The sequence below is a fragment of the Candoia aspera genome, chromosome 4 (assembly GCF_035149785.1).
Source record: "Candoia aspera isolate rCanAsp1 chromosome 4, rCanAsp1.hap2, whole genome shotgun sequence".
NCBI classification, from domain to species: Eukaryota; Metazoa; Chordata; class Lepidosauria; order Squamata; family Boidae; genus Candoia; species Candoia aspera.
In genome coordinates this window covers 91,989,547-92,061,635 of record NC_086156.1, presented here as the reverse complement: position 1 = coordinate 92,061,635, position 72,089 = coordinate 91,989,547, and the positions used below count along the sequence as shown (strand labels likewise).

General features: G+C 42.0%; 4 protein-coding genes and 3 pseudogenes across 4 annotated transcripts; 5 read left to right on the top strand and 2 right to left on the bottom strand.

Moving 5' to 3' along the window:
- Positions 1–5,863: 5,863 nt before the first annotated feature.
- Positions 5,864–6,779, top strand: LOC134497345 (olfactory receptor 14A16-like; annotated as a pseudogene).
- Positions 6,780–7,810: 1,031 nt separating this feature from the next.
- LOC134497344 (olfactory receptor 14A16-like) lies at positions 7,811–8,725 on the top strand. The gene has a single exon (XM_063303007.1). It carries the CDS (start codon positions 7,811–7,813, stop codon positions 8,723–8,725), a length of 915 nt encoding a protein of 304 aa, XP_063159077.1.
- Positions 8,726–30,001: 21,276 nt separating this feature from the next.
- Positions 30,002–30,916, bottom strand: LOC134496648 (olfactory receptor 14C36-like). Its single transcript, XM_063302360.1, has one exon. The coding sequence runs from the start codon at positions 30,914–30,916 to the stop codon at positions 30,002–30,004; it is 915 nt and encodes a 304-aa protein (XP_063158430.1).
- An 8,739-nt stretch (positions 30,917–39,655) lies between these two features.
- LOC134497343 (olfactory receptor 14A16-like) lies at positions 39,656–40,790 on the top strand (annotated as a pseudogene).
- A 14,066-nt stretch (positions 40,791–54,856) lies between these two features.
- Positions 54,857–55,772, top strand: LOC134497342 (olfactory receptor 14A16-like; annotated as a pseudogene).
- A 1,039-nt stretch (positions 55,773–56,811) lies between these two features.
- LOC134497341 (olfactory receptor 14A16-like) lies at positions 56,812–57,726 on the top strand. Its single transcript, XM_063303006.1, has one exon. The coding sequence runs from the start codon at positions 56,812–56,814 to the stop codon at positions 57,724–57,726; it is 915 nt and encodes a 304-aa protein (XP_063159076.1).
- Positions 57,727–66,607: 8,881 nt separating this feature from the next.
- Positions 66,608–67,522, bottom strand: LOC134497340 (olfactory receptor 14C36-like). The gene has a single exon (XM_063303005.1). The coding sequence runs from the start codon at positions 67,520–67,522 to the stop codon at positions 66,608–66,610; it is 915 nt and encodes a 304-aa protein (XP_063159075.1).
- Positions 67,523–72,089: the final 4,567 nt, after the last annotated feature.

The following is a 72,089-nucleotide window of genomic DNA, read 5'->3' as shown; positions in this document are numbered from 1 at the left end:
CAGTGTTTTGAGCTTCTCCCACTCCTCTGAGTCATTTTCAGGTTTTGTTCTCCCAAGTTCTGCCTGGTAGGTTTTAGTTTCCCTTTCAGACTCAGAATGGGTTTCACTTTCTGAGTCAGAAGCTGGCTGAAACCTCACACTAATGGAATATTACATTTTAGGCTCCTCTTGGGGGCAGGTGGGTTGTTGCTTTGGTAGTGAAACACTTGGGTAGTGTGATTTGCTTATTGTCTGGGACCTTTCTTTATTCCCCATTTGCCAGAAGAAGGAAAGGCACTGAACTTCATTGTGCTGTCCTTCTACCACTCCCAGCACTGGCATTGTATGTTTTGTATGGGCCCAACTTCATTAAATATTGGACTTCTGCCCCCATCCAGAAGAATGCTACCTCACTGTCACAGTGGAAATGGATAGCTTTTCAAGATATATAAAAAGTATGTGTTTCCTTATCCATTTTGGAAAGAGAGGCAATGTTTCCAAATATTTCCATTTACCACTCTCAGCTTTAGGCCTGAGGAGAAATGTGAAATTTTCATACCTGCAGTTTTACAGCATATGGATGCCATTACTGTGGCAATATAAAACCTGCCTGAGTGATACATAAGCACAGTGGCAGCTGGTTAATAGTATAACTTGCTTGTGTGTGGAAGTGTTCATGGTAGTGCCAAAATCATTAGCCTGATTCTGCAGTGTTCACAGGGAGAGATTTAAAAAAGGCAAGATTGTGGATAAAAAGCCCCACCTTGCATCAGACAGCCACTTTCACCCTCTTGCATTCTTTGACGTCTCGCTGTGTGCCACAGAAGCTGCTGTCCTGCTTTTGGAGACTGAGAGAGCAGTTCTAGGAGAATGGTTGGAAAAGCTGAAGCGGTTTCTTCTTTGGATAGTGGGGCCAGGGGGAACAGACCTGGTTTATTTCTGCACATGTAACAAATCACAATTTAGAGTAAATTGCATATGTAAGCAAGTTCGCTTTAGCCTCATGGCTCACATGATACTACCTGCTAATTCTCCATCCAGATTGGACCAAGTGTTTACTGCACTGTATACTGTTGTGCCTTCACTAATGAATCCTATAATCTACAGCATGAGGAACAAGGATGTCAAAGCTGCCTGTTGGAAATTGCTTGGTTGGAGACTATTTAGCAGACAATGATAATTCCCCTTTGATGTACCCCACAGATGAAGGGCCAAGGACATGACTGCCCCCCTCCCACCATCCACACTGACTATCCAGCCAAGGAGAAAGGAGAATCACCATAAATAACCAGCTCCCAAAACCTGCAGCTGACATTCTAAATCGCCAAGAGATCAAGAAGCATAAAAACGGACAACCCTGATCCCTGTTCCATCAAAGCTCTTCAACAGAGTCCCCCTTTTGGGAGAGATGGGCGGTAATAGAAATTTGAAATAAATAAGCAAGTGTGACCAACGTTGTCCCATTCTGTATCCTAGATTGAAACCAGACTGAAATGGGTCCAGAAAAATCACTTCGTCCAGGAACCTCTGCAATGACGATACTTGTCCTGTCCCAGGCCAAACATGCACAAAAGCATGGAGAGCTTTACTGATAACTGGAGAGGCAAGTGCCCAAGCTGCAGAAAGAGCATGAGCACAAACACACATGCACACACAACAAAAAGCACATCCAGCAAGCTTACCACTTAGAATTTGACACCATTCCATGAACCCAGCTACTGGTAAAGATCCAGGGAGACTTAATAATGAAATTTTAGAAATGCTGAAAGAATATTGTGACAAGGCCCTCAAACAAGCTTTAAAGAGTGGTGCCACCTAAAGGTTTGAACTACTGAGAGCCAGTCTGGTGTAGAGATTAAGGTGCTGGCCTAGAAACCAGGAGTCTGTGAGTTCTAGGCCTCCCTTAAGCATGAAAGCCAGCCTTATATAGGATAAAAATCTAACAACAACAACAACAATAACATGTATCAGCAGATGAGAAAGGAAGTAGCACATTAGAAATCAAAGCATCAACTTCTAGAACTGTTGGTATTTTAAAAAGTTATTCCCATTATGTTTAACTAATTGATGGATCTCACTGCTATCACTACATAGACCGCAGTTTAGATGGCTTTGACGTGAGCCAGGGAGATGGGCCTGAAGCAAATATTCAGAATCATTATGTAAATAAAGGGGAGAGAAGCATTCCTTAAGTCCTGGAAAAGGAGATAGTATTAAGATGAGCCTCAGGATGACTCCTCCCTGATTCAGTGGGGCATGGCAGAGTGGGAAGGAGAAGCACAATCAGACTTGCAAGACTTAGCTACTATAGCCTATCTCAATAAAGTATACTGTAAATCTGGTCTTCCTGTGGAGGGCCTTTCCTGATCTGGTCTACCTCAAAAGGCTGACAGGGATGAAATCTCTTAAAAGATAAATGTAAAATAGAACCCCAGGTAATGAGACAAGCTGTAGAACATGCTTCATGCACATTTCTCACTTAATCCATATCTAACATGGATGACAGAAGCTGCTAATTGCTAATTATATTAACAAGAACATAGACACTCATTTTAATTCTTTGACTCATTTTGACTGTAATGACTTATGCTGTGTAACTAAGTCTTGAGGGAAACGACAGAACTATTGATAGGCTTGCTGAATATAAATTTAACCTTTCCCACTGATGATACATCTGTACATGAACGAACAAGACTTGGATAATATTTATCCAGTACAGCACCTATACTTACGAGACTAAGGAATATATACAGATTCTACGAAGAACCGTAGTAAGTGATTTGTATACTGAACATTTAACAGAAAAGGAAGATCCTGCTTTCTGGGGCAAACTGGCATTTAGTTAAATACGTGTGGCTCAACTACTTGTTAGACTCAATTGTACAGTGTTGACACTGGGAAGAGAGTTTATCAAAATGATACATAACCTAGTGCTATGCTGCAATAGAAGATGTTATGGAGGAGGGGAGAAAACAAAGGGGGTTATTTTCAGAAATTTGGACTCAAATTAAAAAGATTATGCATCAAAATAATGAGAATCTATTCATGTGTGGGGTGCGGTTCTTTATCCATCCTAAACAATAAAAGTAATGTGTATTTAAAATGATGATACCTCTCCCACAGGCTGATAGAAACATTAAAGAATATATATTTACAGGTTGTAGAAATGTCTATGAACTGATCCCTAATAGGTGAACTAATATCACTGGCATGATTTTTAGGACCTTTTGCCCTTAAGGGACAATGGATGGTAGCATTTCTGAAATTGTTTCTTCTTTGTTGATAAATGTTTAAGTCATATTTTATTCATGTATGTATTTATTACTCAAATTTAGCCACCGCCCATTTCCCCCAAAAGAGGGACTCTGGGCAGTTTACAATAAAATCCCACACAAAACATAAACATTACAATCCCATAAAACAATTATCATAAAATACAATAAATAAATAAAATCCAAGAAAGATGTAAAATCCAGGCTAAATATTACTCAAGGGATGCTGATCTTTAAAAAATCATGGATATGGCATGGTGCGTCCATCTAATCTTTTAGTTTAAAATTATGGGATAAACAAAAAAAACACCTCTGTGGTCTTATTTGAGGGGAAGATTTTAATTTTTTTAAGGGAGAGAGGGACAGAGCAAACTATATCATCCCTGTGAAAAAAGTCAAGAAAACATACATCTAGTCCAAAACTTATCAACAATGGTTTGAAAGGAATGACCCTTTTAAAGACACCATTAAGGCAGTACGTTATTACACTGCAATAAAATAGTATAAGAAATAAACTGTGAGAAAAGTATGAGCGGCAACCAAGAATTGAAAAAGCATGTCCAAGAACGGGGGTAGTGATTTAGACTATTGAATCCAAATCCCTGCTCACTGTGCAGATCCAGATTAAAGTATCTTTCACAGATGGCTGTCCAGCCCCTACTTGAAAACTATCAGTGAGGACCTGTCACCATCTTCCTTAGTTATGGGTCCAGACAAACACATTTATTTGGTCAGTGAGTTTTGTCTCATAGATCAGAGTGTTGTCGTTAAACAGAGTATAGTTGTTACACTCCACTCTGAGATTTTTCGTCTGATGCTTGGAAAGCTTGCAGAGAGTTCGAAGAAAGCTAGCTCTACCTTCCCTTAAAACTAAAGGTGTTGGGAGAGAGGATTTATTAGTGTATTTTCCATATTCCTCACACTTCTTGTTACAAATGTACTCTAATCACAAAATGTCAGCCCTACAAGGTGGACCAGATACAGTAACAGATACAGCATAGTCCAAGAACTACTTTTATTAGACGGGCTATTGTAACAGAATCTTGCAAGTGTGAATGTGCTTCCCCTCCTCCCTCTTTTAGCTCCATGTGACTTAGGGGGGTGCCTGTCATAATCTCTTTCTTCATATGGGCTTAAGCCACGTTTCTCTGTTTGTTGCCTTGGTAATGGATCTTCCCTCCCTCAGTCAAGGCCAAGGCCTCTATAATTTCATTCTTAGAATATTTGTGCCATAGGATATTAAACAGGCTTATGCATTCCAGAAGTCCAAAAATGAAACTATAACGTTAATTGGGTTAGCACAATAAAACTTATATTACCTAATATTTGAAAAAAATGATATAAAGGCCATCAAATAATTAGCTATTGACAATTTATGGGGAATACAACACAAATAATATTTCAATCTACATACCTAGCAGTGGTAATTTTTGAGAATGTAATGTATTATTTAACTCAATGAGAAAATATTACTAAGGAATAACATATTTAATTTGCTCAAAGATAAAGCATGTAGTTTGGAGAGCAGCAGGGGAAATTGGGAAATTCAAAGAGGTGATTCACTAAGTATTCGTCTATAGAAGGCAAAAAAAAGAAACAGAAATTCTTGCTGCTACAAAGGGAGGCAGAATGCAAGAAATTTCCTGAGATTGCACAGATCAAGATAAATTTATAAGATGTAGCTTTCAGATGCACAATTTTTCAACAGGTGCCCTTCTCTTGACAATCAATAATTAAATAAAGATCGTGTTTCTGCACTGAAGAGGTGATGGGAGAATCCCCTTTCTCTGGAACTTGTGCACAGAATTCTGGTCCTCAAAGGCCAGCATTAGAAGGATCCTCCAACAGTTGGAAGGAAAGGAAGGTTGGGGGTTCTATCCATAACTGCTTTGCCAGTGGTCTTTGGCTGGCTTTGCTCAATGTGCTCCTTGGTTTTCTGAAACCACAGATCCCTTGGAGCTCGGGACTACTCCCAGTGCAGAGACTCAGTATTGGTATGCCACTCATTCGTTTTATTCTAGATCCTTATGTTCCGATAAAGCCAGGTGGCTGTTTCAGAAGGTAACATCAAACTTGGTGACCCACGAAAGTCGAGAAAGTCATTGTACTGGAGGATTTCAGCAACATTTCTCACCTGTGCTTCCTTGCAGGTATGTCATAAATGAAACATGGAGAATCACATCAATTACTTTCTGCTCCCTGAATTCTCAAAAACCCTGACTACTGGGAGTATTTATGTTCACCTCCTTGTTTAAATTCAGTGTTATATTTGAGCAAATGAGCTAAACAGGGGGTGAAGTTTCATGTAGGAACTTTAAAAATAATTTAACACACTCCTAAGTAAAGCTCTATGTTTTCACAAAACTATTCTGCCTCTCTGTGTGTCTCTATCACTGTCTCTATGAATTCGTCAGTGCAGGTGCATCTTATACATCCTTAAACTATTAGCCACTCTCCACCTTCAAGAATCTCTCTAACACTTTTTAGTATATATTTACTTTCTTGCTGTGTACTGTGCCTTTTCTGCAGCTCAAGCCACCATGCACAGCACACATACCTAGATTTCCTCTAATAATATCACTCACCTGTGCTTCTTGCAGGTATGTCATAAGATGGAGAATCAAACTACAGTGCCTTACTTTCTGCTCCAGGAATTCTCAAAAAATTGGCACCTGCAGCTTCTATATTTCTTCTAATTCTTCATATTATATTTGGCAACTTGCAACAGCAAATCTTCTTATCCGCTCTGTGGTAGCTTTTGACCATCAACTGTGCAGCCACATGTACTTCTTTCTAGTGAATTTGGCTGTGCAGGACCTGGGCATTGTTTCAGTCATTCTCCCCAAATCCACGATTAATTCCCTCATAGACATGAGACACATTACTTACTCTGGTTGCGTTGCTCAAGTCTATCTCTTTATCTCCTTCGAAGCTTCTGATTTCTTCCTCCTGACAGTCATGGCCTATGATCGATATGTTGCCGTTTGCAATCCACTGCACTATGACATGGTGATGAATTGGAAATCCTGCGCCAAAATAGTTATTCTGGTTTGGGTCACCAGCCTTCTCTATGGAATGTTGCATACCACTGGCACTTTTTCAACCGTTTCGTGTTCTAAAGTTGTCAACCAATTCTTCTGTGTAATTCCACAGTTGCTAAGGCTATCCTGCTCTGGCTTCAATCTAGTTGAAGTCGGAGTTATTGTGGCCAGTGGCATTGCAGCACAAGGTTGTTTTACTTTTATTATTGTATCTTATGCCATGATCTTCAAGGCAGTGCTCGGAATCCCTTCTGAACAAGGAAGGCAAAAAGCCTTATCAACTTGTATTCCCCACCTTATAGTAGTGTGTATGTTTTTATTAACTGGATTCTTTGCCTATCTGAGACCTCCCTCTAACACACCATCTTACCTGGATTTTGGGCTGACTGTTCTGTATTCGCTTCTTCCACCCCTGTTCAATCCAATCATCTATAGCATGAGAAATAAGAATATCAAATTTGTCCTTTCTAAATTGTGGAGATTCTGAAAATTTCTTTTAATGTTGTTTCTATTCTGTTCACCAACATTTTGTATTTGATTGTCCCCAAACCCATGATATATTAACTCATGGACACCAGAAATATCCCTTCCACGAGAAAAAAAAAGAGTTTTCCTGCCCTTTTCATATCAGATTTCAGTCCTGGAGCAGGATAGCTCATACAGATCAGACTTTCTGCGGAAAAAGTAAGGGAAGAGAAACAATCAAAACAGAGGATGAGAATTATTTCATTTTATGTTTAATATATTTTTATTTATAAGTAAATAAATTATATTTAATAATTATTTAAAAAATAATGTAGTTTAATATATTTAATCCTTTTGGTTAAACAAGACATTTCATGGAAGAGCAGATGAGACCTTGACAGGGTGATGAAGATTGTTCTCACTAACAGAAGTAATTCCCAGGAAAAATGCATGGCTCTGACAACCTTATTTTTGGCAAATTTCTTCTTCCTGCATCTGCCATTGTTTTAGCTTCAAAGGTCAAACTCCCTCCATTTTCATATTATTTTTGTTCCCCATAGCTAATGACATTTTCATACCCAGGCACTCTCTGAAGGGACTACTGAAGTTAGGTATTCCTGCCAGATGCCTTTTGGAGCAGAAGGGTATCGGTTCTGAACAAAAAAACTCTGACCTCTGGGAATATTTTTCTTTCCTCTTTGATTAAACTGAGTGTTACGTTTGAACAAAGGAGCTAAACTGGAGTTTCAAGGAAAAGGTGTAAATCATGTAAGAGATCATTAAGTAAAGCTCCATTTTTTCATGAAACTATTCTGCCTCTCTCTGTGTGTCCCAGTCACGGTCTCTCTTTATGAGTGTCTGAGTGAGGGCAGGTGCATGTTATACACACTGATGCAATTAGAGTCTCCACCTTCACACATCACTGTAACTCTTTTTAGTATATGTTTACTTTCTAGCTTTGTATTGCGACTTTTGTGCAGATCAAGACACCATACAGTTTTTTCTAATAACGTATCTCATTGTGCTTCCTTGCAGGTATGTCATAAGTTAAACATGGAGAATCGAACCACTCTGTCTTACTTTCTGCTCCTGGAATTCTCAGAAACTCGGCACCTGCACCTGCTACATTTCTTCCTGTTCTTTATATTATACCTGGCAATTACAACAGCAAATCTTCTCATCATCTGTGCAGTAGCTTTTGACCGGCACCTGCGCAGCCCCATGTACTTCTTTCTAATGCATTTGGCTGTGCAAGACCTGGGCATTGTTTCAGTCATTCTCCCCAAATCCATGATTAATTCCCTCATAGAGACGAGACACATCTCTTACTTCGGCTGTGTTGCTCAAGTCTTTCTCTTTATGTCCTTTGAAGCTTCTGATTTCTCCCTCCTGACAGTCATGGCATATGATCGATATGTTGCCATTTGCAATCCACTGCACTATGAGATGGTGATGAATTGGAAAGCCTGCACTGAAATCATGATTGTAGTTTGGGTCACCAGCCTTCTCTATGGAATGATGCATACCACTGGCACTTTTTCAACCGTTTTGTGTTCTAATGTTGTCAACCAATTCTTCTGTGAAATCCCACAATTGCTAAAGCTGTCCTGCTCTGGCTTCAATCTAGTTGAAGCTGTAGTTCTTGTGGCCAGTGTCACTGCAGGACTAGGTTGTTTTACTTTTGTTATTGTATCTTATGCCATGATTTTCAAGGCAGTGCTCGGAATCCATTCTGAACAAGGAAGGCAAAAAGCCCTATCAACCTGTATCCCCCACCTTATAGTAGTGTCTATGTTTTTATTAACTGGATCCTTTGCCTATCTGAGACCTCCCTCTAACACACCATCTTACTTGGATTTTGGGCTGACTGTTCTGTATTCACTTCTTCCACCACTGTTCAATCCAATCATCTATAGCATGAGAAATAAGAATATCAAATTTGTCCTTTCTAAATTGTGGAGATTCTGAAAATTTCTTTCAATGTTGTTTCTATTCTTTTCATCAACATTTTGTATTTCATTGTCCCCAAACCCATGATAAATTAACTCATGGACACCAGAAATATCTCTTCCTTTGGCTGCCTTGCACAAGTCTTTCTCTTAGTCTCCTTTAAGGATTCTGATTTCTCCTACTGGATAGTCATGGCTTATGATGGATATGTTGCCATTTGCAATCCACTACACTATATGATGGTGTTGAATTGGAAAGCCTGAACCAAAATAGTGAATCCGGTTATGTTTTTGTATACATTCATGTAGTCTAACTAAATAAAATTGATGAAAATCTGTTAGTCTTTCAACACCAAGACAACCTCAACCACAAATTCAATGGGAAACTCTTGATATTCAATGGGAAAGTGTTGATGCGTTCCTGAGTTGCCCTCACACATATTAGCAGGAAATCACATCAAATAATCAATTAGAGAGGAATGAAATGTCTAATCAAGGAGCCATGAAGGAAAACCACACCCCAAACAATATTGGCAGTTTAAGCCACATAGAAACAGTCAGAGAACTCCATTCTTTGATTCAGTGATGATGTTACATGGTCTACTGTAGTAATGGAACATCTGCTAAGCAACATGGAGCTTAGCAAACACCAAGAACGTAATTAATTGTCCTGTTCAGACTATGAGACAGCCAGGCAGGTTTACTATAAGAAAACTCTTTATTAAAAGCAGCTATTTACAATAATAATGTTCTATGATGAATAAGGCAAGATTGATTAATCAAGGCCACTCAGGCAATAACAGAAAAACAGGCAAGGACACAGGATCAGACTGTGGCAGATCAGCAGGGCAGAATTCATCTATCATGCTGAATGAAATCGATGGACTTGACAAAGCTAGGGTGCATGGCAAGGCAGGAGCTGGAGGCAAGAGTCTGTGGAGTGGCCCACCGACAGGACTGGGCTGATGTGCAGAGACTAGACGAGACCAAACTGGAACCTCTAGGCTAGGATTGACTCTGGAGGCTGGACCAGATGGGACTTTATGATCTAGGCAAGGCTGGGAACTGGAAGCAAGGCTGGACGAAAGAAGGTTCTGAGCAAGGTTGAAAGCCAGAAGCAAGGCTGGGTGCATGCCTGGAATGCACTGAAATGCGCCGATGAGGTCCAGAGCTGGACATAAGGCTGTGCTGGACAGGAACAGCAAGGCAAGGATCCTCAAAAGCAGTTTGTGCAGAAGGCAGGTCTTCGATGGAAGGCAACACTTGCAGTGATTCCACTTTGGTGAGAGGCGAGGCTTCTAAAGTAGGTAAAAACTCTTTCACAAGGGCTGGAAACGTGAAGGATCAGTTATCTCTGGCAGCTTTCTCTTCACGCGTCTGCCTTTTATGCCAATCCCTTGCATGCCTGTTTCCTTCTCCAGCCAATTGGGCTGACTTTTCCTTTGCGTGCTTTTCTGCACACCTTTCCTGCATGCTGATTGGCAGATTAAAGACCTCCTCCGGAGTCTGTCCAATCAGAGTTTTGAGCTTCTCCCACTCCTCTGAGTCAATTTCAGGTTTTTTTCTCCCAAGTTCTGCCTGGTAGGTTTTAGTTTCCCTTTCAGACTCAGAATAGGTTTCACTTTCTGAGTCCGAAGATGACTGAAACCTCACACTAATGGAATATTACATTTTAGGCTCCTCTTGGGGGCAAGTGGATTGTTGTTTTGGTAGTGAAACACTTGAGTAGTGTGATTTGCTTATTGTCTGGGACCTTTCTTTATTCCCCATTTGCCAGAAGAAGGAAAGGCACTGAACTTCATTGTGCTGTCCTTTTACCACTCCCAGCACTGGCATTGTATGTTTTGTATGGGCCCAACTTCATTGAATATTGGACTTCTGCCCCCATCCAGAAGAATGCTACCTCACTGTCACAGTGGAAATGGATAGCTTTTCAAGATATATAAAAAGTATGTGTTTCCTTATCTATTTTGGAAAGAGAGGCAATGTTTCCAAATATTTACATTTGCCACTCTCAGCTTTAGGCCTGAGCAGAAATGTGAAATTTCCATACCTGCAGTTTTACAGCATATGGATGCCATTATTGTGGCAATATAAAACCTGCCTGAGTGATACATAAGCACAGTGGCAGCTGGTTAATAGTATAACTTGCTAGTGTGTGGAAGTGTTCATGGTAGTGCCAAAATCATTAGCCTGACTCAACAGTGGTCACAGGGAGAGGTTAAAAAATCAAGATTGTGGATAGAAGCCCCACCTTGCATCAGAGAGCCACCTTCACTATCTTGCATTTTTTGACATCTCTCCGTGTGCCACAGAAGCTGCTGTCCTGCTTTTGGAGACTGAGAGAGCAGTTCTAGGAGAATGGTTGGAAAAGCTGAAGCGGTTTCTTCTTTGGATAGTGGGGCCAGGGGGAACAGACCTGGTTTAATTCTGCACATGTAACAAATCACAATTTAGAGTAAACTACATATGTAAGGAAGTTGGCAGTAGCCTCCTGGCTCACCTGATACTACTTGCTAATTCTCCATCCAGATTGGACCAAGTGTTTACTGCCCTGTATACTGTTGTGCCTTCACTGATGAATCCAATAATCTACAGCATGAGGAACAAGGATGTCAAAGCTGCCTTTTGGAAATTGCATGGTTGGAGACTATTTAGCAAACAATGATAATTCCCCTTAAATGTATCAATATGTTCTTCACCTTACTTTTGAAATTCAGCATATTAAGAAGTTGTAATTGGATTAGGATCACTGACTAGGCATTTCCCATTTAATACACATTGTTTCTTTATTTGATTTTATTGTGATTTGTTGTATCTGTCAAAATAAATGTTTGAAAATATTGGGCCTCTTATATCTTCATTTCTATGGGTATCTTCAAATATGATCAATAAATTGTTTTCTCGTAATTTACTATTGGCATTCAGAAGATATTGTGGAGATATTAGTATGGAAAACCAGATGAGTCATGGAAAAGCATATGCCCACTGCTTTGACTAATAAAAGAATGGTCCCTGAAGAGTTTATGGCTCTGGTAATGTTACTGCCTGTGGATGATTTCTGCTACATCTCGGCCCTTTATCACCCTGACATAATTGGCACGCTACTTCTAGCACCTAAAGGTATGTTTGTACAAAAGAGAACTGTTTTTGCAATCAGCATCTCAGACTGGCTTGCTTAAGAGTATTAGTTAAAGTATTCAGTCAAATTCAGAGGTACAGTCTGGGAAAAGGGGGACCCAATCAACTATCCAAAGAATCAGTACAAAAAGTATTTGTTTTTTTTTTGTTTTTTTTTTGTTTGTTTAATATAGGAAATATGGGCAGAAGATGGACAGTTATATTATGCATTTTGCTTTTTATAAAGAACCAGTTGGAATCAAGATGGGGGCGATGGACCCCTTGTTTATATTTCAGAAGCTTTAGAAGACTAGTTGTTTTGAGAACAATGTTGATGTCATTCACACCATCTTTCACTTCTATTTTTATTGTTTATAAAGAGGGGTCTTCTTCCATAAACTGAGTGCACAACGGCCATATGAAGATATACAGGAGGTTGCCATAAAAAGTGCTCACCAGTCAGAGGTCATCCACAGGTGGAAAATGCTTTCATCCTACCACAAAAAGTATGGATTTTGAGGACAGAGGAGACAATGAGAATATTGGAAAAAAGGGACAGGCCGAATGACACAATCATAATTCCCTTAGAGATGGTGAAGGTCACCATCAGGCTGATGAAGATGTCAGTGCAAAATAAGCATAGTAAGGGAGGAATGTTGCAGAAAAAGTGATTGATATTATTGGTGTGGCAGACATGTAGGGAAAAGACCATGGCTGTGTTAATAGTGGAACTGATGTGCCCAATACACCAGAAGGCTGCTAACAAATGATGTATTGTTTGGCTGAGGAAGAGTGTAGTGCAAGGGGTGGCAGAGAGCTACATAATGATCATATGCCACAGCTCAGAGAAGGACACATTCTGTGCTCCCAGAAGTACCAAAAACACAGTTGTAGTGCACATGTGATGTAGGAGATGCTTTTGTCCCCTGAGAAAGAGGTCCCATGGCATTTTGGGACAGTAGTAGAGGTATAGCAGATCTCCAAAAAAGAGAGATTGCCAAGGAGGAAGTACCTAGGAGTTTGGAGATCTTGATCTATCCAGATGAACATCATAATAGGAGAGCCCACTGTGGTTATGCTGCTCCTATTGGAGAAAGATCTGCTAGTGCCATCCTCAAATGTTCTGCCCCAAGGGAAGATATAACGTTCCAGCCACACTTAAGCCCTTTCAGGTGAAGCCACTAGCTCAGCTGCTTTATGGGTCTTGGGTTGGCCACCTAGCTCCTTGTTTCACTTCTTTGGAGAGAATACAACCTAAATGCATCAGAGCAGCTCTCCAGATACCTCGTTTTGTCTTTAATTTATGACTGGAGACAGATATGATAAAAGTTGAGTCAAGAGTGTGTCTAGCTTCTATAAACCTTTGGTTAAAGTGTAACTTCTATCCTCAAGACCAAGCACCATTAATTCTCCAGGACAATTTCCAGTCCACAGGGATGAAGGATGTTGAATCTAAACTTTTAAATCTAGGCTACTCTCCCTCTTTGGTTCTTAAGATGAAATGTGATCAGGCAAAACAAACGCTGAATCAAAGGATAAGGATATGGCGTGGCAAGCAGATCTAGAGGAGGCCTCAGCCTTCCTGTTACCAGTACACAACAGATATGTTGTCATTGCTGCCAGCTACCTTACACAGCTAGAAACACCCAGCCAACAGAAAGCTTTCTCTTTTGCCCATGTCATGTACTCCCCTCCGCAGTACTGGATGGTGAATATGAAAAAGTCCCATTGCCTCAAGGGCTTTTCCCCTGTGATACCAAAGAGGTGGAAACAAGGTGGTAACACTTCTTCGTTACCCCTTTTATGGAGACATTCAAACTAGCTTCATCCTACCTCTGATTAGGAGGTATCCTGGTTGCCTATATCCAGATGCTGCTCATAGCTGAATACCTTTTGTTACAACGCATGTGGCTAGGTTTTGTGCACCAGCACAGAAGATCCGTCGGACCCTGATTGGCCATCATCCCATAGCGAAATGCATCTGTAATTCATTTAAATTTTAGGTATTATCAATCGCGTAACACACTTGGATCCAAGGAAGGACCCTTAAGAAAAGGGGATACCACAGCGTCCTTCAAGGCAAGCAGCACCACATCCTCCCTCAATGAGGCAGTAATCACTTTTTGAAGCAACTGTTTGCCACCTCTGGGGAGGCCTTAGCTAACTTATTTTCTGTAAAACAAATTTGTTTTTTTTTTTTATCAAAATAAAGTAATTCCACAGTCTTTAAGAAAATCTGCATTCCAGTTAATTATTCCAAATAGATCATGCAAATTTTATATACTTCCTTCTGCTTTTGATAAAAGTACTTTGACAACTTAGATCCCACATAGTACTGGAGTACTTGAGAGACAGCCATGACATCAGGACCAGAGAGCTGAAAGAACAAGTCCTTAAGTGGAATGAACTGTCCAGAAACAAACTTATACAGTATAAATCACACTCTATTTTAACTTATAGAGAATTTTTTAAAACAGCTACAGCAGAAGTAAACTGGGCCAAAGTAATAATGTTATTGAATGCAAATTAGGCAGGTACACACAGACACACAAAAACATGCATTTTTAATCTGAGCCTTTCTATAGTGTAAATATATACAGTATTTCATCTGTAAAAGAATCAATTGAACCTATCTTTTTAGATCTTCTCAGTCATTTTCCCCTCCTGACCTCCACCTGATTAGAATGGCAGTGCTGCTCTCCAGGTCTGATAATGCTTCTTGCCCAGGTGGCTGCTGCTGGAAAATAGCTAGAAAATTAGAATATTATTCCCCCCTCCCCCTTGGGAAATGCAAGCTGGAGGTGGAGGGCTGTCATGTTCCTCGTTTTAATGTTCTGTATAGATCGTAACGTTTCGCATGTCACTTTTCTGACCCGTGTTTGCGGGTTGGAAATTTCCAGCCGTGCCAGGCTGTAATCTTCTTACTGCTACTGTGGAATGTATGTTTGGGTTAGTGACTCTATTCAAGGTTACTTTCCCAGGCCGATGTATGATGGTTTTTAACATCTGGGAGGGGTGGTTGCTATGGTGGGGCGAGGGGCGAGGTTGGGCTAAAGCGAGAGTATTTGGTTTGTATTTCGTGCGCTTTTGCTTATTCTCAGCTTTGTCTGTATCTGCATACTATTCCTTTAACAAATCAGTTATCTTAAAGCCCTGGCTTGTGAGACTGAGTATGTTGGAGTAGGCAACCATTACATAAAGCTGAGAATCATAATTAAACTTTCTGCTAGCCCCATCCAAGTGTTTGGTGAAGGGGAACGCTAGCGATGTCAGAACCCAGACTGCAAGAGAGCGAAGAGGGCGAAGAAGTACCAGACACCACAAGGGCGCTTGTGGTCCCGAGCTCCCGAGCTCCCGAGCTCATAGGGCAGCCCGCCGGGATAAGCGGGGTGACCTGGTGGAAGAGCGGGGTTTACCGTCTGAAGTGAGCGGCGCTACAGGGGATGGCTATCAAACTGGGGAGGAAGGAGACTCCGAGGTCGAATTGCCCCAAGCGTCCTGGAAACCGGAGATCCCGCTGTCGCCTACAGTGGTAGTCACCACGGGGCCATTGGAAGTACCGGTCACCCCCGCATGCATGAAAGCATTGGAGGAAAAAATTGAAATTAAAGTTGCCATGCTAAAGGACAACCCCAGAGGGACGGGATCCCCGCAAGAGGGTCTGGAGGAAATTCCACCCCGACAGCCCAATCTGGGGGTGAGGTCCCCATCCCCCCCTAGGGGGAGAAGTAGAACTGGGGTTTTCCAGCAAGCGAGGGGAAGAGAGTCGGGAGTGACCAGGGAAGGGTCACAGGCGGTGGGCAGACGTTTGTTAGCTTTTGTGGAACCAGCTGAGCCGAGAGAGTCGGCAAGAGCCCCTCCGCCTTTCATGGTAAAGTTTGATGGCGATCCCGCCAAGCTGTCCTTCTTCATTACCAATGCCAGAAACTATATGGCGGAGTGGGGGCGAAGCTTTCGCTCAGAGCATGGCAAAATTAATGCCGTCGCCAACAAACTAAAGGGGAGGGCAGCGGATTGGTATGTGCAATTATGCCAAGCCGAAGCCACAGAACTAGAGGAATTTGAGGAGTTCCTGTGGGCATTAAAACAGCACTTCGAAGACCCCTTGGCCCAGGAACGAGCGAAACAGGCGTTGAGGAAACTTTCCCAGGGAGCTCTCTCCGTCGCGGACTACGCTTTGGAGTTTAAAGCCCTGGCTGGAAAGGTGGAGGATTGGTCCCAGTCGACCCTAGTGGAAATGTTCAAACAGGGACTGGAGACGGAGGTCCTCTGATGGGCTTTGGGACGTGACGATTCAAAAACATTGTATGGATGGATTCAGCTGGCCAGTAGTGCTGAAAATGCCCTAGAGACGTTCGCACATAACAAGGAAGTGAAACAAGGGAAGTTAAGTAAAAGTCTCCGTGCCCCGGGATTCCCAAGCCGGCCCAAATCGAAGGGTTGGGAGGAGGAAAAAGAACAACGTTTTGCGAAAGGGCAGTGCCTGAGATGCGGGAAAGAAGGACATCACGCAGCTGCGTGCCCAAGAAAGAGATCCGAGGAGTGACCAGGAAAGTCATCTGGCAAGTCTCCTTCGGTACCAAGGAAGGTGAGAGCTGCCCGCGCGGAGGACGATCCTGACGACAACCAATTCGGGGGAGAGGAGGAACAGCTGGACTTCGAACAACCGGCGGGAAAAGGCAACCACCTGCCCTGAAGGGCGCCCTAGGGCAGGTGGAAGGAGATGGGCGCACGATTCGGTGAGTGGGAATTTTCCTACCCTGATGGTCAAGGTTAAATTGGGCTCCAGTAACCGAACTGTGGAGGTGTGGGCGATGCTTGACTCAGGCTGCTCGCGCTCTTTGATGCACCCTGATCTCGTAGCCACATTAGACCTCCCCAGGTTTCCGTTGAAGCGGCCAATGATTTTTACACAACTGGATGGGACTATGGCTGGGGGGAAACCAGTAACCCACTCCACGGGACTGGTGGCACTGCAACTGGGGAGTCATTGGGAGAAATTACCCTTTGTAATAGCACCGGTGGGGGGCCCATTAGTCATCCTCGGGATGCCCTGGTTTGTCAAGCAAAATCCGGCTATCAACTGGCTGCATCGGACTGTGACGTTTGCTGATGGATTTTATAAGGTGCCGGAAAAGGATTTATTGGAGGATAATGAGGGGGGATGGGCAGCCACTACCACAGTACAAACACTTGAGCCACTAGAAGGGCTGCCTGAGCAATATCAGGACTTCGCAGATGTGTTTGGCGAAAAGGAGGCGGATCGCCTACCCCCTCACCGAAAGACTGATTGTGCTATTGAATTGCTGCCCAATGTAAAATTGCCTAACCCAAAAATCTATGCCATGTCCCCGAAGGAGTTGGCCACATTGAGGGTGTTCATTGACAAGAATCTGGCCAGGGGTTTCATTGAGACAGCTAACTCTCCGGTGGGGGCACCTGTCCTCTTTAGATCAAAAAAAGATGGTTATTGAGGCTATGTACAGATTTCCGTGGGCTCAATGCAGTGTCAATATTAAATAAATATCCTTTGCCCCTCCTCAAAGATATGTTATCACATCTGGCCAGAGGTAAAAAAATTCTCAAAACTGGATTTAAGGGAAGCCTATTTTCGCATTCGCATAAGGGAAGGGGATGAGTGGAAAACAGCATTTAACTGTCCTCTGGGGGCTTTTCAATATAAAGTGTTACCTTTTGGGTTGTCGGGGGCACCTGGAGTATTTATGCAGCTTATCAATGAGGTCTTGCATGACCACCTGTTCAAGGGGGTGTTGGTTTATTTGGATTATGTTTTGATTTATACTGAAACCATGGCAGAACATATTCACTTGGTGTGTCAAGTGCTTGCTAAACTCAGAAAATCTGAGTTGTATGCTAAACTATCAAAATGTGCTTTTCATCAGTCGCAAATTGATTATCTGGGCTACAGGATTTCAGAAGGGGGGATTGAAATGGACCCTGCAAAAGTGGAAGCCATTGTCACCTGGGAACCCCCCCGCACGTGACGCAAATTATAAAGTTTCCTTGGCTTTGCCAATTTCTATTGGGCATTTGCCCCAAATTTTGCGGAAATCACCCTCCCCCTCACTGACTTATTAAAAACCAAAGCTCAGGGGGATACACGGCGTTCAAAGAATCCAGGTGCGCTACTTAAATGGACTCCAGCCTGCCAGCAGGCTTTTGACGCGCTCAAACAGCTATTCACAACTGAACCCATCCTCAAGCATCCCGACCCGACTAAGCCATTTGTGGTGCAGGTTGACGCCTCCGACTTCTCTATCGGAGCCCTTTTGCTCCAAGCTGACCACTCAGGCAGTTTGAAACCCTGTGCATATTTGTCTCACAAGTTTACGGAGACAGAGAGGAGATGGCATGTTTGGGAAAAAGAGGTGTTTGCTGTAAAAGCAGCCTTGGATACTTGGCGCCATTTATTAGAGGGGGCTTCTCACCCTTTTGAAGTTTGGACTGACCAGAAAAATCTCGAAGCCTTAAGCACCAGTCGCAAACTCAGCCCCAAGCAATTCAGATGGGCCGAATTTTTCAGCCGTTTTGATTTCTCTCTGAAGTTTATTCTGGGGAGGAAAAACTTTTTGGCCGACGCCCTGTCCCGCAGACCCCAAGATTCTGGCCCTGCGCCGACTGTCCAGGGTACAGTGTGGACTGAAAAACAATTGGGGTTGGCGGCGGTGTCGCGCAGTCAAACATGCGCCCACCCAACTCACCGGCCAGCCACTCCTCCATCTTCCAGTCCAGGACAGTTGCCAATTCCCTCGGATTTGCAACAACAGTTTCTTCTTCACCTGAAATCTGATACTTGGTTGCAGGCAAACTCAGACACTGTTACTTTTGATGGGGATTTTGCCTGGAAAAATGATCGTCTTTATGTACCTGAGGCTTTACGAAAGACGATCCTACTGCGCTGCCATGATGATAAGCTGGCTGGACATTTTGGGTACCTTAAGACCCTCCATCTCATACGACGTCAATTTTGGTGGCCAGCTCTCCTCAGGGATTTTAAAGATTATGTAGCTGCTTGCCCTTTTGCGTGGCGACTAAGCGCAAAGTTGGAAAACCCCAAGGCTTGCTACAACCGGTGGCTAACCCTACCTACCCATGGCAAGAAATCTCCATGGATTTTATAGTGGACTTACCCCCCAGTCAGCGTAAAACAGTGATTTGGGTGGTCAAAGACTTCTTCTCCAAACAAGCACACTTAATCCCCTGCTCGTCCATTCCCACCACACAACAGCTGGCCCGTCTGTTTCTCGTACACGTGTACCACCTCCACAGGAGCCCCTCCCATTTGGTGAGTGACAGGGCTTCACAATTCACATCACAGTTTTGGCGGGCATTTTTGAAACTACTTGGCACCAAACAAGCCCTTTCTACGTCGTGGCATCCGGAAACGGATGGATCTATGGAGGCTGTCAATTCCACACTGGAACAATATCTCCGTGCCTTTGTGAATTATCAACAGGACAATTGGGTAGACCTTCTTCCCTTTGCTGAAGTAGCTTATAACAACGCCGTCCACCAAAGTACTGGCCAAGTTCCTTTTAAAACTGTGTTCGGCTGTGATTTTGTCCCAATACTGGAACTCCCACACCGGCAATCTCTGCCTTCCTCTCTAACTGATTGGGCTCAAACTTTGACTGACTCTTGGCAGAAAATTCAACAAGCATTGCACCATGCCCAAGCCTCTTATAAAAAAACATGCGGATGCAAAACGTTCCCCCCAACCCGCATTTAAGGTCGGAGATAAAGTCTATCTCTCCACAAAGTTTATCAAATCCCCACAACCCTCCAGGAAACTTGGTCCTAAGTTTGTTGGTCCATTTCCTATTGTTGCACAAATCAACCCAGTAACTTTTAAATTGGATTTGCCACATAATCTTAAATGTTTGCATCCTGTTTTTCATTGCAGCTTACTCAAACTGCTCATCCTGTCAGATCGATGGCATCCCCAACAAGCACCTCCTCCACCCATTATGATTGACAACCAGCAACATTTTGAGGTTAAGGACATCCTTGATTCTCGTCGCAAACACTCTGCCTTACAATATCTCATCTGATGGAAACATTTCCCACACCCTGAGTGGGTTGCAGCTCCCGATGTCCGTTCCCCAAACCTCGTCACTAAATTTCATGCTGCCTATCCGTCTAAACCTGCTCCTTAGTGATTTTTTTTAGGGGGGCGATATGTCATGTTCCTTGTTTCAATGTTCTGTATACATTGTAACATTTCGCATGTCACTTTTCTGACCCGTGTTTGCGGGTTGGAAATTTCCAGCCGTGCCAGGCTGTAATCTTCTTACTGCTACTGTGGAATGTATGTTTGGGTTAGTGAATATATTCAAGGTTACTTTCCCAGGCCGATGTATGACGGTTGTTAACATCTGGGAGGGGTGGTTGCTATGGTGGGGCGAGGGGCGGGGTTGGGCTGAAGCGAGAGTATTTGGTTTGTATTTCGCACACTTTTGCTTATTCTCAGCTTTGTCTGTATCTGCATACTATTCCTTTAATAAATCAGTTATCTTAAAGCCCTGGCTTGTGAGACTGAATATGTTGGAGTAGGCAACCATTACAAGGGCTCCGGCTTCTCCCTCTCCTCTCGTTCTGGCCTCAGAGCCTCTGGCGGGGGTGAAGGTTGCCAACTTACAAACTCCTCTGCTTGGGATTCCTCTGCTTGCTCAGTCAAACGAGGAATCTCTGGTAGAGTGCGAGTGTCCTAACAGTCAGGAATCATGCTGAGATGAGGAATAGGTCTCTAGTGTTTATTACTGCTACATAACACAGAAAATCCTAACAAACTGAATAAGCGTGGGAAAAACCCAGACAGATAAACCTCAAAATTAAGGCGGGTCTGAGCTGTGTCTCTTTGAATGGCTGCTTAATTCCTCAGTACTATGCATGCGTTTTCCCCCCTGGATAGAGGCCCCCTCCTGCTCACCATCAGTACTCATGACAGTGAGGCTTGGGTTTGTGAGGGAAAAGCTGATGGGATCGTTGAACCGTGGCAGGTACATGCACATCTCTGGGATTTTCCCACATGCGCTCTTCCTCAGGGTACTCTTTCCAATGTATTAAATATTGGATGCCCCTTCCTCTCCTCCTAGAGTCCAGAATTTCCTTGACCTCATATTCCTCCTCCCCCTCCACAAATACTGCAGGTGGGGGGGCAGTTGTGACTGTAAGGTACTTGGGGGAGGGTCTTTGGCTAGCAAGACTCTGTGAAACACTGGATGGACTTTCATGAATGCTGGTAGCTTTAAACGATAAGCCACTGGATTTATCTGCTGTACCACAGTAAAAGGGCCCACAAACTTAGAGTCCAACTTCTTGGAAGGCCTGGTAGAGGTCAAAAACTTGGTAGAGAGCCACACTTTGTCTCCTACTGCAATCGCTGGCCCCTCTTGTCTGTGAGCATCTGCAGCTCTCTTGTAAGCACTCTTTGCCCTGTTCAGCTGCTCCTTTAATAAATCCTGTGTGGCTTGTTGCTCTTTTAGAAAATCAGCCGCAGCTGGAACAGTTCCCTGCTGGGAGGAGGTGGGAAACATCCGAGGGTTAACTCCGTAGAATGCTTGGAAAGGAGACATCTTGGTAGAGGATTGCACAGAGTTGTTATAAGTAAATTCTGCCATGGGGAGCAGGGCTGGCCAATTGTCTTACTGATAAGTGGCATAACACCTGAGATACTGCTGTAACCATTGTTTAATTTTCTCAGCTTGCCCATTACTAGCAGGATGATACAGTGATGATAGATGGATCTGGACCACTAATGACTGGAAAAGGGCCCTCCAGAACCTGGAGGCCTCTGTCACTCACCAAGTGATTTATCATGCCTCTATACCTAAAATCATGGTCCATAAACAGCTGCACTGTGCTTGTGCAGATGGGAGGCCCTTGCAAGGAATAAAATGAGCCATTTTAGTGAAAAGGTCCACCACCACTAGTATGGAAGTCAGCCCATGGACCAGGGGTAAATCAGTGATGAAATCCTTGGGGATTGTATACCAAGGGAGAGGCTTGGCTCATCTACAGGTATGACAAGAAGCAATGTAAACCTTTATGTCTGCAGTCATCTTAGGCCACCAGTAGTCTCTCAGAGCTCTATGGAGAATTTTGAAAATATCTCCGTGGCCTGCTGTTTTATGGTCATGGCAAAGTCTCAGTACTTCTTCCCTGAATGAGGGGAGGATGTATAATCACCCACTATGCCAGAGGATTCCTGCTTCCACATTAAATGGGGAGGCAGGGTTTTGCGGGACCCTCTGAAGGTCATCCATCCTGCCCTGGCATACAGGTCCTGTTGTTGAAGAGCTCTGACTCATGTAAATAGGTCCTCCTGCTTGTCTGCCTGCTGCTAAAATATCTGTCTGGTTCCCCCTCATAGACTGATCAAAGTTGTGAGGTTTTAATATAGTAGCCTGGACCTCCTGGTGTGTAGTGGGGGTTGCCTGAATGGATCAAGACATCTGCCAAACAGTTCTGTGCCCCAGGAACATAAGAAATAACAAAATTGAAATGGGAGAAAAACTGGCTCCATCTGATTTGCGTCGGGTGAGGGATCTGGTGTTTTGCAGAAGCTGTGAACTCTTATGATCAGTGCAAACTTTCACAGGAAAGCTTGCACCTTCCAGCCAGTGCCTCTACAATTGAAATGCTGCTTTCATTGCCAGCAACTCCTTGTTAAAAACATCATAGATTCTCTCTGCTGGTGATAGCATGCAACAGAAAAATGCACAAGGAAGCAGTGTCTTCCTTTCTTTGTCAGTATATTGCAATAAAACATTAGTGATAGGAAAATCTGAGGCATCTGAATGCATTATGAATTGCTTCATTGGATCAGGATGCTTTAAAAGAGGCTGGGATGCAAAGAGCTGCTTAAATTCTTGGAAGGCTGCTTGCTCCCTCTCCCCCAAAATGAATTTTGATCCTTTCTTCAAAAGCTGTGTGAGTTTAGCCCTCTCACTAAATTTATTTATAAATCATCTGTAAAAAATGGAGAATCCTAGAAAGTTTTGTACATCTTTCACATTTTGGGGGGGTTGCCAAGAGCGAATTGCCTGGACCTTGGATTTGCCTTCTGTTGATATTCTATAGTCCAGGAAATGTAATTCAGTTAAATCGAAGGCACACTTCTCTTCTTGGCGAACAGCTTGTTCTCTCTCAGTGTTTGTTTGACATTACGTACATGGGTTACAGGAGTTATAGCATCCTCAGAGAATATTAATATGTCATCTAGATAAATGACCAGCTACATATCTAGTAAATCAGAGAAAATTTGATTCATAAATTGGGAAAATATGGCTCCTGCATTAGACAAACCAAAGGGCAAAACAAGGTACTCAATTTTACCAAACCTGGTGTCGAAGGCAGTCAGATATTCATGCCCCTTTTTCATTTGGATCAGATTGTACATATTCCTGAGGTCGAAACTGGTAAAAAATTGTGCTTTCTGTAAGCGATCCAGCAGTTAAGATATTAGGGGGAGTGGGTAATTTTCCTGACTGTGACTTTATTGAGGGAGCTGAAATCATGTAGTACTCTCATGGGTGCCTCCTGCATTGCTGGTGCCAATGGGTCAGGTTTCTTTGGTGCGGAGAAGGTAGGAGCAGATGCTGGGGAAGTAGATGGTCGGATGAAACCCTTTTGGAGTTTAGAATCCAACTAATCTTTTGAAGAGACTAGTTCCTTGGGGGACATGGGATATTGTTTCCTTGCTGGAAACTTGGCTCCTGGTATCAACTCAATGGTGCAATCACAGTCCCTATTGGAGGGGGGGGTAGTGCTGTGGCCTCTTGTTCGCTGAAAACATCTGTGAAATCTGCATACTTGGCTGGCAACTGGACCCCCCCTGCTTCCGTGACTGCGTTGGTTGCTGGAGAGAGAAGAGCGGCTTGAATCTTGTGGTGCTGGCATTCCTTAGCTGGGAAGGAGACTACTCCCCTAGTCCAGTCCAACAATGGGTTGTGTATCTTCAGCCAAGGTGTGCCCAGGACTATAGGCACATTAAGTGATGCAGAAACATAAAGTTGGATCCACTCAGTGTGGTCTCCCATTGTTAGTTGCAAAGGTTCTGTGAAACTTTGAATTGGTCCTGCCTTGAGGGGCTGGCCATCAATGGTCTCCATTTCTATAGGATGTGGCAATTCCATGGTTGGGATGTTCAGGTCTTGTACAGTCTGTACATCAATAAAATTGGTGGAAGCTCTGGAATCCATGATGGCCTCTAGCTTGACCTGGTGCTCTGGGTTTATGTGCATTATGACTGGTAAGTAGTAAAAGGATGTCCGGAATCCTGGGAATGAGCCCTTCTTAATTGATTGATGGTCTCCCTGCTGAGCTCTGTGGAGGGAGACTAACAGAGTTCACCTGGTTGGAAGTCGAGGTGGAGGTGGCTCTTGGTTCTGCTGCTTGCCCTGGGGCTCTTATGGAATTTGCTTGGCTTCTCACTGGGCAATCTCTCACCATATGCCCCGGGACTCCACAGTAGAAACAGAGGGCTCTCTCTCTCCTTCTCTGTCTCTCAGCCTGAGAAGTAAGCCTCCTGCTTGCCCTGATCTGCATCAGCTCCTCTGGTCCTGAGTAGAGAAATGCTGCAGAGAGAGCTGGAAATCCTGGAAGCACTCTGAGGCCCCTGCCTCTCCCTGACTGCATCTGTCTGGGCTCTTGTAGCCTGGTGTCTATGACCATAGACAACTGATATAAACCTTCTAGGGTAGCTGGTTTTCCCTGGCACACTAATTCATTTTTAATTTCCTCATCCAGCCCCTGTTTGAATTGGTCCTTCAAGGCACTCTCATTCTAATCCAGATCTCCTGCTAACAGCTTGAAATCAGCAATGTAAATTCCCATGCTCTTGTTGCCTTGCTTGAGCTTCTGAATTTCCCAGCTGGCAGTGACCTCTCTGATCGGGTCATCAAAGTGCACTTGGAACCCTGCCAGAAAATTCTGGTAGTCATTGAGAATTGGGTCATTGTTCTCCACCATGGGAATAGCCCGTTTGGCTGCTGGGCCCTTTAGCTGACTAAAAATGAAGTTGACTCTGGTTCAGTCCATTGGGAACTCTACCGGTCTGCTCTCGAAAATCATTGTGCACTGTGTGAGAAAGGTTCTCAACTGTCCTGTGTCTCCTCCAAACTTCTGTGGTAAACCGCCCTGGGATCTCAAGACTACTGGCGGAGCTGCTGCTGCTGCCTCTGGCATGGGTTGTGTGGGTCGGAGCTGGTTGTTGTAACTGCTGTAGCATAGCTGCTTATAAAGTGCTGATCTGGAGATCTACTTGTTGTTGATGTTGTTGCAAGGCTGCTGTGAGTTGTTGGATGGCTTGCCGAATTTCCTGGTTTTCCAAAGACATTTTCCCAAATGTCTGTCCTTTTTTTTTTTTTTTGTTCCTCCCTCTTTCAATGGGAGTAGGAGTTTGTTAGGATTGATGTCCTAATCGTCAGGAACCATGCTCAGATGAGGAATAGGTCTCTAGTGTTTATTACTGCTACATTAGACAGAAAATCCTAACAAACTGAAGAAACGTGGGAAAACCCAGACAGATAAACCCCAAAAGACAAGGCTGGTCTGTTCTGTGTCTCTTTGAATGGCTGCTGAACTCCTCACTACTACACATGCATTTCCCCCCCTTGATAGAGGCCCCCTCCTGTTCACCATCAGTGCTCATGACACAAAATCTGTTATACTTGTTCTATTAGAAAGGACTTTGTATTCTCTCCTGTAGGAAAATGACATGCATATATTAATGATATTATGCAACACTATATATTATAATATGATCTACTGTAATATTAATAGAATATAGTATAGTATAGTATAGTACAGTATAGTATAGTATATAATCATATTGAGAAATCTGTTATTTAATAAGAATATCAATAGTTTCTATTATTGGTAACAGCATTCTGTGTCTTTCTGATATGCTTAATATATATATGTTTGAAAGACATGGAAAATATCTTTTACAAAACAATTAATATAATATTTATAATTAAACAGCATGTTTCTATACTTTACCAAGAGAAACTGCGCAATCTCCTGTAAGCAAATTATGTTCTTTATCATTGCATTCACCCACCCCTCATTTCCCACTTGATTCTCATTAGACCCTCATGTATATTCTAAATATTTTGAAATGAAAATGAAAGAATCAAAACTGAAAATTAAATCTCCTTTTTTTAATCTATGCAACCATGAAACTTCCAGGCTGATAAAATTGGATGCTGTAATACTTTGGAATACAGATCTTCAGTAAGAATTATGTACCAATGAAGTTAGAATTGTTTAGTCCCTTAACTGGCAGTAAATCCCATTGAATTTGGTGTGACCCATTTCTAAGTTCAGATGTCAGGACTCTCCTGTACTTTATTAGGAACCAGGAACACTGCTTCAGGATGTAAGCTTGTTTTCATTTATCATCCAGTTATGTTCTGCGTATCCCTTTTATTCTTTATGCCTCACTGAGAACTCCCTTTTCTTTCCACTCCTACTGAATTTCTATTAGATCTACACCTATGCTGTGGTTGTTTTTCAAAGTCAGTTTTGCCTGGGGTTACAGGAAATAATTGCCATTTGAAAAGGAAAAAAAAACAAACCCACATATGGGTTGTTACCACAGTTCCTTATTGAAAACAAGGAGTGAAAAGAAATAATTTTCGATATTCATGGCTTAGAGATCAACTGCACTGACAAGGCTGTTAGGTTCACAAATAATAGCTATAAAGTGGATGATGATGATGATGATGATGATGATGATGATGATGAAAATTTACAGTCACAGATCAGAGCTTATATATAAACATGAGAGGATAAATGTACCTAATCGAAATCTCATAAGCTTATTAGAATAAAGAAAAAAAATAAGAATGTTTAGAGTTTAAAAGGGAGGGTGAGGTTCATGACCTCATTCTGCAAAGCCTTTCTTCTTCAGCTATGTAGTATCCAGCTGAGGTTACCATGGCTGTATTTGATCTCCAGGTGACTGACATGAGAACAAAGTCTCAATAGATGTGCCTCCTACTCAGGTAGAGAGCATCAGCATGACATCACAAACAGGAGTCTAAGTCTCCTTCAGACTCCCTCATCAAAAGTCAAGCTGAGCTAGCAATTCAGGAACCTGAGTGAGTCAATGTTCAGACTGAAAGCCCCTGTTTTATGATTTTTTGGTTCTTCTGAAAGAGGTTCTAAGAGAGGACAATCAGGAATGCTGGTAGGACCTCATATTATGCTAATACAGTAGTTTCCAGATCTCTTTTCTGAAATGTTTTATATTTATTTATTTATTCATTCATTTAAGTTTTATCCCACCTTTAATATTTTTTTATAAATAACTCAAGGCAGCAAACCTACCTTATACTCCTTCCTCCTCATATTTTCCCAACAACAACCCTGTGACATGAGTTGGGCTGAGAGAGAGTGACTGGCCCCAAATCACCCAGCTGGCATTTATGCTTAAGGCAGGACTAGAACTTACAATCTCCTGGTTTCTAGCCCAGCACCTTAGCCACTAGACCAGAGCCAGTTTGGTCCAGTGGTTAAGGATCCAGGCTAGAAACCAGGAGACTGTGAGTTCTAGTCCTACTTTGGCATGAATGCCAGCTGGGTGACTTAGGGCCAGACTTTGTCATGGTAGCCTACGTATTAAATATGTTCTCAAGGTTCTCTCACTTTGTCTTCAGCCTGATATTTACTTTGTTGGGAGAGTGTGCTGAGTGCTTATTTAGTTATTTTAAAATTTATATAGCCACATCTTATGTATCATAACCCTGGGTAGCTTACAAATAATAATGAAAACAGTTAGAAGCATAGAAACCAGCATAACATCTCCCAAGACCCCTAAAAGCAACTCACACTTCACATGGGACAAACAACTTTACTAGGCTCCAGCCACATACGTCCCAAATGCTTGTGGGAGAAACAAGGTGTTCAGGGTTTTTCAGAAGGCAGATGGACATTGGGACCTACCAGGCTTCATAGGGAAGGGTGTTCCAAAGGGTCTGGGCATTAACCAAGATGGAGCACCACCTAGGTCCCACTAGATGGCAACATTTAAGTGGAAGGACATGGAGCACACCCACTGTATTGGAACTGGCAGAGCAGACAGATTCCCTCAGGAAAAGGAGATACTTCAAACTACCTGGCCCTGTGCCATTCAGGGCTTTAAAGGTGATAGCCAGCAGCCTGACACTGGGAAAGAAACTGGAAGCCAGTGAAGCTCACACAGTGGTGGCGTAACATGAAAAAACTTGGGGGACTCAAAACTGCACATGCACTGCATTCTGGACCAGATGTAATTTCTGGATGGTTTTCAAGGGCTGCCTCACAAAGAACACAGTGTAATAAACCAGTCAGGAATTATCCAGGGTGTGAGTGACTGTAAGCAAAGCCTCCTGATGAAGGAATGGGCTCAATTGGTGTAAAATATGAATCTGTGTTAAGGACCGCTATCTACGGCTACCACGTACTCCTTGAGCAGGACGCACAAGTCCAGGAGGAACCCGAAATTGTGCAGAAGCTCTGAGGGAGTGCAACCCTGCAAGAGTCAGAGGTGATACTTTACCAGACCTAGGGGTCCAAAACCAAACAGACTGGAGATGTAAAACCAGGTATCATCAGCATACCATTGATAGCATACCCTGTCTTGTTGGATGACCTTGTCAAGACTGGTCACTTGAGCTTTCACTTAATCACAACCCATAAGGAGATGCTTATAAATCTGTTTAATAAAGTGAAGCATCCAGTACAGTATTAAAGTTGTGAATGGCATTTCCCACACGTTCTACAGTTTAAAATCACAAAAGCATCTAATTCCCCCCCACTACCCCCATTGGTATGCTCCCTTCCTCCTCATGCCAGTAGATGGCTTGAACAGTTTTCTGCCCATTGACCTTGGCACAAGAAGCATCTAGCCCAAACAAAACGATTCACACTGCAGTCCAACTCCCCCTCCTGCTGGCCATTCACACTCTGACATGGGCTGCTTGAAGAAGGATGAGAGTCTGATAATATGTTCTCAGAACATTTGATCTGGGAGTCTGACAGACCTCTCCCAATAGCGTCATGTAAATGTTGAAGAGGAAGGGTGAAAGGAGAGCCAGGATGGATTACCACCCCCATCCCAAGCCCTCCACAGATCATCTACAAGTGTAACCAACACTTTCTCAGTGATGTTACCTGGCCTGAACCCTGACTGAAAAGGATCCAGATAGTCCATTTCTTCCAAGGCCCTCGGAAGCTGAGTACTTACCACATACTCATCAACCTTCTCTAAAATACGGAGGTTGAAGGATGGGTTAGATTGCCTGACATAATTGGATCCATCGATGGCTTCTTAAGAAAAGCGGATACCGCTGCCTCCTTAAATGCAGGCAACACAACCCCCTCCTGCAACAAGGTGTTAATCACCACTTGGACCAAATGTATGCCACCTCTAGGGAGGCCTTAACTAACTTATTTTCTGTAAAGCAAGTTTGTTTTAAGTTCAAAGGAAATTAATTCCAGATTCTTTATGACAATTTTCCATTGTTTCATAGAAGTAGTGCATTCCAGCTAATTATTCCAAAATAGGTCATGTAAATTTTATACACTTCTGCTTTTAATAAAAGTACATTGACAGCTTAGATCCCAATAAGTATTGGAGAAATTGAGAGACAGCAATGACATCAGGACCAGAGAGCCCAAATAACAAATGCTTAAGTGTTATGAATTGTCCAGAAATGAACTTAGATAAATTGCATTCTATTTTATTTTCCACAGAATTTTTTAAAACAGCTACAGCAGAACTAAACTGGGCCAAAGTAATAATGTTATTAAATACAACTTAGGCAGGTACAAACAAAGATGGGTTTTTAAAGTGAGCCATTCAATAGTGTAAATATATACTTCATCTGTAAATTAATCAATTAAACATATTTTTCTAGCTCTTCTCAGCCATTTTCCTCTCCTGACCTCCACACGATTGGAATGGCAATGACTTAGGATATGGGATTGTAGTTTACCAGCTTCTCAAGGGCTGGCATTGATCTAGAAGGAGATGATAAGGCTCTATATGTATCTCAGCAGGGTTTCCCTTAGTAATTGTTTTCCCTTCCTGAGACAACTGAAGGCAAAAGGCATAGAAAGTTCCATGAGAAGATAATCAAATAGAAAACATAGTTGAAAGAAAATGTCAGAACCGCCACATTTTAGACAGGACAAGTTTAATATTCTTATTTCTCATGCTATAGATGATTGGATTGATCAGGGGTGGAAGTAAGGTATAAAGGACTGTGAATGCTACATCTAAGTAAGTTGGGGTGTTAGAGGGAGGTCTCAGGTAGGCCAGGCATGAAGTTACCAAATACATGGAAAATATTATAAAGTGGGGAAGACAAGTAGAAAAGGCCTTCTGCCTTCCTTTCACTGAAGGGATGCTCAACACTGCCTTGAAGATCATGACGTAAGACCCAATGATCAACATAAAACAACCTAATCCTCCAGTGAAACTGGCGACAAGAACACCAGCTTCAAGTAGATTGAAGCCAGAGCAAGGCAGCTTTAGTAATTGTGGAATTTCACAGAAAAATTGGTTGATAACATTAGAACAGAAAGGGATGGAAAAGGTTCCAGTGGTATGCAACATTCCATAGAGAAGACCTGTAACCCCCACCAGAATCACTATTTTGGTGCAGGCTTTCCAATTCATCACCATCTCATAGTGCAGTGGATTGCAAATGGCAACATATCGATCATAGGCCATGACTGTCAGGAGGGAGAAATCAGAAGCTTCAAAGCAGGCAAAGAGAAAGACTTGAGCAACACAACCAAAATAAGAGATGTTTCTCCTGCCCATGAGGGAATTAATCATGGATTTGGGGAGAATGACTGAAACAATGCCCAGGTCCTGCACAGCCAAATTCACTAGGAAGAAGTACATTGGCCTACGCAGTTGATGGTCAAAAGCTACTACAGAGATGACGAGAAGATTTGCTGTTGCAGTTGCCAGGTATAATATGAAGAATAAGAAGAAGTGTAGAAGCTGCAGATGCCGATATTTTGAGGATTCGAAGAGCAGAAAGTAAAGAACTGTGGTTTCATTATCCATGTTTAAATTATGACATACCTGCAAGAAAAAAACGGTGAGAGATATTATTAGAGAAAAACTTTGTACGTCTGCTGCTTATGGTCCTTTGATCTGCAGAAAAAGACATGGAGCAAAGCTAGAAAGTAAACACATACTAAAAATTGTTACTGTGCTGCATGTAGTTGGAGGCTCCTTAATTGCATAAGAGTATATAACATGCACCTGCCCTCACTCAGACACTCATAAAGCAAGACAGTGACAAAGACACAGAGAGAGGCAGAATAGTTTTGTGAAAAGATAGAGCTTTGCTTAAGAATATCTTACATGATTTAAATCTCCTCATTGAAACTCTACCTCCACTTTGAATCATTTACTCAAATGTAACACTGAGTTTAACCCCACCCCCCGAGGTAAAAAAACACACTCCCAGTGGTCAGGGTTTTTTTAGTCAGATCTAATACACTTCTGATCCAAAAGGAATCTGGCAGGAATATCTAACTGGGAAATGGATCCAAGTTTGAAGATGTAGTGTTCCTTCAGTAGTCCCTTCAGCAAGACCCTGGGTACTGTAATTTCATAAAAATATTATGAAAAAGGACCCTTTGAAGCTAAAACAATGGCAAATGCAGCAAGAAGATATTTGCCAAAAATAAGGTTGTCAGAGCCATGCATTTTTTCCTGGGCATTACTTCTGTCAGTGAGAACAATGTGCATCACCCTGTCAAGGTCTCATCTGCTCTTCCATGAAATGTCTTGTTTAATCAAAAGGAGTCTGAAATACTTCTCTCTCTCTCTCTCTCTTTTTTTGCTTATTTCTTTTACCTCATGTTTTCCCCCAGAAAGTATGATCTGTACTAATGATCCTTCTGTTCCAGGACAGAAATCTCTTATGAAATGAGCTGGAAAACTTATCTCTCTGGGTGTCATCACCTCCTCTTCTTATTGCAGATTCAGACTTCATATTTATGACTCCATAGAGCGACACTTAGAAACCTGGTTTTGGGTAGCAATGAATGACAGAAAAATATGATGCCTACCTGGCTGACCGGGGTGTCCATCAGTTTTCTCTCATTTCCCCAGGTACCTCAGCACTAATAGACCACAGTTAGAAGCAAAAGAAAGGAAAAGGGTTGAGTTTCCTATATCTAACACCTCCTCTTCCAAATCTGTATTCTAAGGTTACTTTTCATGTCTACACAGAATTGGTCTGACTAGAGCAACCTATGAGCCCAAGTAAAGATACACAAAATTATCATCTACATAATCATGCTGCAAACTTCATGAGACCCACACAGAATGTCATCACCCTTTAGAAAATTATCCCACAAGGAATAATGAGGCAATGCTAAAGATATGTATGCACAAGAGAATGATTCCACAATGTTTTGGTGGAGGCTGATGTAATTCTTCAATTTGATTGTTAAAGATACTGCATTTCCCTGCATTGTCAAGAAAATGTACAGATACACAAAATTATTCTGTCTGTGGGCATCATCCAGGATCAAACATACTTCTAGGTATCTATGATTATGACTCATATTCTGAAAGTTTAGACAACATTTCTTGAAGTTTCTGCAATGCTGGGAAAGAGGTAAAATGTTTTTTCTATCTCAGAACAGTTCCTTCTGGCGGCCATCTATAAAACACCAAAAGGAAAGATGACATCATGACATAGGACTCATTTTGAAAGATACTAGACATACATATGGGAGGCAGTTTGATGCAGTGTTTAAGGCATCAGGGTAGAAACTGGGAGACTGAGTTCTAGTACTGCCTTAGGCACAAAGCCAGCTGGGTGACATGGGCCAGTCACTCTTTCTCAGCCCTAGGAAGGAAGCAATGGCAAACCACTACTGTGGGTGGGTGGGGGGGGACCTTGCCAAAAAAAAGTGGAGGGACTTGTCCTTGCAATCTCCAAGAATTGGATATGATTGAATGGAAAAAACAAAACAAAAAACATGTGTGTGCACGTGTGAGCACACACACACACACATGGTCCATGGGTGACCAATGATTTGTTTTATAATTTGGGCTGGATGCACTATTTCAAATAAAATCTCTATTCTGAAGATATATTTGGAGAGACTTGACTGTGCTGTGCTTACAACCTTTCTTTCTCCATTTGACAAGTGGTGTTTTCTTGCAGTTCATTCAAGCCAGTTGAAAGAGAAGCAGGAGAGAGACATTCAATAAGGAGAGGATGTGTATATATAATAAAACAAAAGAGAGAGAAACCATAATATATGTTTAAAAAGTAATGCAGCTCAACCTTTGAACAACAAGTTAAAAGCATTGATGTAGGGGGACTTCTGGGTGAGGCAATGGCAAGCTAAGACAACTCTGGAAGAGCGGAGACACAGCTGCAGCCCAGACTGATGGATCAGCAATGAAGCTGGTCCAACAGAATCACCCACTTGTTCTCCTCACAAGGAGACAGCATAGTCTGGCAAGGTTGATGCTAGGCCTAGCCCAGACTGAGAAGGGTTCAGTCCAGCCAAATTTCAGTTCTTTATTTGATCATACTGGATAAACAAAATCTTGCCAGACTAAATCCACTCTACTCTAAGGGAGATAACCAGGGCTATGTTGTCTCTTGTCCTACCCCCTTCCTTAGAACATTATCTCTCCTTCCTGAGAGCCGGCTGCATTACTGTAGTCCATCACATCCTCTCCCTCTTCATAGACACATTCCATCACAGCACAGTCCAGAGGTTGTGGAGTGGTCGTATGTCATCAGCCAGCCTCGGTTCAAAACTAGAGAGTTTTCATAGGCAAGAGTTCAGCGTGAAATAGACAGAGGTTCTAGTAAATGGAGCTGCTGTTCCCAATTAAGGATTCCCTGCTCACGGTGGCTCTAAAATAGAGCCCCGCAGGTGCAAGCAATCAGCAGTGGAAACACCCTTCCCTCACAAGGAGCTGTGCAGACCTCCTCTATTCTGCCCTTCACTCAGCCCTACATGCCTTAGGACCGGGAAGAGGTCATGGATGAGACCTCTCAACTTCTGCTACTTCCAGCTGCTCCACAGACTGTGCAGACAAATGAGCCCAATGTGTCTCCTTGGTGTTCTCTGAGGCAGGCTGCTGTCCCAGAAGGCCCTTAGAAGTGACCTCATCCTCCTCCAGCTCCTCAAAGTCAGAGCTGGCCATGACAGATGTCCCCAGAACTAAGGAGCTCTAATGTCCACCTTCAAGTGAAATTGACAGGATTGAGCCTGAGCTAGTTTCTCCCCATCCAAATTTACAGTGTTCAGGTACTGGGATAGGATATTGACAGCAACATTTGGTTGGCCCAGAGTTGAGATGATACCAGACACCAAACCGATGGATGAACTCACCCAAAGGTTTCAGGTAGATATTAAATTAGTTGAGGAGAGAGTGTTGTGCCCTGAGGCACTCCACAGATGAGGGGCCAAGGACATGACTGCTCCCCTCCCGCCATCCACACTGACTATCCAGCCACAGAGAAAGGAGAATCACCATAAACAACCAGCTCCCAAAACCTGCAGCTGACACTGAAAATCGCCAAGAGATCAAGAAGCATAAAAACGGACAACCCTGATCCCAGTTCCATCAAAGCTCTTTAACAGAGTCCCCTTTTGGTAGAGATGGGCAAGAATAGAAATTTGAAATAAATAAGCAAGTGTGACCAATGTTGTCCCATACTGTATCCTAGATTGAAACCAGACTGAAATGGGTCCAGAAAAATCACTTCCTCCAGGAACCTCTGCAATGATGATACTTCTCCTGTCCCAGGCCAAACATGCACAAAAGCATGGAGAGCTTTACTGATTACTGGCAAGTGCCAGTAGCTGCAGAAAAAGCATCAGCACAAACACACATACACAAACAACAAAAAGAACATCCAGCAAGCTTACCTTTTATAATTTGACACATTGCATGAACCCAGCTACTGGTAATGATCCAGGGAGACTTAATAATGAAATTTTAGAAATGCTGAAAGAATATTGTGACAAGGCCCTCAAACAAGCTTTAAAGAGTGGTGCCACCTAAAGGTTTGAACTACTGAGAGCCAGTCTGGTGTAGAGATTAAGGTGCTGGCCTAGAAACCAGGAGTCTGTGAGTTCTAGGCCTCCCTTAAGCATGAAAGCCAGCCTTATATAGGATAAAAATCTAACAACAACAACAACAATAACATGTATCAGCAGATGAGAAAGGAAGTAGCACATTAGAAATCAAAGCATCAACTTCTAGAACTGTTGGTATTTTAAAAATTTATTCCCATTATGTTTAACTAATTGATGGATCTCACTGCTATCACTACATAGACCGCAGTTTAGATGGCTTTGACGTGAGCCAGGGAGATGGGCCTGAAGCAAATATTCAGAATCATTATGTAAATAAAGGGGAGAGAAGCATTCCTTAAGTCCTGGAAAAGGAGATAGTATTAAGATGAGCCTCAGGATGACTCCTCCCTGATTCAGTGGGGCATGGCAGAGTGGGAAGGAGAAGCACAATCAGACTTGCAAGACTTAGCTACTATAGCCTATCTCAATAAAGTATACTGTAAATCTGGTCTTCCTGTGGAGGGCCTTTCCTGATCTGGTCTACCTCAAAAGGCTGACAGGGATGAAATCTCTTAAAAGATAAATGTAAAATAGAACCCCAGGTAATGAGACAAGCTGTAGAACATGCTTCATGCACTTTTCTCACTTAATCCATATCTACCATGGATGACAGAAGCTGCTAATTGCTAATTATATTAACAAGAACATAGATGCACCTTTTAATTCTTTGACTCATTTCGACTGTAATGACTTATGCTGTGTAAATAAGTCTTGAGGGAAACGACAGAACTATCAATAAGCTTGCTGAATATAAATTTAACCTTTCCCACTGATGATACATCTGTACATGAACGAACAAGACTTGGATAATATTTATCCAGTACAGCACCTATACTTACGAGACTAAGGAATATATACAGATTCTACGAAGAACCGTGTAAGTGATTTGTATACTGAACATTTAACAGAAAAGGAAGATCCTGCTTTCTGGGGCAAACTGGCATTTAGTTAAATATGTGTTGCTCAACTACTTGTTAGACTCAATTGTACAGTGTTGACACTGGGAAGAGAGTTTATCAAAATGATACATAACCTAGTGCTCTGCTGCAAGAGAAGATGTTAGGGAGGAGGGGAGAAAACAAAGGGGGGTTATTTCCAGAAATTTGGACTCAAATTAAAAAGATTATGGATCAAAATAATGAGAATCTATTCATGTGTGGGGTGCGGTTCTTTATCCATCCTAAACAATAAAAGTAATGTGTATTTAAAATGATGATACCTCTCCCACAAGCTGATAGAAACATTAAAAAATATATATTTATGGGTTGTAGAAATGTAGATGAACTGATCCCTAATAGGTGAACTAATTTCACTGGCATGATTTTTAGGACCTTTTGCCCTTAAGGGACAATGGATGGTAGCATTTCTGAAATTGTTTCTTCTTTGTTGATAAATGTTTAAGTCATATTTTATTCATGTATGTATTTATTACTCAAATTTAGCCACCGCCCGTCTCCCCCTAAAGAGGGACTCTGGGCAGTTGACAATAAAATCCCACACGAAACATAAACATTAAAATCCCATAAAACAATTATCATAAAATACAATAAATAAATAAAATCCAAGAAAGATGTAAAATCCAGGCTAAATATTACTCAAGGAATGCTGATCTTTAAAAAATCATGGATCTGGCAGGGTGAGTCCATCTAATTTTTTAATTTAAAATTATGGGAGGAAAAAAAAACCCTCTTTGGTCTTATTTGATGGGAAGATTTTAATTTTTTTGAGGGAGAGAGGGAGAGAGGAAACTATATCATCCCTGTGAAAAAAGTCAAGAAAGCATACATCTAGTCCAAAACTTATCAACAATGGTTTGAAAGGAATGACCCTTTTAAAGACACCATTAAGGCAGTATGTTATTACATTGCAATAAAATAGTATAAGAAATAAATTGTGAGAAAAGTATGAGCGGCAACCAAGAATTGAAAAAGCATGTCCAAGAATGGGGGTAGTGATTTAGACTATTGAATCCAATTCCCTGCTCACTCTGCAGATCCAGATTAAAGTATCTTTCACAGATGGCTGTCCAGCCCCTACTTGAAAACTATCAGTGAGGACCTGTCACCGTCTTCCTTAGTTATGGGTCCAGACAAACACAATTATTTGGTCAGTGAGTTTTGTCTCATAGATCAGAGTGTGGTCGTTAAACAGAGTATAGTTGTTACACTCCACTCTGAGATTTTTCGTCTCATGCTTGGAAAGCTTGCAGAGAGAAGGAAGAAAGCTAGCTCTACCTTCCCTTAAAACTAAAGGTGTTGGGAGAGAGGATTTATTAGTGTATTTTCCATATTCCTCACACTTCTTGTTACAAATGTACTCTAATCACAAAATGTCAGCCCTACAAGGTGGACCAGATACAGTAACAGATACAGCATAGTCCAAGAACTACTTTTATTACACGGGCTATTGTAACAGAATCTTGCAAGTGTGAATGTGCTTCCCCTCCTCCCTCTTTTAGCTCCATGTGACTTAGGGGGGTGCCTGTCATAATCTCTTTCTTCATATGGGCTTAAGCCACGTGTCTCTGTTTGTTGCCTTGGTAATGGGTCTTCCCTCTCTCGGTCAAGGCCAAGGCCTCTATCCTCTCATTCTTAGAATCTTTGTGCCATAGGATATTAACCAGGCTTATGCATTCCAGAAGTCCAAAAATGAAACTATAACGTTATTTGGGTCGGCCTAATAAAACTTATATTATCTAATATTTGAAAAAATGATATAAAGGCCATCAAATAATTAGCTATTGACAATTTATGGGGAATACAGCACAAATAATATTTCAATCTACATACCTAGCAGTAATAATTTTTGAGAATGTAATGTATTATTTAACTGAATGAGAAAATGTTACTAAGGAATAACATATTTAATTTGCTCAAAGATAAAGCATGGAGTTTGGAGAGCAGCAGGGGAAATTACGAAATGCAAAGACGTGATTCACTAAGTATTCATCTATAGAAGCCAAAAAATAAAAAGAAAAGAAACAGATTCTTGCTGCAACAAGATCATTGCTGCTTTCAGATGCACAATTTTTCAACAGGTGCCCTTCTCTTGACAATCAATAATTAAATAAAGATCGTGTTTCTGCACTGAAGGGATGATGGGACAATCCCCTTTCTCTGGAACTTGTGCACAGAATTCTGGTCCTCAAAGGCCAGCATTTAAGGGATCCTCCAACAGCTGGAAGGAAAGGAAGATTGGGGGTTCCTATCCATAACTGCTTTGCCAGTGCTCTTTGGCTGGCGTTGCTCGATGTGCTCCTTGGTTTTCTGAAACCATAGATCCCTTGGAGCTGGGGACTAAGACCAATGCAAAGATTAAGTGTTGGTATGCCACTTATTTTTCCTATTCTAGATCCACATGATTTAATAAAACAAGGCGGCTCTTTCAAGACAGCAAAATGAAACTTAGTAAACCAGGAAATTTATGCTTCCAAAGTCTAGAAAGGCAACGTACTGGAGGATTTGAACTCAATTTCTATTATGCCCAACCACCTCTTTAGGTTGATAGTGCAAGACCAATATGGAAGTGGACCCTGACAGTGTCACATCGGTTGGGCTGTAGTTCAATTGAGAGGGGGATCTGGCTGCAAGGGATCAATGAGGCTGCTCTCTGGGCGAAGCAAAAAAGGTGGGAAGGTGATGGGAGAAATTCACATCTGGTGATCCCTCTTTGTATTTCTGAATGATGTCAGCAATGAATAAGACGGAAAAGAAGAGAGCAGCAAAGCAAGAGCAAGTTACCCAGAGAGGTGGGGTTTCCCTGCTCATTTCATATGAGATTTCAGTCCTGGAGCAGAAGGATAGCTCATAGAGATCAGACTTTCTGGGGGGAAAAGTGAGGGAACAGGAAGAAGCAAAACAGAGGATGAGAATTATTTCATTTTACGTTTAATATATCTTTATTTATAAATAAATAAATTATATGTAATAATTAATTTAAAAAATAATGTAGTTTAATATATTTAATCCTTTTGGTTAAAGAAGACATTTTATGGAAGAGCAGACGAGGCCTTGACAGGGTGATGAAAATTGTTCTCACTAAAAGAAGTAATGCCCAGGAAAAATGCATGGCTCTGACAACCTTATTTTTGGCAAAATTTCTTCTTCCTGCATCTGCCATTGTGTTAGCTGCAAAGGGTCAAACTTGGATCCATTTTCATATTATTTTTGTTCCCAATAGCTAATGAAATTTTCATACCCAGGCACTCTCTGAAGGGACTACTGAAGTTAGGTATTCGTGCCAGATGCCTTTTGGAGCAGAAGGGTATCGGTTCTGAACAAAAAAACTCTGACCTCTGGGAATATTTTTCTTTCCTCTTTGATTAAACTGAGTGTTACATTTGAACAAATGAGCTAAGCTGGAGTTTCAAGGAAAAGGTGTAAATCATGTAAGAGATCATTAAGGAAAGTTCTATTTTTTCACGAAACTATTCTGCCTCTCTCTGTGTGTCCCTGTCACAGTCTCTTTTTATGAGTGTGTGAGTGAGGGCAGGTGCATGTTATACACACTGATGCAATTAGAGTCTCCACCTTCACGCATCACTGTAACTCTTTTTAGTGCATGCTTACTTTCTAGCTTTGTATTGCGACTGTTGTGCAGATGAAGGCACCATACACAGTTTTCTCTAATAACATTTCTCACTTGTGCTTCCTTGCAGGTATGTCATAAGATAAACATGGAGAATCGAACCACTCTGTCTTAGTTTCTGCTCCTGGAATTCTCAGAAACTCGGCATCTGCAACTTCTACATTTCTTCTTATTCTTCATATTATAACTGGCAAATGCAACAGCAAATCTTCTCATCATCTGTGCAGTAGCTTTTGACTGGCACCTGCACAGACCCATGTACTTCTTTCTAATGCATTTGGCTGTGCAAGACCTGGGCATTGTTTCAGTTATTCTCCCCAAATCCATGATTAATTCCCTCATAGACATGAGACACATCTCTTACTTCGGCTGTGTTGCTCAAGTCTTTCTCTTTATGTCCTTCGAAGCTTCTGCAATCCACAGCAAATCTTCTTATCTGCTCTGTGGTAGCTTTCGACCATCAACTGTGCAGCCACATGTACTTCTTTCTAGTGAATTTGGCTGTGCAGGACCTGGGCATTGTTTCAGTCATTCTCCCCAAATCCATGATTAATTCCCTCATAGACATGAGACACATCTCTTACTTTGGTTGCGTTGCTGAAGTCTTTCTCTTTATGTCCTTCAAGGCTTCTGATTTCTTCCTCCTGACAGTCATGTTATATGATTGATATGTTGCTATTTGCAATCCACTGCACTATGAGATGGTGATGAATTGGAAAGCCTGCACTGAAATCATGATTCTGGTTTGGGTCACCAGCCTTCTCTATGGAATGTTGCATACCACTGGCACTTTTTCAACCCGTTTGTGTTCTAATGTTGTCAACCAATTCTTCTGTGAAATCCCACAATTGCTAAAGCTGTCCTGCTCTGGCTTCAATCTAGTTGAAGCTGGAGTTCTTGTGGCCAGTGTCACTGCAGGACTAGGTTGTTTTACTTTTGTTATTGTATCTTATGCCCTGATCTTCAAGGCAGTGCTAGGAATCCCTTCTGAACAAGGAAGGCAAAAAGCCTTATCAACCTGTATCCCCCACCTTATAGTAGTGTCTATGTTTTTATTAACTGGAGGCTTTGCCTATCTGAGAACTCCTTCTAACACCCCATCTTATTTAGATTTGGGGCTGACTGTTCTTTATTCACTTCTTCCACCCCTGTTCAATCCAATCATCTATAGCATGAGAAATAAGAATATCAAATTTGTCCTTTCTAAATTGTGGAGATTCTGAAAATTTCTTTCAATGTTTTTTCTATTCTTTTCATCAACATTTTGTATTTCATTGTCCCCAAACCCATGATAAATTAACCCATGGACACCAGAAATATCCCTTCCTTTGGCTGCTTTGCACAAGTCATTCTCTTAGTCTCCTTTAAGGATTCTGATTTCTCCTTCTGGATAGTCATGGCTTATGATGGATATGTTGCCATTTGCAATCCACTACAGTATATGATGGAGTTGAATTGGAAAGCCTGCACCAAAATAGTGAATTCAGCTATGTTTTGTATTTGATTCTTTTGTCATGGTACTTTCTATGCCTTTTGCCTTCAGTTTTCTCAGGAAGGGAAAGCAATTTCAAAGGGAAACACAGCTGAGGTACAGATAGAGACTTATCATGTCCTTATAGATTGATGCTAGCCCTTGAGAAGTTTGTAAGCTACAATCCCATATCCTAAGTCATTGCCATTCTAATCACGTGGAGGTCAAGACAGGAAGGTGGTTGAGAAGAGCTAGAAAGATACAGTATGTCCACTGATTTCATCATTATATCACTGCTCAATCCCTTGATCTATAGCATCTGAAAGAAGGAAGTGCAGGGGACCCTTTCAAAAGTTCTTAGGAAGAGCAGGTCATAGATGTCAGTTTTGAAAGTTTTAATTATTAAAAGTTTAGGTCCTTGCAAAATCATAAAAAATAATTTGTGTAAAGAAAAATGCCTGAGAAGTTTTCTATCTGGTTATTTTGTAATAACACACTATAAAAATAAATAAATTGACTTCTCCCTTGTTTTGCAATATTGTTTACATTTTTGTAGATAATGAAAGCAGTCACCTGTCTTTTCCATATATTTCTGACTGTTTCACACAAATGTTTTCTCCATTATCTATCATAATATATAGTTTATGTAGAATACCTTCATGTAGTCTAACTAAATAAAGTTGACGAAAATCTGTTAGTCTTTCAACACCAAGACAACTTCAACCACAAATTCAATGGGAAACTCTTGATATTCAATTGGAAAGTGCTGATGTGCTCCTGAGTTGCCCTCACACATATTAGCAGGAAATCACATCAAATAAACATTTAGAGAGGAATGAAAACTAATCAAGGAGCCATGAAGGAAAACCACACCCCAAACAATATTGGCAGTTTAAGCCACATAGAAACAGTCAGAGAACTCCATTCTTTGATTCAGTGATGACGTTACATAGTCTACTGTAGTAATGGAACATCTGCTAAGCAACACTGAGCTTAGCAAACAACAAGAACCTAACTAATTGTCCTGTTCAGACTATGAGACAGCCAGGCAGGTTTACTATAAGAAAACTCTTTTTTAAAAGCAACTATTTACAGTAATAATGTCCTATGATGAATAAGGCAAGATTGATTAATCAAGGCCACTCAGGCAATAACAGAGAAACAGGCAAGGATGCAGGATCAGACTGTGGCAGATCAGCAGGGAAGAATTCACTATCTTGCTGAATGAAGTTGGTGGACTTGACAAAGCTAGGTTGCATGGCAAGGCAGGAGCTGGAGGCAAGAGTCTGTGGAGTGGCCCACCGACAGGACTGTGCTGATACTCAGAGACTAAGTGAGACCAAACTCGAACCTCTAGGTAAGGATTGACTCTGGAGGCTGGACTAGACAGGACTGGAAAATCTAGGCAAGGCTGGGAACTGGAAGCAAGGCTGGACTGGACTGAAGACTGTAGACAAAGCTGAGAGGTTGAAGTAAGACTGGACTGGACTGGAGACTCTAGGCAATAATGAGAGTCCAAAACAAAGCTGGACTGGAGACTCTAGGCCAGACTGAGAGTGTGAAGCAAGGCTGGACTGGACTGGTAATTCCAGGCAAGACTGAGGACTCGAAGCACAACTGGCCTGACTGGAGACTCTAGGCAAGACTGAGAGTGCGAAGCAAGGCTGGATGTCAGGAGGTTCTGAGCAAGGTTGAAAGCCAGAAGTGAGGCTGGGTGCATGCCTGGAATGCACTGAAATGTGGCGATGAGGTCCAGAGCTGGACATAAGGCTGTGTTGGACAGGAATGGTGAGGCAAGGATCCTCAGAAGCAGCTTGTGCAGAAGGCAGGTCTTCGATGGAAGGCAACACTGGCAGCGATTCCACCTTGGTGACAGGCAAGGCTTCTGACGCAGGTAAAGACTCTTTCACAAGGGCTGGAAACGTGAAGGATCAGTTGTCTCTCGCATCTTGCTCTTCGCGCATCTGCCTTTTATGCCAAATCCCTTGCATGCCTGTTTCCTTCTGCAGCCAATTGGGCTGACTTTTCCTTTGCGTGCTTTTCTGCACACCGTTCCTGCATGCTGATTGGCAGATTCAAAACCTCCTCCAGAGTCTGGCCAATCAGAGTCTCGAGCTTCTTCCACTCTTCTGAGTCATTTTCAGGTTTTGTTCTCTCAAGTTCTGCCTGGTTTTAGTTTCCCTTTCAGACTCAGAATAGGTTTTACTTTCTGAGTGGGAAGCTGGCTGAAACCTCACACTAATGGAATATTACATTTTAGACTCCTCTTGGGGGCACGTGGGTTGCTGCTTTGGTAGTGAAACACTTGAGTAGTGTGATTTGCTTATCGTCTGGGACCTTTCTTTATTCCCCATTTGCCAGAAGAAGAAAAGGCATTGAACTTCATTGTTCTGTCCTTCTACCACTCCCAGCAATGGCACTGTATGTCCTGTATGGGCCCAACTTCATTGAATATTGGATTTCTGCCCCCATCCAGAAGAATGCTACCTCACTGTCACAGTGGAAATGGATAGCTTTTCAAGAGAAATAAAAAGTCTACATTTCCTTATCTATTTTGGAAAGAGAGGCAATGTTTCCAAATATTTACATTTGCCACTCTGAGCTTTAGGCCTGAGCAGAAATGTGAAATTTCCATACCTGCAGTTTTACAGTGTATGGATGCCATTACTGTGGCAATATAAAACCTGCCTGAGTGATACATAAGCACAGTGGCAGCTGGTTAATAGTATATCTTGCTAGTGTGGAAGTGTTCATGGTAGTGCCAAAATCATTAGCCTGACTCAACAGTGGTCACAGGGAGAGGTTAAAGAATCAAGATTGTGGATAGAAGCCCCACCTTGCATCAGACAGCCACTTTCACTATCTTGCATCTTTTGATGTCTCGCCGTGTGCCACAGAAGCTGCTGTCAAGAGATTGGAGACTGAGAGAGCAGTTCTAGTAGACTGGTTGGAAAAGCTGAAGCAGTTTCTTCTGTGGAAAGTGGGGCCAGGGGGAACAGACCTGGTTTAATTCTGCACATGTAACAAGTCAGAATTTAGAGTAAATTGCATATGTAAGCAACTTGGCAGTAGCCTCTTGGCTCACCTGATACTACCTGCTAATTCTCCATCCAGATTGGACCAAGTGTTTACTGCACTGTATACTGTTGTGCCTTCACTGATGAATCCAATAATCTACAGCATGAGGAACAAGGATGTCAAAGCTGCCTGTTGGAAATTGGTTGGTTGGAGACTATTTAGCAAACAATGATAATTCCCCTTTGATGTACCAATTTGTTCATCACCTTAACTTTGAGATTCATCTTATTAAGAAGTTGCAGTCAGATTAGGATCACTGACTAGGTATGTCCCATTTAATACACATTGTTTCTTTATTTGATTTTATTGTGATTTGTGTATCTGTCAAATAAATGTTTGAAAATATTGGGCCTCTTATATCTTCAATTCTATGGGTATCTTCAAATATGATCAATAAATTGTTTTCTCATAATTTACTATTGGCATTCAGAAGATATTGTGGAGATATAAGTATGGAAGACCAGATGAGTCATGGAAAAGCATATGCCTACTGCTTTGACTAATAAAAGAATGGTCCCTGAAGAGTTTATGGCTCAGATAATGTTACTGCCTGTGGATGATTTCTGCTACATCTCGGCCCTTTATCACCCTGACATAATTGGCACACTACTTCTAGCACCTAAAGGTATGTTTGTACAAAAGAGAACTGTTTTTGCAATCAGCATCTCAGACTTGCTTGCTTAACAGTATTAGTTAAAGTATTCAGTCAAATGCAGAGGTACAGTCTGGGAAAAGGGGGACCCAATCAACTATTGAAAGAATCAGTACAAAAAGTATTTGTTTTTTTAATATAGGAAATATGGACAGAAGATGGACACTTATATTATGCATTTTGCTTTTTATAAAGAACCAGTTGGAATCAGGATGGGGACGATGGACCCCTTGTTTATATTTCAGAAGCTTTAGAAGACTAGTTGTTTTGGCAACAATGTTGATGTCATTCACACCATCTTTCACTTCTATTTTTATTGTTTATAAAGAGGGGTTTTCTTCCATAAACTGAGTGCACAAAGGCCATATGAAGATATACAGGAGGTTGCCATAAAAAGTGCTCACCAGTCAGAGGTGACCCACAGGTGGAAAATGCTTTGATCCTACCACAAAAAATATGGATTTTGAGGACAGAGGAGACAATGAGAATATTGGAAAAAAGGGACAGGCCGAATTACACAATCATAATTCCCTTAGAGATGGTGAAGGTCACCATCAGGCTGATGAAGATGTCAGTGCAAAATAAGCATAGTAAGGGAGGAATGTTGCAGAAAAAGTGATTGATATTATTGGTGTGGCAGACATGTAGGGAAAAGACCATGGCTGTGTTAATAGTGGAACTGATGTGCCCAATACACCAGAAGGCTGCTAACAAATGATGTATTGTTTGGCTGAGGAAGAGTGTAGTGCAAGGGGTGGCAGAGAGCTACATAATGATCATATGCCACAGCTCAGAGAAGGACACATTCTGTGCTCCCAGAAGTACCAAAAACACAGTTGTAGTGCACATGTGATGTAGGAGATGCTTTTGTCCCCTGAGAAAGAGGTCCCATGGCATTTTGGGACAGTAGTAGAGGTATAGCAGATCTCCAAAAAAGAGAGATTGCCAAGGAGGAAGTACCTAGGAGTTTGGAGATGTTGCTCTATCCAGATGAACATCATAATAGGAGAGCCCACTGTGGTTATGCTGCTCCTATTGGAGAAAGATCTGCTAGTGCCATCCTCAAATGTTCTGCCCCATGGGAAGATATAATGTTCCAGCCACACTTAAGCCCTTTCAGGTGAAGCCACTAGCTCAGCTGCTTTATGGGTCTTGGGTTGGCCACCTAGCTCCTTGTTTCACTTCTTTGGAGAGAATACAACCTAAATGCATCAGAGCAGCTCTCCAGATACCTCGTTTTGTCTTTAATGCACATTTATGACTGGAGACAGATATGATAAAAGTTGAGTCAAGAGTGTGTCTAGCTTCTATAAACCTTTGGTTAAAGTGTAACTTCTATCCTCAAGACCAAGCACCATTAATTCTCCAGGACAATTTCCAGTCCACAGGGATGAAGGATGTTGAATCTAAACTTTTAAATCTAGGCTACTCTCCCTCTCTGGTTCTCAAGATGAAATGTGATCAGGCAAAACAAACGCTGAAGCAAAGGATAAGGATATGGAATGCAAAGCAGATCTAGAGGAGGCCTTGGCCTTCCTGTCACCAGTACACAACAGATATGTTGTCATTGCTGCCAGCTACCTTACACAGCTAGAAACACCCAGCCAACAGAAAGCTTTCTCTTTTGCCCATGTCATGCACTCCCCTCTGCAGTATTGGATGGTAAATATAAAAAGGACCAATGGCTGAAGGGCTTTTCCCCTGTGATACCAAAGAGGTGGAAACTACAGAACATGTTCTTCTTCGTTACCCCTTTTATGGAGACATTCAAACTAGATTCATCCTACCTCTGATTAGCAGGTATCCTGGTTGCCCATATCCAGATGCTGCTCATAGATGAATACCTTTTGTTACAACGCATGTGGCTAGGTTTTGTGCACCAGCACAGAAGATCTGTCGGACCCTGATTGGCCATCTTTCCAAAGCGAAATGCATCTGTAATTCATTTAAATTTTAGATATTATCAATTGCGTAACACACTTGGATCCAAGGATGGACCCTTAAGAAAAGGGAATAGGACAGCCCCCTTCAAGGCAAGCAGCACCACGTCCTCCCTCAATGAGGCAGTAATCACTTTTTGAAGCAACTGTTTGCCACCTCTGGGGAGGCCTTAGCTAACTTATTTTCTTTAAAACAAATTTGTTTTATGATCAAAATAAACTAATTCCACACTCTTTAAGAAAATCTGCATTCCAGCTAATTATTCCAAATAGATCATGAAAAAATTTATATACTTCCTTCTGCTTTTGATAAAAGTACTTTGACAACTTAGATCCCACATAGTACTGGAGTACTTGAGAGACAGCAATGACGTCAGGCCCAGAGAGATGAAAGAAAAAGTCCTTAAGTGGAATGAACTGTCCAGAAACAAACTTATACAGTATAAATCACACTCTATTTTAACTTATAGAAAATTTTTTAAAACAGGTACAGCAGAACTAGACTGGGCCAAAGTAATAATGTTATTGAATGCAAATTAGGCAGGTACACACAGACACACAAAAACATGCATTTTTAATCTGAGCCTTTCTATAGTGTAAATATATACGGTATTTCATCTGTAAAAGAATCAATTGGACCTATCTTTCTAGATCTCCTCAGTCATTTTCCCCTCCTGACCTCCACCTGATTAGAATGGCAGTGTCTCAGGATATGGGATTGTAGATCTGGAAGGATATGATAAGGCTCTATCTGCATCCCAACTGTGTTTCCCATTGTAGTTGCTTTCCCTTCCTGAGAAAACGGAATGAAAAAGGGATGGAAATTCCATGACAAGAGAATCAAATTGAAAACAGAGCTGATGGAAAATATCAGAATTGCAACATTTAATCAGGAAAAGTTTGATATGCTTATTTCTCATGTTTGAGAAATACCAAGTTTGACCTTTTGAAGCTAAAACAATGGCAGATGCAGCAAGAACATATTTGACAAAAATAAGGTTGTCAGAGCCGTGCATTTTTCCAGGGCATTACTTCTGTTAGTGAGAAAAACGTGCATCACCCTGTCAAGGCCTTGTCTGCTCTTCCAAGAAATGTCTTTCTTAATCAAAGGGAGTCTGAAATACTTCTCATCCTCTGTTTACTTGTTTCTTTTCCCTCAATTTTTTGCCCGGAAACTTTGATCTCTACTAGTGATCCTTCTGTTCCAGGACAGAAATCTCTTATGAAATAAGCTGGAAAACTCATCTCTCTGGGTATCATCAACTCCTCTTCTCACTGCAGATTCAGACTTCATACTTATGACTCCATAGAGCGACACTTAGAAACCTGGTTTTGGGTAGCAATGAATGACAGAAAAATATGATGCCTACCTGGCTGACCGGGGTGTCCATCAGTTTTCTCTCATTTCCCCAGGTACCTCAGCACTAATAGACCACAGTTAGAAGCAAAAGAAAGGAAAAGGGTTGAGTTTCCTATATCTAACACATCCTCTTCCAAATCTGTATTCTAAGGTTAATTTCATGTCTACACAGAATTGGTCTGACTAGAGCAACCTATGAGCCCAAGTAAATATACACACACTTATCATCTACATAATCATGCTGCAAACGTCATGAGACCCACACAGAATGTCATCACCCTTTAGAAAATAATCCCACAAGGAATAATGAGGCAATGCTAAAGATATGTATGCCCAAGAGAACGATTCCACAAAGTTTTGGTGGAGGGTGATGTAATTCTTCAATTTGATTGTAAAAAGATACTGTATTTCCCTGCATTGTCAAGAAAATGGACAGATACACAAAATTATTCTGACTGTGGGCATCATCCAGGATCAAACATACTTCTAGGTATCTATGATTATGACTCATATTCTGAAAGTTTAGACAACATTTATTGAAGTTTCTGCAATGCTGGGAAAGAGCTAAAATGTTTTTTCTATCTCAGAACAGTTCCTTCTGGCTGCCATCTATAAAACGCCAAAAGGAAAGATGACATCATGACATAGGACACATTTTGAAAGATACTAGACATACATATGGGAGGGAGTTTGATGCAGTGTTTAAGGCATCAGGGTAGAAACTGGGAGACTGAGTTCTAGTCCTGCCTTAGGCACAAACCAGCTGGGTGAGCTTGGGCCAGTCACTCTTTCTCAGCCCTACGAAGGAAGGAATGGCAAACCACTACTGTGGGCGGGGGGGAGAACCTTGCCAAAAAAACTGCAGGGACTTGTTCTTGCAGTCTCCAAGAATTGGATATGATTGAATGGAAAAAATTACATGTGTGCACATGTGTGAGCACACACACACACACACGGTCCATGGGTGACCAATGCTTTGTTTTATAATTTGGGCTGGATGCACTATTTAAAAAAAAAACTCTATTCTGAAGATATATTTGGAGAGACTTGACTGTGCTGTGCTCACCTCCTTTCTTTCTCCATTTAACAAGTGGTGTTTTCTTGCAGTTCATTCATGCTAGTTGAAAGAGAAGCAGAAGAAACACAGGCAGTAAAGAGAGGAAGTGTATACTGTAATGATTGCCTAGTCCAAATACTCAGACTCACAAGAGGTTGCTAAATGAAATCTGATTTATTAGGATACTTGTGACAAGTACAGAGAAAGCTGGGAATGACAGAAAGCGCACCAAATACAAACTAAAAACCCTCGCTGCAAATGTAACCCCGCCTCCCTACCAGCCGAGCCACCCGTCCCAGGTGCTGGCAACCGTCAGCTCTTCTAGCCTGGGAAAGCAACCTTGAACACATGAGATAACCGAAATACATTCCGAGCTCACAGCCAAGAGATAAACATACTCCCAGCAGCAACCGTCCTCCCTGCAAAGATGAAACACACATCAAGCTAATGACATGCGAAACGTTACGATGTACCAAGCACATTGAAACGGGGAACATGAGATATATATCATAAAACAAAAGAGAGAGAAACCATAATATATGTTTAAAAAGTAATGCAGCTCAACCTTTGAACAACAAGTTAAAAGCTTTGATGTAGGGGGACTTCTGGGTGAGGCAATGGCAAGCTAAGACAACTCTGGAAGAGGGGAGACACACCTGCAGCCAAGTCTGATGGTCCAATGGAACCTCTCCAGACAAGGAGAGGAAGAGAGATCGCCCACTTGTTCTCCTCACAAGCAGATGACACAGCCTGGCAAGGTTGACGTTAGGCCTAGCCCAAGACTGAGGAGGGATCAGTCCAGCCAAACTTCAGTTCTTTATTTGATCATGCTGGATAAACAAAAGCTTGCCAGACTAAATCCACTCTACTCTAAGGGAGATAACCTGGGCTATGTTGTTTCTTGTCCTACCCCCCTCCTTGGAATGTTCTCTCTCCTTCCTGAGAGCCGGCTGCATTACTGTAGTCCATCACATCTTCTCCCTCTTCAAAGACACATTCCATCACAGCACAGTCCAGAGGTTGTGGAGTAGTCGTATGTCATCAGCCAGCCTCGGTTTTAAACCAGAGAGTTTTCATAGGCAAGAGTTCAGGGTGCAATAGACAGAGGTTCCAGTAAATGGAGCTGCTGTTCCCCATTAAGGATTCCCTGCTCACGGTGGCTCTAGAATAGAGCCCCACAGGTGCAAGCAATCAGCAGTGGGAACACCCTTGCCTCACAAGGAGCTGTGCAGACCTCCTCTATTCTGCCTTTCACTCATCCCTACATGGCTTAGGACCGGGAAGAGGTCATGGATGAGACCTCTCATCTTCTGCTACTTCCAGCTGCTCCACAGACTGTGCAGACAAATGAGCCCCAGTGTCTCCCTGGTGTTCTCTGAGGCAGGCTGCTGTCCCACAAGGCCCTCAGAAGTGACCTCATCCTCCTCCAGCTCCTCAAAGTCAGAGCTGGCCATGACAGATGTCCCCAGAACTAAGGAGCTCTAATGTCCACCTTCAAGTGGTATTGACAGGATTGAGCCTGAGTTAGTTTCTCCCCATCCAAATTTACAGTGTCCAGGTAATGGGATAGGATATTGAGAGCAACATTTGGTTGGCCCAGAGTTGAGAATATTGTGACAAGGCCCTTCAAACAACCTTTAAAGAGTGGTGCCACCTAAAGGTTTGAACTACTGAGAGCCAGTCTGGTGTAGAGATTAAGGTGCTGGCCTAGAAACCAGGAGACTGTGAGTTCTAGGCCTCCCTTAAGCATGAAAGCCAGCCTTATATAGGATAAAAATCTAACAACAACAACAACAACAACAACATCTATCAGCAGATAAGAAAGGTAGTAGCATGTTAGAAATCAAAGCATCAACTTCTAGAACTGTCGGTATTTGAAGAAGTTATTCCCATTATGTGTAACTAATTGATGGATCTCACTGCTATCACTACATAGACAGCAGTTTAGATGCCTTTCACATGAGCCAGGGAGATGGCCCTGAAGCAAATATTCAGAAACCATTACGTAAATAAAGAGGAGAGAAACACTCCTTAAGTCCTGGGAAAGGAGACAGTACTAAGATGAGCCTCTGGATGACTCCTCCCTGATTCATTGGGGCATGGCAGAGTGGGAAGGAGAAGCACCATCAGACTTGCAAGACTTAGCTACTATAGCCTATCTCAATAAAGTATACTGTAAATCTGGTCTTCCTGAGGAGGGTCTTTCCTGATGTGGTCTACCTCAAAAGGCTGACAGGAATGAAATCTCTTAAAAGATAAATGTAAAATAGAACCCCAGGTAATGAGACAAGCTGTAGAACATGCTTCATGCACTTTTCTCACTTAATCCATATCTGACATGGATGACAGAAGCTGCTAATTGCTAATTATATTAACAAGAACATAGACACTCATTTTAATTTTTTGACTCATTTCAACTGTAATGACTTATGCTGTGTAACTAAGTCTTGAGGGAAACGACGAAACTATTAATAAGCTTGCTGAATATAAATTTAACCTTTCCCACTGATGATACATCTGTACATGAACGAACAAGACTTGGATAATATTTATCCAGTACAGCACCTATACTTACGAGACTAAGGAATATATACAGATTCTACGAAGAACCGTAGTAAGTGATTTGTATACTGAACATTTAACAGAAAAGGAAGATCCTGCTTTCTCGGGCAAACTGGCATTTAGTTAAATATGTGTGGCTAAACTATTTGTTAGACTCAATTGTACAGTGTTGACACTGGGAAGAGAGTTTATCGAAATGATACATAACCTAGTGCTCTGCTGCAATAGAAGATGTTATGGAGGAGGGGAGAAAACGAAGGGGGTTATTTTCAGAAATTTGGACTCAAATTAAAAAGATTATGCATCAAAATAATGAATCTATTCATGTGTGGGGTGCGGTTCTTTATCCATCCTAAACAATAAAAGTAATGTGTATTTAAAATGATGATACCTCTCCCACATGCTGATAGAAACATTAAAATATATATATTTACAGGTTGTTTAAATGTAGATGAACTGATCCCTAATAGGCAAACTAATATCACTGGCATGATTTTTAGGACTTTTGCCCTTAAGGGACAATGGATGGTAGCATTTCTGAAATTGTTTCTTCTTTGTTGATAAATGTTTAAGTCATATTTTATTCATGTATGTATTTATTACTCAAATAAAAGCCACCGCCCATCTCTTCCAAAAGAGGGACTCTGGGCAGTTTACAATAAAATCCCACACAAAACATAAACATTACAATCCCATAAAACAATTATCATAAAATACAATAAATAATAAAATCCAAGAAAGATGTAAAATCCAGGCTAAATATTACTCAAGGAATGCTGATCTTTAAAAAATCATGGATCTGGCAGGGTGCGTCCAACTAATATTTTAGTTTAAAATTATGGGACAAAAAAAAAAACCCTCTTTGATCTTATTTGATGGGGAGATTTTAATTGTCTTAAGGCAGAGAGGGAGAGAGAAAACTAAATCATCCCTGTGAAAAAAGTCAAGAAAGCATACATCTAGTCCAAAACTTATCAACAATGGTTTGAAAGGAATGACCCTTTTAAAGACACCGTTAAAGCAGTACATTATTACACTGCAATAAAATAGTATAAGAAATAAACTGTGAGAAAAGTATGAGTGGCAACCATGAATTGAAAAAGCATGTCCAAGAATGGGGGTAGTGATTTAGACTATTGAATCCAAATCCCTGCTCACTGTGCAGATCCAGATTAAAGTATCTTTCACAGATGGCTGTCCAGCCCCTACTTGAAAACTATCAGTGAGGACCTGTCACCGTCTTCCTTAATTATGGGTCCAGACAAACACAGTTATTTGGTCAGTGAGTTTTGTCTCATAGATCAGAGTGTAGTTGTTAAACAGAGTATAGTTGTTACACTCCACTCTGAGATTTTTCGTCTGATGCTTGGAAAGCTTGCAGAGAGAAGGAAGAAAGCTAGCTCTACCTTCCCTTAAAACTAAAGGTGTTGGGAGAGAGGATTTATTAGTGTATTTTCCATATTCCTCACACTTCTTGTTACAAATGTACTCTAATCACAAAATGTCAGCCCTACAAGGTGGACCAGATACAGTAACAGATACAGCATAGTCCAAGAACTACTTTTATTACACGGGCTATTGTAACAGAATCTTGCAAGTGTGAATGTGCTTCCCCTCCTCCCTCTTTTAGCTCCATGTGACTTAGGGGGGTGCCTGTCATAATATCTTTCTTCATATGGGCTTAAGCCACGTTTCTCTGTTTGTTGCCTTGGTAATGGGTCTTCCCTCTCTCGGTCAAGGCCAAGGCCTCTCTACTCTCATTCTTAGAATCCTTGTGCCATACATTATTAAGTAGGCTTATGCATTCCAGAAGTCCAAAAATGAAACTATATCATTATTTGGGTTGTCCTAATAAAACTTATATTACCTAATATTTGAAAAAATGATATAAAGGCCATCAAATAATTAGCTATTGACAATTTATGTGGAATACAACAGACATAATACTTCAATCTACATACCTAGCAGTAGTAATTTTTGAGAATGTAATGTATTATTTAACTGAATGAGAAAATGTTCCTAAGGAATAACATATTTAATTTGCTCAAAGATAAAACATGGAGTTTGGAGAGCAGCAGGGGAAATTACAAATTGCAAAGACGTGATTCACTAAGTATTCATCTATAGAAGCCAAAAAAGAAAAAGAAAAGAAACAGATTCTTGCTGCATCGAAGAGAGGCAGAATTCAGGAAATTTCCTGAGATTGTACAGATCAAGATAAATTTATAAGACGTAGCTTTCAGAAGCACAAGTTTTCAAGAGGTGCCCCTTCTCTTGACAATCAAGAATTAAATAAAGATCATGTTTCTGCACTGAAGGGGTGATGGGAGAATCCCATTTCTCTGGAACTTGTGCACAGAATTCTGGTCCTCAAAGGACAGCATTAGAAGGATCCTGCAACAGTTGGAAGGAAAGGAAGGTTGGGGATTCCTATCCATAACTGCTTTGCCAGTGCTCTTTGGCTGGCTTTGCTCGATGTGCTCCTTGGTTTTCTGAAACCACAGATCCCTTGGAGCTGAGGATTAAGACCAATGCAAAGATTAAGTGTTGGTATGCCGCTCATTCATCTTATTCTAGATCCTTATGTTCAGATAAAGCCAGGTGGCTGTTTCAGAAGGTAACATCAAACTTGGTGACCCACGAAAGTCGAGAAAGTCATTGTACTGGAGGATTTCAGCAACATTTCTCACCTGTGCTTCCTTGCAGGTATGTCATAAATGAAACATGGAGAATCACATCAATTACTTTCTGCTCCCTGAATTCTCAAAAGCCCTGACTACTGGGAGTATTTATGTTCACCTCCTTGTTTAAATTCAGTGTTATATTTGAGCAAAGGAGCTAAACAGGGGGTGAAGTTTCATGTAGGAAATTTAAATAATTTAACACTCTCTTAAGTAAAGCTCTATGTTTTCACAAAACTATTCTGCCTCTCTCTGTGTGTCTCTATCACTGTCTCTATGAATTCGTCAGTGCAGGTGCATCTTATACATTCTTAAACGATTAGCCACTCTCCACCTTCAAGAATCTCTCTAACACTTTTTAGTATATATTTACTTTCTTGCTGTGTACTGTGTCTTTTCTGCAGCTCAAGCCACCATGCACAGCACACATACCTAGATTTCCGCTAATAATATCACTAGCATGTGCTTTCTTGCAGGTATGTCATAAGATGGAGAATCAAACTGCAGTGCCTTACTTTCTGCTCTAGGAATTCTCAAAAAATTGGCACCTGCAGCTTCTATATTTCTTCTAATTCTTCATATTATATCTGGCAACTTGCAACAGCAAATCTTCTTATCTGCTCTGTGGTAGCTTTCGACCATCAACTGTGCAGCCACATGTACTTCTTTCTAGTGAATTTGGCTGTGCAGGACCTGGGCATTGTTTCAGTCATTCTCCCCAAATCCATGATTAATTCCCTCATAGACATGAGACACATCTCTTACTTTGGTTGCGTTGCTGAAGTCTTTCTCTTTATGTCCTTCAAGGCTTCTGATTTCTTCCTCCTGACAGTCATGTCCTATGATCGATATGTTGCCGTTTGCAATCCACTGCACTATGAGATGGTGATGGATTGGAAAGCCTGCACTGAAATCGTGATTCTGGTTTGGGTCACCAGCCTTCTCTATGGAATGTGGCATTCCACTGGCACTTTTTCAACCCTTTTGTGTTCTAATGTTGTCAACCAATTCTACTGTGAAATTCCACAGTTGCTAAAGCTATCCTGCTCTGGCTTCAATCTAGTTGAAGTCAGAGTTATTGTGGCCAGTGTCACTGCAAGACTAGCTTGTTTTACTTTTGTTATTGTATCTTATGCCATGATCTTCAAGGCAGTGCTAGGAATCCCTTCTGAACAAGGAAGGCAAAAAGCCTTAACAACTTGTATTCCCCACCTTATAGTAGTGCCTATGTTGTCATTAACTGGATGCTTTGCCTATCTGAGAACTTCTTCTAACACCCCATCTTATTTAGATTGTGGGCTGACTGTTCTGTATTCCCTTCTTCCACCCCTGTTCAATCCAATCATCTATAGCATGAGAAATAGGAATATCAAATTTGTCCTTTCTAAATTGTGGAGATTCTGAAAATTTCTTTTAATGTTGTTTCAATTCTGTTCACCAACATTTTGTATTTGATTGTCCCCAAACCCATGATATATTAACTCATGGACACCAGAAATATCCCTTCCACGAGAAAAAAAAATGAGTTTTCCTGCTCATTTCATATCAGATTTCAGTCCTGGAGCAGGATAGCTCATACAGATCAGACTTTCTGGGGAAAAAGTGAGGGAACAGGAAGAAGCAAAACAGAGGATGAGAATTATTTCATTTTATCTTTCATATATTTTTATTTATACATAAATAAATAAATAAATAATAATTATTTTTAAATAATGTAGTTTAATATATTTAATCCTTTTGGTTAAACAAGATATTTTATGGAAGAGCAAACGAGGCCTTGACAGAGTGATGAAAATTGTTCTCACTAAAAGAAGTAATGCCCAGGAAAAATGCATGGCTCTGACAACCTTATTTTTGGCAAATTTCTTCTTCCTGCATCTGCCATTGTGTTAGCTGCAAAGGGTCAAACTTGGTTCCATTGTCATATTATTTTTGTTCCCAATAGCTAATGAAATTTTCATACCCAGGCACTCTCTGAAGGGACTACTGAAGTTAGGTATTCGTGCCAGATGCCTTTTGGAGCAGAAGGGTATCGGTTCTGAACAAAAAATCTCTGACCTCTGGGAATATTTTTCTTTCCTCTTTGATTAAACTCAGTGTTACATTTGAACAAATGAGCTAAGCTGGAGTTTCAAGGAAAAGGTGTAAATCATGTAAGAGATCATTAAGGAAAGTTCTATTTTTTCACAAAACTATTCTGCCTCTCTCTCTGTGTCCCAGTCACGGTCTCTCTTTATGAGTGTGTGAGTGAGGGCAGGTGCATGTTATACACACTGATGCAATTAGAGTCTCCACCTTCACACATCACTGTAACTCTTTTTAGTACATGTTTTTTCTTTCTAGCTTTGTATTGCGACTTTTGTGCAGATCAAGGCACCATACACAGTTTTCTCTAATAATGTCTCTCACTTGTGCTTCGTTGCAGGTATGTCATAAGTTAAACATGGAGAATCGAACCACTCTGTCTTTCTTTCTGCTCCTGGAATTCTCAGAAACTCGGCACCTGCACCTGCTACATTTCTTCCTGTTCTTTATATTGTACCTGGCAAATGCGACAGCAAATCTTCTCATCATCACTGTGGTAGCTTGTGACCACCAACTGCGCAGCCCCATGTACTTCTTTCTAATGCATTTGGCTGTGCAAGACCTGGGCATTGTTTCAGTCATTGTCCCCAAATCCATGATTAATTCCCTCATAGAGACGAGACACATCTCTTACTTCGGCTGTGTTGCTCAAGTCTTTCTGTTTATCTCCTTCGAAGCTTCTGATATCTCCCTCCTCACAGTCATGGCCTATGATCGATATGTTGCCATTTGCAATCCACTGCACTATGAGATGGTGATGAATTGGAAAGCCTGCACTGAAATCATGATTCTGGTTTGGGTCACCAGTCTTCTCTATGGAATGTCGCATACCACTGGCACTTTTTCAACCCTTTTGTGTTCTAATGTTGTCAACCAATTCTTCTGTGAAATCCCACAATTGCTAAAGCTGTCCTGCTCTGGCTTCAAACTAGTTGAAGCTGGAGTTATTGTGGCCAGTGGCATTGCAGGACTAGGTTGTTTTACTTTTATTATTGTATCTTATGCCATGATCTTCAAGGCAGTGCTCAGAATCCCTTCTGAACAAGGAAGGCAAAAAGCCTTATCAACCTGTATCCCCCACCTTATAGTAGTGCCTATGTTGTCATTAACTGGATGCTTTGCCTATTTGAGAACTCCTTCTAACACCCCATCTTATTTAGATTTTGGGCTGACTGTTCTGTGTTCCCTTCTTCCACCCCTGTTCAATCCAATCATCTATAGCATGAGAAATAGGAATATCAAATTTGTCCTTTCTAAATTGTGGAGATTCTGAAAATTTCTTTTAATGTTGTTTCTATTCTGTTCACCAACATTTTTTATTTCATTGTCCCCAAACCCATTCTAAATTAACTCATGGACACCAGAAATATCTCTTCCTTTGGCTGCTTTTCACAAGTCTTTCTCTTAGTCTCCTTTAAGGATTCTGATTTCTCCTTCTGGATAGTCATGGCTTATGATGGATATGTTGCCGTTTGCAATCCAGTACACTATATGATGGAGTTGAATTGGAAAACCTGCACCAAAACAGTGAATTCAGCTATGTTTTGTATTTGATTCTCTTGTCATGATACTTTCTATGCCTTTTGCCTTCAGTTTTCTCAGGAATTGAAAGCAATTTCAAAGGGAATCACAACTGAGGTAGAGATAGAGACTTATCATGTCCTTTCAGATTGATGCTAGCCCTTGAGAAGTAGGTAAGCTACAATCCCATATCCTAAGTCATTGTCATTCTAATCACGTGGAGGTCAAGACAGGAAGGTGGTTGAGAAGAGCTAGAAAGATACAGTATGTCCACTGATTTCATCATTATATCACTGCTCAATCCCTTGATCTATAGCATCTGAAAGAAGGAAGTGCAGGGGACCCTTTCAAAAGTTCTTGGGAAGAGCAGGTCATAGATGTCAGGTTTGAAATTTGTAATTATTAAAAGTTTAGGTCCTTGCAAAGTCATAAAAAAATAATTGGTGTAAAGAAAAATGCCCGAGAAGTTTTCTGTCTGGTTATTTTGTAATAACACACTATAAAAATAAATAAATTGACTTCTCCATGGTTTTGCAATATTGTTTACATTTTTGTAGATAATGAAAGCAGTCACCTGTCTTTTCCATATATTTCTGACTGTTTCACATATATTATCTATCATAATAGATAGTTTATGTAGAATACATTCATGTAGTCTAACTAAATAAAATTGATGAAAATCTGTTAGTCTTTCAACACCAAGACAACTTCAACCACAAATTCAATGGGAAACTGTTGATATTCAATGGGAAAGTGCTGATGTGCTCCTGAGTTGCCCTCACACATATTAGCAGGAAATCACATCAAATAAAGAATTAGAGAGGAATGAAAACTAATCAAGGAGCCATGAAGGAAAACCACACCCCAAACAATATTGGCAGTTTAAGCCACATAGAAACAGTCAGAGAACTCCATTCTTTGATTCAGTGATGACGTTACATAGTCTACTGTATTAATGGAACATCTGCTAAGCAACACTGAACTTAGCAAACACCAAGAACGTAACTAATTGTCCTGTTCAGACTATGAGACAGCCAGGCAGGTTTACTATAAGAAAACTCTTTATTAAAAGCAACTATTTACAATAATAATGTCCTATGATTAATAAGGCAAGATTGATTAATCAAGGCCACTCAGGCAATAACAGAGAAACCGGCAAGGAAGCAGGATCAGACTGTGGCATATCAGCAGGGCAGAATTCATCTATCTCGCTGAATGAAGTTGATGGACTTGACAAAGCTAGGGTGCATGGCAAGGCAGGAGCTGGAGGCAAGAGTCTGTGGAGTGGCCCACCGACAGGACTGGGCTGATGTGCAGAGACTAGGCGAGACCAAAGTGGAACCTCTAGGCTAGGATTGACTCTGGAGGCTGGACTAGACGGGACTGGATGAGGCTTGCTCCCTCTCCCCCAAAATGAATTTTGATCCTTTCTTCAAAAGCTGTGTGAGGAGTTTAGCCCTGTCACTAAATTTATTTATAAATCGTCTGTAAAAAATGGAGAATCCTAGAAATGTTTGTACATCTTTCACATTTTGGGGGGGTTGCCAAGAGCGAATTGCCTGGACCTTGGATGTGCCTTCTGTTGATATTCTATAGCCCAGGAAATGTAATTCAGTTAAATCGAAGGCACATTTCTCTTCTTGGCGAACAGCTTGTTCTCTCTCAGTATTTGTTTGACATTACGTATGTGGGTTACATGAGTTATAGCATCCTCAGAGAATATTAATATGTCATCTAGATAAATGACCAGCTACATATCTAGTAAATCAGAGATAATTTGATTCATAAATTGGGAAAATATGGCTCCTGCATTAGACAAACCAAAGGGCAAAACAAGGTACTCAAATTTACCAAACCTGGTGTCGAAGGCAGTCAGATATTCATGCCCCTTTTAAATTTGGATCAGATTGTACATATTCCTGAGGTCCAACCTGGTAAAAAAATGTGCTTTCTGTAAGCGATCCAGCAGATAAGATATTAGGGGGAGTGGGTAATTTTCCTGACTGTGACTTTATTGAGGGAGCTGAAATCATGTAGTACTCTCATGGGTGCCTCCTGCATTGCCGGTGCCAACATGTTAGGATTCTTTCGTACGAAGAAGGTAGGAGCAGATGCTGGGGAAGTAGATGGTCGGATGAAACCCTTTTGGAGTTTAGAATCCAACTAATCTTTTAAAGAGACTAGTTCCTTGGGGGACATGGGATATTGTTTCCTTGCTGGAAACTTGGCTCCTGGTATCAACTCAATGGTGCAATCACAGTCCCTATTGGAGGGGGGGGTAGTGCTCTGGCCTCTTGTTCGCTGAAATCATGTGTGAAATCTGCATACTTGGCTGGCAACTGGACCCCCCCTGCTTCCGTGACTGCGTTGGTTGCTGGAGAGAGAAGAGCAGCTTGAATCTTGTGGTGCTGGCATTCCTTAGCTGGGAAGGAGACTACTCCCCTAGTCCAGTCCAACAACGGGGTTGTGTATCTTCAGCCAAGGTGTGCCCAGGACTATAGGCACATTAAGTGATGCAGAAACATAAAGTTGGATCCACTCAGTGTGGTCTCCCATTGTTAGTTGCAAAGGTTCTGTGAAACTTTGAATCGGTCCTGCCTTGAGGGGCTGGCCATCAATGGTCTCCATTTCTATGGGATGTGGCAATTCCATGGTTGGGTTGTTCAGGGATATGTACATCAATAAAATTGGTGGAAGCTCCGGAATCCATGAGAGCCTCTAGCTTGACCTGGTGCTCTGGGTTTACGTGCATTATGAATGGTAAGTAGTAAAAGGATGTCCGGAATCCTGGGAATGAGCCCTTCTTAATTGATTGATGGTCTCCCTGCTGAGCTCTGTGGAGGGAGACCGACAGAGCTCACCTGGCTGGAAGTCGAGGTGGAGGTGGCTCTTGGTTCTGCTGCTTGCCCTGGGGCTCTTATGGAAGTTGCTTGGCTTCTCACTGGGCAATCTCTCACCATATGCCCCGGGACTCCACAGTAGAAACAGAGGGCTCTCTCTCTCCTTCTCTGTCTCTCAGCCTGAGAAGTTAGCCTCCTGCTTGCCCTGATCTGCATCGGCTCCTCTGGTCCTGAGTACAGAAATGCTGCAGAGAGAGCTGGAAATCCTGGAAGCACTCTGAGGCCCCTGCCTCTCCCTGACTGCATCTGTCTGGGCTCTTGTAGCCTGGTGTCTATGACCATAGACAACTGATATAAACCTTCTAGGGTAGCTAGTTTTCCCTGGCACACTAATTCATTTTTAATTTCCTCATCCAGCCCCTGTTTGAATTGGTCTTTCAAGGCACTCTCATTCTAATCCAGATCTCCTGCTAACAGCTTGAAATCAGCAATGTAAATTCCCATGCTCTTGTTGCCTTGCTTGAGCTTCTGAATTTCCCGGCTGGCAGTGACCTCTCTGATCAGGTCATCAAAGTGCGCTCGGAACCCTGCCAGAAAATTCTGGTAGTCATTGAGAATTGGGTCATTGTTCTCCACCATGGGAATAGCCCATTTGGCTGCTGGGCCCTTTAGCAGACTAAAAATGAAGTTGACTCTGGTTCAGTCCATTGGGAACTCTACCGGTCTGCTGTCGAAAATCATTGTGCACTGTGTGAGAAAGGTTCTCAACTGTCCTGCGTCTCCTCCAAACTTCTCTGGTAAACTGCCCTGGGATCTCAAGACTACTGGCGGAGCTGCTGCTGCTGCCTCTGGCATGGGTTGTGGGTTAGTCGGTGCTGGTTGTTGTAACTGTTGTAGCATAGCTGCTTATAAAGTGCTGATCTGAAGATCTACTTGTTGTTGATGTTGTTGCAAGGCTGCTGTGAGTTGTTGGATGGCTTGTCGAATTTCTTGGTTTTCCAAAGACATTTTCCCAAATGTGTCTCCTTTTTTTTTTTTTTTTTTGGTTCCTCCCTCTTTCAATGGGAGTAGGAGTTTGTTAGGATTGATGTCCTAATCATCAGGAACCATGTTGAGATGAGGAATAGGTCTCTAGTGTTTATTACTGCTACATTAGACAGAAAATCCTAACAAACTGAAGAAGCGTGGGAAAACCCAGACAGATAAACCCCAAAAGTCAAGGCGGGTCTGTTCTGTATCTCTCTGAATGGCTGCTGAACTCCTCACTACTACGGATGCGTTTTCCGCCCTGGATAGAGGCCCCCTCCTGCTCACCATCAGTGCTCATGACACAAAATCTGTTATACTTGTTCTATTAGACTTTGTATTCTCTCCTGTAGGAAAATGACATGCATATATTAATGATATTATGCAACACTATATATTATAATATGATCTACTTTAATATTAATATAATATAGTATAGTATAGTATAGTGCTGTATAGTATAGTATATAATCATATTGAGAAATCTGTTATTTCATAAGAATATCAATAGTTTCTATTATTGGTAACAGCATTCTGTGTCTTTCTGATATGCTTAATATATATATGTTTGAAAGACATGGAAAATATCTTTTACAAAACAATTAATATAATATTTATAATTAAACAGCATGTTTCTATACTTTACCAAGAGAAACTGCGCAATCTCCTGTAAGCAAATTATGTTCTTTATCATTGCATTCACCCACCCCTCATTTCCCACTTGATTCTCATTAGACCCTCATGTATATTCTAAATATTTTGAAATGAAAATGAAAGAATCAAAACTGAAAATTAAATCTCCTTTTTTTAATCTCTGCAACCATGAAACTTCCAGGCTGATAAAATTGGATGCTGTAATACTTTGGAATACAGATCTTCAGTAAGAATTATGTACCAATGAAGTTAGAATTGTTTAGTCTCTTAACTGGCAGTAAATCCCATTGAATTTGGTGTGACCCATTTCTAAGTTCTGATGTCAGGACTCTCCTGTACTTTATTAGGAACCAGGAACACTGCTTCAGGATGTAAGCTTGTTTTCATTTATCATTCAGTTATGTTCTGCATATCCCTTTTATTCTTTATGCCTCACTGAGAACTCCCTTTTCTTTCCACTCCTACTGAATTTCTATTAGATCTACACCTATGCTGTGGTTGTTTTTCAAAGTCAGTTTTGCCTGGGGTTAGAGGAAATAATTGTCATTTGAAAAGGAAAAAAAAACCAAAACCACATATGGGTTGTTACCACAGTTCCTTATTGAAAACCAGGGGTGAAAAGAAATAATTTTCTATATTCATGGCTTGGAGAGCAACTGCACTGACAAGGCTGTTAGGTTCACAAATAATAGCTATAAAGTGGATGATGATGATGATGATGATGATGATGATGATGATGATGAAAATTTACAGTCACAGATCAGAGCTTATATATAAACATGAGAGGACAAATGTACCTAATCAAAATCTCATAAGCTTATTAGAAGAATAAAGAAAAAAAATAAGAATGTTTAGAGTTTAAAAGGGAGGGTGAGGTTCATGACCTCATTCTGCAAAGCCTTTCTTCTTCAGCTATGTAGCATCCAGCTGAGGTTACCATGGCTGTATTTGATCTCCAGGCGACTGACATGAGAACAAAGTCTCAATAGATGTGCCTCCTTCTCAGGTAGATAGCATCAGCATGACATCTCCTTCAGACTCCCTCATCAAAAGTCAAGCTGAGCTAGCAATTCAGGAACCTGAGCGAGTCAATGTTCAGACTGAAAGCCACTGTTTTATGATTTTTTTGGTTCTACTGAAAGAGGTTCTAAGAGAGGGCAATCAGGAATGCTGGTAGGACCTCATATTATGCTAATACAGTAGTTTCCAGATCTCTTTTCTGAAATGTTTTATATTTATTTATTCATTTATTTAAGTTTTATCCCACCTTTATTATTTTTTTATAAATAACTCAAGGCAGCAAACCTACCTTATACTCCTTCCTCCTCATATTTTCCCAACAACAACCCTGTGACATGAGTTGAGCTGAGAGACTGGCCCCAAATCACCCAGCTGGCATTTATGCTTAAGGCAGGACTAGAACTTACAGTCTCCTGGTTTCTAGCCCAGCACCTTAGCCACTAGACCAGAGCCAGTTTGGTCCAGTGGTTAAGGATCCAGGCTAGAAAGCAGGAGACTGTGAGTTCTAGTCCTACTTTGGCATGAATGCCAGCTGGGTGACTTAGGGGCAGACTTTGTCATGGTAGCCTATGTATTAAATATGTTCTCAAGGTTCTCTCACTTTGTCTTCAGCCTGATATTTACTTTGTTGGGAGAGTGTGCTGAGTGCTTATGTAGTTATTTTAAAATTTATATAGTCACCTCTTATGTATCATAAACCTGGGTAGCTTACAAATAATAATGAAAACAGTTAGAAGCATAGAAACCAGCATAACATCTCCCTAAAAGCAACTCACACTTCACATGGGACAAACAACTTTTCTAGGCTCCAGCCACATACGTCCCAAATGCTTGTGAGAGAAAAAAGGTGTTCAAGGTTTTTCAGAAGGCAGAAGGACATTGGGACCTACCAGACTTCATAGGGAAGGGTGTTCCAAAGGGTCTGGGCATTAACCAAGATGGAGCACCACCTAGGTCCCACTAGATGGTGACAGTTAAGTGGAAGGACATGGAGCACACCCACTGTACTGGAACTGGCAGAGCAGACAGATTCCCTCAGGAAAAGAAGATTCTTCAAACTACCTGGCCCTGTGCCATTCAGGGCTTTAAAGGTGATAGCCAGCAGCCTGACACTGGGAAAGAAACTGGAAGCCAGTGCAGCTCACACAGTGGTGGCGTAACATGAACAAACTTGAGGCACTCAAAACTGCACATGCACTGCATTCTGGACCAGGTGTAATTTCTGGATGGTTTTCAAGGGCTGCCTCACAAAGAACACAGTGTAATAAACCAGTCAGGAATTATCCAGGGTGTGCGTGAATGTAAGCAAAGCCTCCTGATGAAGGAATGGGCTCAATTGGTGTAAAATGTGAATCTGTGTTAAGGACCCCTATCTACGGCTACCACGTACTCCTTGAGCAGGACGCACAAGTCCAGGAGGAACCCCAAATTGTGCAGAAGCTCTGAGGGAGTGCAAACCTGCAAGAGTCAGAGGTGATACTTTACCAGACCTAGGGGTCCAAAACCAAACAGACTGGATATGTAAAACCAGGTATCATCAGCATACCATTGATAGCATACCCTGTCTTGTTGGATGACCTTGTCAAGACTGGTCACTTGAGCTTTCACTTAATCACAACCCATAAGGAGATGCTTATAAATCTGTTTAATAAAGTGAACCATCCAGTACAGTATAAAAGTTGTGAATGGTATTTCCCACACGTTCTACAGTTTAAAATCACAAAAGCCTTTAATTCCCCCCCACTACCCCCATTGGTATGCTCCCTTCCTCCTCGTGCCAGTAGATGGCTTGAACGGTTTTCTGCCCATTGACCTTGGCACAAGAAGCATCTAGCCCAAACAAAATGATTCACACTCCAGTCCAACTCCCCCTCCTGCTGGCAACTCACAGTCTGACATGGGCTGCTTGAAGATGGATGAGAGTCTGATAAGATGTTCTCAGAACATTTGATCAGGGAGTCTGACAGACCTCTCCCAATAGTGTCATGTAAATGTTGAAGAGGAAGGGTGAAAGGAGAGCCAGGATGGATTACCACCCCCATCCCAAGCCCTCCACAGATCATCTACAAGTGTAACCAACACTTTCTCAGTGATGTCACCTGGCCTGAACCCTGACTGAAAAGGATCCAGATAGTCCATTTCTTCCAAGGCCCTCGGAAGCTGAGTACTTACCACATACTCATCAACCTTCTCTAAAATACGGAGGTTGAAGGATGGGTTAGATTGTCTGACATAATTGGATCCATCGATGGCTTCTTAAGAAAAGCGGATACCGCTGCCTCCTTAAAGGCAAGCAACACAACCCCCTCCTGCAACAAGGTGTTAATCACCACTTGGACCAAATGTATGCCATCTCTAGGGATGCCTTAACTAACTTATTTTCTGTAAAGCAAGTTTGTTTTAAGTTCAAAGGAAATTAATTCCAGATTCTTTATGACAATTTTCCATTGTTTCATAGAAGTAGTGCATTCCAGCTAATTATTCCAAAATAGGTCATGTATATTTTATACACTTCTGCTTTTAATAAAAGTACATTGACAGCTTAGATCCCAATTAGTATTGGAGAACTTGAGAGACAGCAATGACATCAGGACCAGAGAGCCCAAATAACAAATGCTTAAGTGTTATGAATTGTCCAGAAATGAACTTAGATAAATCACATTCTATTTTATTTTCCACATAATTTTTTAAAACAGCTACAGCAGAACTAAACTGGGCCAAAGTAATAATGTTATTAAAGACAACTTAGGCAGGTACAAACAAAGATGGGTTTTTAAACTGAGCCATTCAATAGTGTAAATATATACTTCATCTGTAAAATAATCAATTAAACATATTTTTCTAGCTCTTCTCAGCCATTTTCGTCTCCTGACCTCCACACGATTGGAATGGCAATGACTTAGGATATGGGATTGTAGCTTACCAGCTTCTCAATGGCTAACATTGATCTAGAAGGAGATGATAAGGCTCTATATGTATCACAGCAGAGTTTCCCTTAGTAATTGTTTTCCCTTCCTGAGAAAACTGAAGGCAAAAGGCATATTATCTTCCATGAGAAGATAATCAAATAGAAAACATAGCTGAAAGAAAATGTCAGAACCGCCACATTTTAGACAGGACAAGTTTAATATTCTTATTTCTCATGCTATAGATGATTGGATTGATCAGGGGTGGAAGTAAGGAATAAAGGACGGTGAATGCTACATCTAAGTAAGTTGGGGTGTTAGAGGGAGGTCTCAGGTAGGCCAGGCATGAAGTTACCAAAAACATGGAAAAGATTATAAAGTGGGGAAGACAGGTAGAAAAGGCCTTCTGCCTTCCTTTCACTGAAGGGATTCTCAACACTGCCTTGAAGATCATGACGTAAGACCCAACGATCAACATAAAACAACCTAATCCTCCAGTGAAACTGGCTACAAGAACGCCAGCTTCAAGTAGATTGAAGCCAGAGCAAGGCAGCTTTAGTAATTGTGGGATTTCACAGAAAAACTGGTTGACAACATTAGAACAGAAAGGGATGGAAAAGGTTCCGGTGGTATGCAACATTCCATAGAGAAGACCTGTAACCCCCACCAGAATCACAATTTTGGTGCAGGCTTTCCAATTCATCACCATCTCATAGTGCAGTGGATTGCAAATGGCAACATATCGATCATAGGCCATGACTGTCAGGAGGGAGAAATCAGAAGCTTCGAAGGAGATAAAGAGAAAGACTTGAGCAACACAACCAAAATAAGAGATGTTTCTGCTGCCCATGAGGGAATTAATCATGGATTTGGGGAGAATGACTGAAACAATGCCCAGGTCCTGCACAGCCAAATTCACTAGAAAGAAGTACATGGGCCTATGCAGTTGATGGTCAAAAGCTACTACAGAGATGATGAGAAGATTTGCTGTAGCAGTTGCCAGGTATAATATGAAGAATAAGTAGAAGTGTAGAAGCTGCAGATGCCGATCTTTTGAGAATTCCAGGAGCAGGAAGTAAGGAACTGTGGTTTCATTATCCATGTTTAAATTATGACATACCTGCAAGAAAAAACCGGTGAGAGATATTATTAGAGAAAAACTTTGTATGTGTGCTACTTATGGCGGCTTGATCTGCAGAAAAAGAGAAGGTGCAAAGCTAGAAAGTAAACACATACTAAAAAGTGTTACTGTGCTGCATGAAGGTGGAGGCTCCTTACTCCTCACTCACACACTCTTAAAGCAAGACAGTGACAAAGACACAGAGAGAGGCAGAATAGTTTTGTGAAAAGATAGAGCTTTGCTTAAGAATATCTTACATGATTTAAATCTCCTCATTGAAACTCTACGTCCACTTTGAATCATTTACTCAAATGTAACACTGAGTTTAACCCCCCCTCCTCAGGTAAAAAAACACACTCCCAGTGGTCAGGTGTTTTTAGTCAGATCTAACACCCTTCTGCTCCCAAAGGAATCTGGCAGGAATATCTAACTGGGAAGTGGGTCCCTTTTTGAAGATGTAGTGTTCCTTCAGTTGTCCCTTCAGCAAGACCCTGGGTACTGTAAGTTCATAAAAATATTATGAAAAAGGACCCTTTGAAGCTAAAACAATGGCAGATGCAGGAAGAAGTTATTTGTGAAAAATAAGGTTGTCAGAGCCATGCATTTTTCCTGGGCATTACTTCTGTTAGTGAGAACAATCTTCATCACCCTGTCAAGGTCTCATCTGCTCTTCCATGAAATGTCTTGTTTAATCAAAAGGAGTCTGAAATACTTCTCCCTCTCTCTCTCTCTTTTTTTGCTTATTTCTTTTACCTCATGTTTTCCCCCAGAAAATATGATCTGTGCTAGTGATCCTTCTGTTCCAGGACATAAATCTCTTACAAAATAAGCTGGAAAACTCATCTCTCTGGGTATCATCACCTCCTCTTCTCACTGCAGATTCAGACTTCATACTTATGACTCCATAGCTCGACACTTAGAAACCTGGTTTTGGGTAGCAATGAATGACAGAAAAATACGATGCCTACCTGGCTGACCTGGGTGTCCATCAGTTTTCTCTCATTTCCCCAGGTACCTCAGCACTAATAGTCCACAGTTAGAATCAAAAGAAAGGAAAAGGGTTGAGTTTCCTATATCTAACACATCCTCTTCCAAATCTGTATTCTAAGGTTAATTTCATGTCTACACAGAATTGGTCTGACTAGAGCAACGTATAAGCCCAAGTAAATATACACAAAATTATCATCTAAATAATCATGCTGCAAACTTCATGAGACCCATGTAGAATGTCATCACCCTTTAGAAAATAATCCCACAAGGAATAATGAGGCAATGCTAGAGATATGTATGCACAAGATAATGATCCCACAAAGTTTTGGTGGAGGCTGATGTAATTCTTCAATTTGATTGTTAAAGATACTTTATTTCCCTGCATTGTCAAGAAAATGTACAGATACACAAAATTATTCTGTCTGTGGGCATCATCCAGGATCAAACATACTTCTAGGTATCTATGATTATGACTCATATTCTGAAAGTTTAGACAACATTTCTTGAAGTTTCTGCAATGCTGGGAAAGAGGTAAAATGGTTTTTCTATCTCAGAACAGTTCCTTCTGGCTGCCATCTATAAAACGCCAAAAGGAAAGATGACATCATGACATAGGACTCATTTTGAAAGATACTAGACATACATATGGGAGGGAGTTTGATGCAGTGTTTAAGGCATCAGGGTAGAAACTGGGAGACTGAGTTCTAGTCCTGCCTTAGGCACAAACCAGCTGGGTGAGCTTGGGCCAGTCACTCTTTCTCAGCCCTACGAAGGAAGGAATGGCAAACCACTACTGTGGGCGGGGGGGAGAACCTTGCCAAAAAAACTGCAGGGACTTGTTCTTGCAGTCTCCAAGAATTGGATATGATTGAATGGAAAAAAATTACATGTGTGCGCATGTGTGAGCACACACACACACACGGTCCATGGGTGACCAATGCTTTTTTTTATAATTTGGGCTGGATGCACTATTTCAAATAAAATCTCTATTCTGAAGATATATTTGGAGAGACTTGACTGTGCTGTGCTCACCTCCTTTCTTTCTCCATTTGACAAGTGGTGTTTTCTTGCAGTTCATTCATGCCAGTTGAAAGAGAAGCAGAAGAGACACAGGCAGTAAAGAGAGGAAGTGTATATATTATAAAACAAAAGAGAGAGAAACCATAATATATGTTTTAAAAGTAATGCAGCTCAACCTTTGAACAACAAGTTAAAAGCTTTGATGTAGGGGGACTTCTGGGTGAGGCAATGGCAAGCTAAGACAACTCTGGAAGAGCGGAGACACAGCTGCAGCCCAGACTGATGGTCCAATGGAACCTCTCCAGAAAAGGAGAGGAAGAGAAATCGCCCACTTGTTCTCCTCACAAGGAGACGGCACAGTCTGGCAATGTTGATGTTAGGCCTAGCCCAAGACTGAGGAGGAATCAGTCCAGCCAAACTTCAGTTCTTTATTTGATCATACTGGATAAACAAAATCTTGCCAGACTAAATCCACTCTACTCTAAGGGAGAGAACCTGGGCTTTTGTTGTCTCTTGTTCGACCCCCCCTCCTTGCAACGTTCTCTCTCCTTCCTGAGAGCCGGCTGCATTACTGTAGTCCATCACATCCTCTCCCTCTTCATAGACACATTCCATCACAGCACAGTCCAGAGGTTGTGGAGTTGTCGTATGTCCTCAGCCAGCCTAGGTTCAAAACCACAGAGTGTCATGCGCTGCCTACCTCTGAATAATTCTCAGACACTGGTTCTGTGGAACAGGCTCTGATTTATTCACAGTGTAGGTGCAGTATAGGAAAAAAAGCTGAGAGTGACAGGAGCGCGCCGGTGCGGGGTTTAAATAACCCGCGCCGGTCAGCGCCCCCTCACTCGTGGTTACGTCACCCCCCTTTGTCCAACACGTTGTCCTGCCGGTAGGTGAGGGTTTGCGAGGCCCCGCTGGCATTCCGGGATCGCCCATCATCGGTTTCTCTATTCTTCCGGTGATTGCTGTCAGCTGGGCGATCTCCGTTGCGTTAGCGCTAACAGCTTGGGTGTGCCTCGCGATCCGTTTAGCCATTGTTTCTTGTCCTTCAGTCTTTGTGAGTTGATGGCTACTTATCTTGAGCCCCTTCCCTGTTTCCTTGCTATTGTCATGTGTGCCATTGCGCTGATGTCTTCAGCTCAACGGCACTCATGACATACTGCCCCCTGTCCGAATAGTGCCCCCCCCCGGTTTTGTGGTTTTTTTTTTTTTTTTCCAGGAAAGCTGTCAAAAGTAACTTTTTAAAATTCCCGCCGGAGTGTTTTTCGCCCCTCCCTTTGTTCTGCCCTCTGCCACGTGCCTTCCTAGGGTGTGTCCTTAGTGCGCATGCCCAGGTCACACCCTGGCGTGCGCATGCTCCGGCCACACCCTGTTAGTTTGGCTCAGTTCGGCGAGGAGAGAGGCGTGGCTGGTCGGGTGCTTATCGGCTCCAGGTAGGGCCCTTCTTTTTTATTCAAAGTGCGTCGCCTTTGTTATGTGTGCTCCTGGGCGTTGCCCCCAGGATGCCCTGTTGACTTGCTTGCCACTCCCCCGTGGGCCCGGGGTGGGGGGAGGGTGCTGGCGAACGCTTGTTACTGCCTCGTGGGCCCGGGGCGGGGGGAGTGAGTCCCGGGGGGGGAGGTCCACCCAAGTCGCGGGCTTGGGGGGGCCCTTTCCCTTGGGGCACGGTAGGCGGGGGGGCCGCGGGGGAGGGGTTTTGCAGGTGACGGCTTGCTAGCCTTGTTTTTGGCTTGTCGGGGTATGCCCGGTGAAAAGCCCGGGTCAGGTCAGGCGCGTTAACGTTGTGCGCCGCCACCCATTCTGGGTGGGGGAAGTGTTTCCACCTGACCAAATAGTGTAAAGTTCCCCGTTGCCTGCGAGAGTCGAGTATGTCCCTTACGTCAAAGTGATGTTGCCCGTCGATCATCACCGGTGAGGGCTGTGGCGTGCTTGGGTGCCATCGTGAGGTGGTTGCCGGTGTCAGGAGGCTGGTGTGGAACACCGGGTGGAGTCTCTGTAGGTTGTGTGGCAGGTCCAAGCGTATTGCCACCGGGTTCACTATTTGCGTGACTCGGAACGGCCCGATGTACTTAGGCCCCAGTTTTTTCGAGGGTTGGGGTGACTTTAGAAATTTGGTGGATAGGTAGACCATATCCCCCGCCTGGAACGTTGGTTGTTGGCGCCGGTGCTTGTCGGCCTGCTCTTTGTAGGCCGCCTGTGCATCCTTCAGCGCTGCCGTGATTATTGGCCACGATTCCGCAATCTTCCGTCCCCAGTCGCTAGCGTCCACCTGGGGTTCCGGGGGTTGTGGTAGCTCTGGTATGGGGACGAAGTCACGCCCCGAGACTACCTCGAATGGAGTTTTCCCCGTGCTCGTGTGGACGGCGTTGTTGTATGCGACTTCGGCGAACGGGAGCAGTTCGGCCCAGTCGTCTTGATGATAGTTGGTGTATGAGCATATGAATTGCTCTAAGGTGGCATTAAGGACCTCTGTGGCTCCGTCCGTCTGGGGGTGCCAAGCAGTGGATAGGGCCTGTTGGGTCCCCGTCCGCTTTAGGAA

Coding starts and splice junctions, on each gene's coding strand:
- LOC134497344 (XM_063303007.1), top strand. CDS start 7,811: ATGGAGAATCGAACCACTCTGTCTTACTTTCTGCTCCTGGAATTCTCA.
- LOC134496648 (XM_063302360.1), bottom strand. CDS start 30,916: ATGGATAATGAAACCACAGTTCTTTACTTTCTGCTCTTCGAATCCTCA.
- LOC134497341 (XM_063303006.1), top strand. CDS start 56,812: ATGGAGAATCGAACCACTCTGTCTTTCTTTCTGCTCCTGGAATTCTCA.
- LOC134497340 (XM_063303005.1), bottom strand. CDS start 67,522: ATGGATAATGAAACCACAGTTCCTTACTTCCTGCTCCTGGAATTCTCA.